Raw genomic sequence first — 70,297 nt, forward strand, 5'->3', positions numbered from 1 at the left:
CTTGAAAGCAAAGGTGACTGCCAGGATGTTAAATGAAAACCGAGAAGTGAATAAATGACCAGGTGGAAAATACCATATTTTTCTAGATGTTGAAAAATATGGTAATAAAGTGTTTGGAAACACCCATTGGTGAATCTAGGGGCGGGGCCAGGGGTGACTTGCCGCATAAATGATTATCTGAGTTTTTTTACAACATGAACTAAAGGGAAAAACCACCAGAGATCGTCACGACGACTCTTTGTTTACACCGCCATGGTGGCAGGAAAACCTTCTGCCAAAGCTCACACGGCACAGATCTGTGCCACAGGTGCACCCATGGTAATTTGCCGTAGGAGTAATACACAACTCCAAATTCCAAAAATTCAATATGATTTTAAACATTCTAGTACTTTTTGCTCAGGTGTGTTTATATAGTTGGTGAAAATTAAATTTTTTTCCATCAGATTACCTATAGGTTGTGCTGAAAATTCTCATTTTTATAGCCTCTGTATACGTTTAAACATAGTAATGGAAAAAAAGCAGCCGAAATGCTCTGAGTTATAACGGTTAAAGAGTTTTATAACAGGGAGAACAGACGCAGCTGTACAGAAAAAGAAAATGAACACACGTTAACTTGCTAGTGCTAAATTTGAACCAGGCGCAATTTTCATTTTACTCATAATGATTTTTTCAGTGGCTCCTCACAAGAGCAGGACAAGCAACTAAGGTGGAGAGAGGAGGAGGAAGAGGAAGACGAGGATTATTCTTCACCATGTGACCAATCTGTTTCAAGCTTATATTCCCAATAAGATCATTTGTTCTGTCGTCATTATCCTCCTCCTCTTCCTTCACACACTGGTATCGTTAAATTAGATTAAGGCAAGTACTCAAAGTGCTTTCCAAGAGCATAGAAATAATTAAGAAAATCATAGAATAAAAGCAAGGCATTAAAATCAACACTAAAATTAAAAAGTAGTCAAAAAAAAAGAGAGAAAGGTGTGATTTGCCGATACCAAGTGCATTTAAAAGACAATAATGAATAAGATGATTATTTAAGCTGCAGTAAATAATGATAATAATAATAATAATAATAATAATAATAATAACAACAATAATAATAATAATAATCATGAAGTTTTCAGGCCTGATTTAAGTGAGCGTTAAATGAGTGTGAGGTGTTCACTTTGTTTGTTCCTGCTGATCTTAGGGCTCTGGATGCTTCATAGGGAACTAATTAAAGTCTAGTTATTTCTTTGTTATTTGTTAAATTTTCTACGCACTCCGGTAAAAAAAAAATCCTCAGCTCCACTCCGACCACATACCCTGGTTTATACAGTAGAACCGTATTTCTGATTTTCCTCCAAGTGCCACCAGAGGAAGCTCACGTACCACTGGTGAGAACCAGTTTCTCACAGTGTCCTTGCAAGGTCAACACTCACTATAACTTATTTTAACTGTCATTTAAACATTACTAGTAGGAATAGACGTTTAAATTACACAACAAAGTGTTCAAAACAAGGCGTGATTGGTGTAATGTGCACGCACTGTAGCAGTGGACACACAATTGTGAGCATTATACAGTATGTGTTGGACATGGAATTGACCTCTGTTTGTGGCCCCAGACTTAGAAAAACAACTGGATTAAAGGATAAGATAAGTCAAACCTTTGAGTTTGGAGGATTTTACTGTAGGGTCGTCTTTTTTGGAAAAGTGCTATACTCTGTTCAAACCACAAGATGTCAGTGTCTCTCTGGATTCATTCAGTTTTAATTGAAGGACTGATGAGGGTATGATGAGTTCATGTCCCACTTCCCTCCCCCCCTCTCCCTCTCTCCCCCTCAACCAAAATAATAAAATGCTGACTTTTCAAAGTGCTGTCACTTTGCCTGTCTCAGCATAGAAGGCCTGAAGCCTGACACGAGAGAGAGAGGAGTGAGGGGGGGTGTTTGAAAGAGAGAGAGAGAGGGGGGGGGGAGAGGGAGGGAGAGAGAGAGTGAGGGGGTAAGAGAGAACAACTTTCTCCGGTTTCTTACTGCTGAGAGGCTTCAGCACTGTGCTTCTGTGAAGGTAGGTGTGAGGCTGTCTCTCCTCTTCTGTGTGTGGTTTTTGGGCATGTTGGGGCGATCTGCCTGTTTGGTGCAGAGAGAGAGAGAGAGAGAGAGTGAGAGGTCATGGGTGAGGTGGACGGCGACTGTGGTGTGAATGTGGGGGAAGTTGAAGTTTAACTCTTAGTTTCAGGTGATCTGGTCTTTTTTTTTTAATCATTATTTTTCGGGGGAGTTTCTCAGGATGAACCTCTCTGCTGAGATACAGCCACTCAGTGTGGAGCTGTCATTGAGGCATGTGAAGGGTTAAGCTGTCCAATAGCTGTGGAGTTAATTCGTCACAGGGGATTTGGAGATGTTTTCTGGGGGTGGGGTGGGGTGGGGGGGGGGGTTGGGCGGAGGTACAGTTTGGAAACCTGGAACGAGGGTTAATATCTGCTGCACATCACCTCAGGGACTCTTGGCATAATTGTGGTGAAAGATGAAGAGGGACTTGGGGGACTTGCTATTGACGTAGATGTGACCTTATTGTAAATTTAGCTCCGTTGCAGTGTCAGGGAAAATGTGTGTGGTTTCTTGTTTCTCTCCTATGAAAATCTGCATAACAACAACAACAACATCAACAAGAAGAAGAAGATAGGTTTTGATTTTGAAGCAAAACCTTTCCGACACGTCTCCCAACGATTCCGTGTCGAGAAGCAACTCGAGGAACTATGTCGCACTGGTACGGCTGACTACGGCGAGGCTAAAATTAAGCTGAGGGCTGATTTGGAATGTTACACTCGGGCGGTAAGACGTGGAGAAGATGACCTGCGCGTGGTGACAAATCTTCTGAGCTGTTGGTGGCAACTGGCTCATTTAAAAAAGCCTCCACGCACACACACAGATACAGACCTCTATGGAATAAAAACAGTAAATCGAAAGTAAAATACAGAGTTTTTACAAGAGCATAACCTTTGTCAAGGTGAAATCCAAACCCTTGTAATGGTCTTTGGCTCATAAAACACCCAGTAACTCCTCTGTGGTAACAATTACTCCTGTTCCTTTTTGTTAAAGGCAAAGTTCAGGTTGTATAACGCACACAGTCAGTGCAGAAACAACACATTATAGTCACGTAACAAAACTCGTCAAATAGAATCCACATCAGCTAAAGCTTGCCTGGCTTTGTGAACTGCTCACTCTCTCGCACCAAAGTCCATAGAGAAAAAGCTGCGTTTTTTTTGTCACACTTCCCCTCCTACAAATCAACTTTTCTCCCATCACACTAAATTTGGTGAACAAATCCCAGCATGTGTTTCCTGTTGTGGTGCGAGCTCTGCACTCACAGGTCAAAGGTCACCTTTGTGACGGTTGAGCATCAGCAGTGATGCGGAGTGCGTTTAGAATTTTCCACAGTCTGGCAGCTTGGTTTGATCCTTATTGAGTGATTTTATGAAATAATAATAATGATAATATTCTCGAATTAAGGGGTTAATGATTGAGACTCCTTTAGGAAGAGAGTGAGAAGTAGTGGAGGTGTACTTTTCAAATCCGTGTGTTCATAGTTGCCGCTGTGACGGCGAATCTATCGACGTCAGCTGCAGCCGTCGCACGTGTTTTCAGTTATTCTGATGAATTACACCAGAGAGGAAGTTGATATCTTCATAGGTTCCACTGTTTTTTTTACAGCAAACTTCATAAAACCACAAAATGAAGCTTAAGTCAAAGACCAGAGAAGAGCTGAACAAGTCGAGCTGAGGTTTTTTGGTGTTTACGGATCGTTATGTTATGTTAGCATGTAGATATTTACTGTAAAGGCCAAAAAAAAGACCCAACATGTGTTTCTGTTTAAACTTCATTTGTCAAAACCCTTTGACAACAATAACCTTGTCAGTGGGTGATTTTGGATACTGGGTCATACTGGAGGTATTTGTTTTTCTTCCTTTAAAAAAAAAAAGTCCTTCTCTTCTATGTCAATTTCTATTCTGTCTAAAACTGATTAACACTAACTGCACTGATGACTGTGATGAGACAATAAGAGCTGTTTGTTATCTCGTCTTTATTAGAGAATATATAGTAACTGAGGTCAATCAATGTACCACACAAACAATATACAGCAGGTAGAGCTACAGAGTTTGGTTTTAAAGTCGCGCCTTGATTTAAGGAACGGCTTCCAAAAGAATAAATAGAATAGCACTCACCCGTTATCTGTCTTGTTTTTCACACTGAGGTGTTTATTAAGACTCATCAGCTCAGAGGAAAAGTATCCATGACCGAACCAAACAGCTAAATGCTAACGAAAGAAACTATTAAGGACAGGAACATTGTCTGTCGCCACTCTACAGTTTGCTTCTAAATGGTGTTTAAAACCAGTTAAGTGTGGTTTTAAATATTGAAATATTGATGTTTCCTTTGCTCTTAAAGAGAATGATATTGCAATAACTATACTGGCTGGATGATAAATTGATTGTATCAATGAATTCGCATTTGTTTTTAACTTTTTTTCCATTACTATGTTTAAATGTACAGTATATACAGAGGGTATAAGAATGTGCAATATAAAAAATGAAAACTTTTCACCAACTCTATCAACACACCTGAGCAAAAAGGACTCAAAATGTTTAAAATCGGATTGAATTTGTGAAATTTGGAAAATACATCACAGATCAAAGTTCTCGTGGTTTGTTTTTATGAACCAAAAGAAAAGAAAAACCCTATTTTATGTGACTTCTGCACAACTATTGCTACTTTATATCACTTTTAAAAATGCAACTTTGACTCAAGAACTGCACATTTTTTTAAAGCCTGAATATGTGACCTATAAACACACACCCCCAGGATGTCCATATAAGGAGTTGTGTATTATTCCACATGGCAAATAACCACCGGTGCTTGCCGTGTGAGCACTAAGGGATAATCAAAAAAACACTGCTTTTCTTTTTAAGAAAAAAAGCGATCTTATCTTAGCTAACTCCTGCAGTGAAGATCATATCCTGGAAGTTGGGATGTTGTTTGTATTTATTGACAGATTTTCTTCTTACACTGCAGCATTTGTCATTCACCCATTCATACTCACATTCATGCAGCCGCCAGGAGCAACGTGGGGGTTAAGCGTTAAGCTGGCCAAGCCAGGAATCAAACCCACAACCTTCAATTTCAAACACGACTCGCTCCACCACTGAGCTACAGCTTGCTGTTGTTTTCCCTGCCATCTTGTTTCAGGGCTTCTGCTTTGTTGCACTTTGATACTGAGCAGGATAATGTCCTTGTCATCAGTACTTGAGTTTTTAAAAAGGTACAAAAATCAGCTGAAATCATAATTCAATTCCATTTTCAAGCCACATCGCCCATAGCACCAAAGGCAGCTGTCATTAATCAAATCCCAGTAAAAATGTACAAGTAAATTTATGAGCTCGCTTCGTGGCTTCCACGCCGACGGCAGCTGCAGGTGGAAGAGATGGTTGGGATTTGAAGTGGAAAATGAGACGTCTGGCAGCAGCAGGTGACAATGACAGCAGCCTCCGCTCTGCTCTGTTCCACTCCCGGCTTGTGAAAATCCTGCTGGGACCACTGGGGACACATGTCCACGTTCATCTGTTTCCAGTGCGGTCGCCGACGTCGCGCAAACAAGGAAGGCGACGAAGTCAACTGTCAAAGCAAATGAGAACACACAAGTGACCGTTTCTCTTTCTCGCTCATTTTTTTTTTAAATAGTTTTTACCGTTGACAGCGAATATCTCGTCACAATTGATGACACAAAGTCACCCTGTGCATAGATGGCACCGGGCGTAAAACTATTATGATGTTTGGTTTCAGGCCGCTGGTATGCAGTTGTCTGAGCCACCGCTCGTAACTCAAGGGTCAGAAAACAGCCACCCATTAAAGTCAACAATAAGCGAGGATCAAAGGCTTCACGGCAGTCAAAGGCAGACGCGAGTTCTGGGTCACACTCACAGCTCAGGTCAACGATGGCTCTCTATGTTTCACACGCGAGAGGCAGTCACTTAGTGTCAGGATAAACCAGGGCTGCACAAAGTAGGGCCCGGGGCCCAAAAATGGCCCAGCAAAGGTTTTTTTTTAGTGCTCACGGGGCACAGATCAATGCCGCAGGTGCACCCCTGGTAAATAATAGACAACTCCTTATATGGACAAAATCCCTTTTTTGTAGCAATCATTGTGCAAAAATCACAAAATAGACAGTTTTCCCTTATATTTTGTTCATAAAAACGAGCCAAGTTAACTTTGAACTGTGACGTATTTCCAAAATGTCACAAATTTAATAGATTTTGAGTGCTTTTTGCTCAGTTGTTTTTATATAGTTGGTAAAAATGATGGTCTATAGGTTGAGCCTAAATGCTCTGTGTTCTCAGGCAGTGGTTCCCAAACTTTTTCTGCCCCGTGTCAATTTTGCTTTAGCGATACAAATAACCTCAATATTGCTTTGTGGGAAAGCAATTTTCAAAATATGAAATGTGCAATAATAACTATAATAGCGTCATTTTTTAAACAATAAATACATTTGGATAACAATGAATACTTTACAAATATCAATCATTTGCTGTGCAATTCTGGTCTTGGGTTTTGGTCGTCGTGAATCATTGTTCTGTTCGCCTGATGTTGGCTTGTTGTTAGTTGCACAGTTTTCTTTTTGCCCCTCAGAAACTTCACTATTATCCAAACCTTGTCACCAGTGTAGGTTTTGTTGTGGTACGTCACTTAAATGAGTCCAGTGTACAGCGAGACCAAAAGTTCCTCCTACTAAACTCGCGCCCCCCTGGAGAGTCTCCACGCCCCCCAGTTTGAAAAAGTTCTAAGGGTTAAAGGTCTCATTATAGTTTCACAGTGTATGCTGTTCTCTTTATGTTAGCTAGAAATGCTTCTTAAATTATTAGTTAAAAAAGTAATAATAAGGCCATCTGCATGTACAGTATCGTACAGTATACTATTGTCAGTGGCCATTTAATAAAATGCAAAACAATGAGTAAAAAAATCATCAGTTTATGATTGTTTAAAACTAAATTACGCACACTTTGAAAGCTGACTTGAGAAGTAATGGAGGCACCTTTGCAAAATAAATAATAAAAAGAGTGTGAAGTTGTTATTTTGTTCTGATTTGTTTAAGATAAGGGAATATTAAGTTGAGGAACTTCCCAGTACATGCTTGCATCTTAATATAATACAGTTTACTTTTGTCCTGATGCCATTTTATATATGTAGTTAATAGTTTAATGAATTAACTAAAGACTAATGAACTAAAAACTGCAGAGAGACCTCTGTCCCCCTCATCATCCTCTCAGTCTCCTCCATCTTCTTTGACACTCAGCTGCATGATCCTGTGTTTGTGTTGCCGGCTTTACACATTAGAGCCGCACAGCACTGAGTGAAGTGAAGAGCAGCCAGAGTCACACACACTGTCTCTGCTCAGTAGATTCACCCCTAAAGTACACGTCCACATTCTTCCTGTCTCAATAAATTAACCCCTTAATGATTAACAGTATGAACACCTGTTCTCTATCTCTCCTTTCCATTCTTCTTTTCACCCACCTCTTCTTCCCTTCCCCCTCCTTTCTCTCCTCCCCGACCAGTTGAGGCGTGATGTTCATATTTTTCTCTCTCCACTGTTGCCAAATGCTATACAAACAAAAAAAAAAAGAACTGAACTGAATTGAATCCCTAGTGTCACAGGTCTTCTTCAGTCGCACATCATGTAAAATTCATGTTCCCATTTAGAGGAAAAATAGATGATAGAGAACAACACACGTGATTGACAGCTGGTACTGTCTTTGGTTTGAGGGCGACGTCAGTGAAAATGGAGTTTTGAAAAACTGGCAAAGCGCAGGTCAAATATCACAAAGGAGGTCATTTTGAAACAGTGAGACTACGTCCATTTCACATACAGTCTATGGCCATGGTTCTCAAACTGTGGTGTGTGTACCACCAGTGGTACGGCAGCTTCCTCTGGTGGTACTCGGACAAAAAATCAGAAATGTGATCGGAATTTTGAGTGTGTAGAAAACGGCACATATAACAAAAAAAATTAAATAATTGAGTCACTTTATCACAGACTTTGCATTACTATAATTACATTGGGACTAAATATGTATTATCCTATTCAAATTCTGGTGTTCATGTACAAATACAGTGTTTATTCTAAATAAAACCTGTTAATACCCCATTTTAACTTGAATTAAATGGTAAATAACTGCCAGATATTGAAATGTATTCTGGAAAAAATTGACAAAAGCACTTTTAAAGTTACAGAGAATATTATGATTAAAATAATTTAAAAAAAAAGTCCATGCAGACATTTTGAGGCTTAGGTGTTAAAGGGTTAATCTAGTTTCACTATACCAGTGTGCTCGACCTTTTTACACCGCTGTATTTTAACGTTAGTGATAATGGAGGTAGTGTTGACTGAGAAACACCAAAATAGGTGCAGAAGTCCAATCCTCTCGAAACGCCATTACTGATCAATAACAAAGTTTTAACATCTACGATCATTCAAGTTGTTTTTGGTGATGCAAGAGAAATACGTCTGTAAAACTGTGTGTTGCTAGGTCAAATCAAGTTGATAAACATGATAATATAACGAGTGCTGCTGTTGAAACTCAGATGCTAATGCTTCTTGAAGACTCAGAGCACATTCTTTGACCTGAACTGTGATGTAGTTTCTCAGTTTGGCCAAGTTGGGATGAAATCTGGACTGGAAAACCCTGGCACCTCTCAAACCTGATACGTGAATTACTCACACTGTGACCCAAATGAACACGTATGCTATTGTTGTGGTATTTCCTAGTTTGAGAGGCCGATGGTTTGAACCGGCTTCTGCTGCATCAGAGGCCGCTCTGCGTTTGTGCCCGTTGTCCGTTTTGTCCTTTTTCATCACAGGGTGCGGATAAGTTTTCGGGCGGGTCCACTACTGTACGAGCAAATGTCTGTCAATGATAAACAAGGGATTCCACCCCTTCTCCTCGCTCCCTCCATCCTGCTATTCTTAGCCCAGTGAGCTCAGGGTTTAGAGTTACAAAGACCTTGCTCTCTCTCGCTTCCCTTTTCACTTTCTCCACTTGACTCTTTTAAACATTACCGGTGCAGGCGGTTCAACAATGTGTTTTAAAGGTGAAAATGAAGCTCAAACATGAAAATGAGCTGCAGAACATTTAAATACTGACGCCGTGCTCCCGCGTACCGCAAACATATTATTGGAAAATGCGTCTATTATTATCGCCGTGCTGTGCAGAGGGCATGCGTGTTATGCGTGGCAGAGAATCTCAGCGGGACTGACTAAGCAGTTTACTATCAATCTATTTGCAATATGATGCAGTTTACGGTCTATAACATACTCTACAATACTTAACACAATGTTGTGTTATTCATCTGATAAATGATAGTGTATTAAAATTAGGGCTGCAGCTAACGACTATTTTCACAATCGATTAATCTGTAGATTACTTTCGTGAAGAATCGAGTACTTGTTTTTTCCGATTAGATTAGATTAGATTAATTAAGAAAATGCAAACAAATTTAAAAGGATTATTGTGTACTGTTTTTACTGGAATTGTTTGTTGCTTGTCAATATTCCAATTTTGGTTTCAGGATATTGTTGATATTTTTGTGTTATTTTTTTTTTCTCCCACTGAATATTTTGAGAAATGAATGTTAAATCAATTTTCTTTCAAGAACAAATGAAACCGAAATAAAACATGAATTAGTTAATTCATTATGCAGGACTGTAGTTCTGTAAGATAAAATACAACACTTAAATATGGCCTTCGTCAGTGCTCACACAATAATCCCATTTATATCGTATAAAACGGCATCATACTATTAGATTTGTCACTGAAAAGACTTGCTCCTGGGACACACGATAAAAAAATGAAATCAAAACTCGATGTTTTGGTGCCACATTTATCAATCATTAACATAAATAAAAACGTATTTGCAGGAGCCAGTATTGAGATTATTTAGTCAACTTTAAATGATTAGTGCAGGATGACAGTTACAGTGGTTAACAGTGGTTAACTGTTGGCCTTAAATATTTTTGCATGGAAAGAATCGTGGCTTTAGCCCCTTTTCCACCTATGGTCCCAACTTGCCTCGACTCGGCACAGCACGGCACAGTTTAGGTTGGTTTTCCACTACAAAATAATACCTACTCAACGAAACTGCGGCGACTTCGTTTTACACAAGACACACACACACACACACACACACAAATGAGTGACTAGTGACTTGTAAAGCAGTTGTTTTCAGTGTAACTGAATCATTAGAATCACTTCATTGAAACTTATTTTGTCAGTACTTCACTGGACTGAAATACAACGGCAGGGTTTGTGATGTCAATCATTATCAGCAGTAATATATATTGATAAATATTAAGATTTTAGACATTTCCCTGGTAATTGTTGGAGATTTAGGATTGTTAAGTCTTTTTAACTGATCTACAGTTTAGCACTGTTCAGACTGATTCTTGTGTCAGTTGTCTCGTCCTGCGACGGCACTCTGACCAATCAGTAGCTGGCAATCTGGCAACATCACGCATAGTATCGCCTCAGCTAACTTGGGAAAGAGCAGGTACTAAAAAAAGTACCTGGTACCAGGTACTGTCACAAGTGGAAACACAAAATAAACGTGCTGACCTTTGATGTCTAGGATAGAGGGATAGGTATACATGTACTGGAGAATATCTAGCAATTTGCCCTGGGGGTAAAAAGTTTACCGTTATGTTAAATCAATAGATCGTCATTCAACATCAAGGGAATATTTCTATGTGTTGCTGATCTGAGAGAAGCTTGGATATATGTGGATGGAAATGTAACCTGGATGTACGGCGAGTGGAAATAAATGTGCAAACCCCTTCACATGACTCTTTCTTGCTTTCTTGAATTGAAACAGTACGATTTTGACACTAAAGTATTATTGTTCCTTTTCTCTCTTCTCTCCCAGTGCCCTGCAGCAGCAGCAGTGTGTATGTGTGAGTTTGTGTGTGTGTGAGCCGCAGCCTCAGGAGCCATGTCGGACCCCAGGGACATCGATGAGGATGCCATCCTCAGGGGCCTCAGTGCTGAGGAGCTGGAGAAGCTGGACTATGAGCTGCAGGAGATGGACCCCGAGGTACAGAGATGGGGGGGGACAGTTAGTCTTATCACCAGGTGATGGTGTCTACTCATCCACCTAAATTCAGGTGTGGCTAGTTATGAGCTTTTAAAGTCTGAAGGACATTCTAGTAACAAGGCAGCAAACATTACAAGGAAATTGTAAAAGGATAACAGAAATGGCTCAATCAGTTTGTTTATGGTGTAGTGTACCTGTAAAGTTTCAGATCTACAAATGACAGATCACAAATTGTCTCCACCAGACAAAAACCAGTAACTAAACCATATCAGGAACCTAAAAGTCTAAATTAAGACCAGATCAATCGAAACTCTACTGAAAATTCTTTGCAAAATCATGTAAAGAACTTCCTTCAGTTAGATACTTTTGTTCAGTCAAATTTAAACCTGTATATCTTCTGTGGCCCAACAAAACCTTCAATCGCAACTCGTGCAATCTTCATTTTCCCACCTGTCCCCTCAACTATCTGATCCCCACGGATTACAAGAGATACTGTGTGTTCCAGTGTGAGTGTGAGGGGGTCAATAGATGCCGTGACACCTGTTATACTAGGTCTCAGAAGGTCCTATAAAAGAATTTATATTTTACCACCTCTGATTACTCAACAGTATATATTTTTATGAACAACCTGCAGTACCTTACTGTCCACCAGGAGGCCAAAGCCCACCATTAGGTAGCCACTGCCTTAGTTACAATCCGTGTTGAGTAATTCTTATTTTTGACTGCAGTCTCTGATCTAATGTGTTGACTCAGTGACATAGATTTCTCCGTTTTAGAGCCAATCGAGGAGGAACTTTTCCAATCGATGCCTCTCTACTCATGAAGTGATGTAGTGAGGAGGCAGGGGAACACTAATGAGAGCAGCTAGGGATAGTTAGTATTGGTCCAATACTAGACAATGTCAGACAAAGAAAAACTTAAAGTAAGATAGAATCCAAACCCCTACATTTCATTTTTATGGAAAAAGAATAGCCATTTTTAAAATGGCTGGTTATGGCTAAACGACAATGGCTAAAAAGGCACAAATAGCAGTTTTAGTACATAACTGTAATTCATCCACATTATTTCTGAAATCATGTCCATGTTTCAAGGAAATCATACCCTGTACCTGGCACATCATACGATATTTATGTTGTTTCCTTCCTTATGTTCTCTGGCCAGGCTCTTAACAATGGTTCACTGCTCCTTCTTGATGCCACGTCAACATAACATTTGACCTCTTGTCTTCCCAGAATGACATGCTGCCAGCGGGCCTACGGCAGCGTGACCAAACAAAAAAGAACCCGACGGGTGCGTACGACCGTGACGCCCTGATGAATCACCTGGAGAAGGAGGCCATGGAGCACCCAGACAGAGAAGACCTGGTGCCCTTCACTGGGGAGAAGAAAGGTGATCATAGATCGCACTTTCAAACATTTCAATATCCCAAATCGCTCCTGGTGTCTGTGTTGTCTCTTTAACATCTGTTATTTGCATCTGTGCCCAGGAAAAACCTTTATACCCAAGAAAGCACCAGAGATTCCCGAGCATGAGCAGGTGCTCCTGGAACCAGAGCTGGAGGAAGCTCTGAAAAACGCCACTGATGCAGAGATGTGTGATATTGCAGGTCAGAAAAACCTGAACCCTAACCCAACAAAATACCGTAAATATACTACATTTTCTGACATTTTCTGGACCAAACAACTAATAGATTAATTGAGGAAATAATTGATGGATTATGAAATCTTAATTTTATTATTTCCATTACACCTGTGCCATTTCCTGCTGGAAAAAGTTTTGCTCTTCCCGTGATGTCATACGGGTTTGTCCTCATGCTCTCTCACAGCAGCAGGTGCTTATTAACCCATTATCAGACACACACAGTAGAGTTTGACCTCAGTGTTTTCATCACAGTGTCTGTGACCCACATACATAGAGCTCTATTATACAGACACCGTTATCTCCCCGCTACTGCTGCTTCATATTGTTGTCCCCATAGATAAAGTGAGAGCAGCTCAGTGGGGCCGGGCTAACGGTCATGACCAGACGTGCGACAGGCTCCAATTCCCCATGCTCAGCAACACAAAAATAAATAAGCCTTCAAGGCCCTCAGGCTGCCAGAGGACGGGCGGGGTAGACGCGGGGATAGTTGGGGGCTAAGATACTGTATCTCTTCAAAACAGACTGTGTGTGTGCTGTTGTCTTTTGGCAGTGTTTTCTTTTTTAATTCAGACATATTGTAAAAAAATATACAGTATTAAAACAACTGTAGTGTAGCTGACAGTTGTTTTAAATCTGTTTCAACATAAACATGTGTTAGCTAAGCTGTCCCTCCTAGCAAAAAAGAACACTCTTGTTAATGAGCTTTCCATCGCATGGCAGGTACATGTTATTCAGATTATTAATGGTAAATAAATGAAAATAAATGTTGCTTATTCACAAATAAGATTCATTGCACTGATCATAGATATCAGTCAAAAAATAGCTGTAGCTAGCAGACGGAGATAGCATGCTAGTATCAACAATTGCTAAATGTACAATAAGAGTAATGTCTTTTTAGTTGTATTCAGAATATTCTTAAACTGATTTATCTCAGAACTGGAACCTTATATAGGGTCTTAAATATGCATGTGATGCTACATAACATCCGGTTAAAAACCTGACACTTAAGGTTTTGCCGGGTATGATAGCTGGACTAAATATTGGGAGCTTTTGTAAGTGTGGAAAACCTAATGCTAAGCCCTTGATAGTTTTTGAAAATCACCCTAAATAGACATGGGTCATTGAAAGTGCTTGAATTTTGTGCAAGAAAGACCTGCATTGCTTGATGTACGTAGACTAGGCCTACGTGTCCACTGTCTCTCTACGCCAGGGGTGTCAAACATACGGCCCGGGGGCCAGAACCGGCCCGCCAGAGGGTCCAATCCGGCCCACAGGATGAATTTGTCAAAATTTCACACTATGATTACAATCTAAACGTAATGTCAAATGCAATATTTTTCACTTCCAGATACCTGTGACTAAATGTTTATGCCTTTATAGATGATGTGTAAATAGTAAATGTAGGCATGATATTGTTGAAATTGCACTTGAGAAGAAATGTCATGTTTTGTAAAAATATCCCTCATTAAATGTAAAACAAAGGAGTAAAAACAAAGGAGTTCTTGTTGGTCATAGGTTATTATGCTATTATTTTACTATTGTTACTGGTCCGGCCCACTTAAGATCAAATTGTGCTGTATGTGGCCCCTGAACAAAAATGAGTTTGACACCCCTGCTCTACGCCATTGACGTGAGATTCCATACAGCGAGTATTGTTAAGCAGAGGAGAGAGCAAATCACTTGTCCAGATGCAGAGTGTGCTGCAAATTAAAAAAAGTCGACGCCATGAGCGAAGTTGCTCTTACAAGTTCACAAGCTGTGTTAGCACATTCTGTCCTTGAATTTGAAGAAATTGGCCCAGGAAATTCCTTGAATTTGAGGTAATTAGTTCTGGAAAGTCCTTGAATTTGAAGTCAAGCAAGGTGTGGGAACCCTGTAGCAAGCTCCACCTCCCATCAGCTTTCTTGTCAAAGTTCCGCCCACACACTTGAAACCAGTGTGTGTAATGGAACTGTGAACTTTTGACTATTGTCTCTGCTTCCGCCGTGGTTGCTTCGGCGTCTCTGGTCTCATTCCGTGAGGCAGGTGACAGATTACTGACAGACACCAATCATGACAAGAAATAATTGGTCATGTCAATCACAGATAACTGCTTTTATTTATCGATGGTTATCTGGATGTGATGAGGATCTCAGAAACTACAGACCCTAGCTTTAAAAAAGCAAAAACACCACCCACCAAACTATTTAAACACGGCTTGTTGCCGTTTGGTGACGGATTCAGCAGATAATCCGTTTCTACCAGATATACAAAAGCTGAATAAATACAAAGTTAACTGGGTGAGTCAGTCTTAAATGACTGGATATTAGGATGCTGGTGGAAATTCGGTGAGAGATTAGGACTTACAAAAAAAGTCACATAGGAAAATACATTTGATTTTATCGAGTGTGACTCACTGAACAAAGTGAAAAAGCCGTCCACACAGGTCAAACAGGCTGGCCCACATCTGCTGAGGCAGAGCAGAGGAGCCTGTTTGTTCGGCTTGATCAAAACCGCGGACACAGTCCAACACGGGGTTTAAACCTCAGTCATCCTTTGTTGGTCTTTTGTTTGGGTTTTTTGGCAAATGGACCAAACGGTGATGAATTGCCTGGCGAGCAACTACATGAGCTCAGAGAGAGTGTGTGGAGCCAACAGAGTAATTTTTACATTATATACTGTATATGTATATATATATATATATATATATATATATATATATACACACAGTAAACAGTATATGCTATCCACCCATTGCTATATCAGGCCATTTTGGTTCTCTCTGCAGTCAAGTGTGTGCTGTAAAGCTACCATGGGTTATTCTCAGGACCAATCTAGACGACACCCCCTCCCACACACACACACCTCGACCCCCCGATCAGGCAGGCAGCTGTCTCCCTGGCCTTCCTCTCCTCAGTCAGCCCTTTCCATGGTTCCCCACACCGGGTCAGGAAACTCATGTTAGGATGGGAAGGTAGGAGGAGGGGAGGTGGGGCTCCAGCAGGTTAGAGAAAGAACGGGAAGCAGCAGGTCTGCCCCCTACTGGACATAACACATTAGAGCAGGAGGACAAGAGGAATCTATCAATCTTTTTATTTGTCTGAAGCTATGTGAAGATAAGTTAATATAAACCAACCTGAGTGTACTATATAGTCAGGTAGGATTTTGTATTTCCCTTATTTTACTACTATGTTTTCAGGGGGAACTATTTTGTATTTGTGTGACAGCTTCTCAAGTTCTACTGTACATATGAATTATTACTGGTTTTAGTAAATTAAATCCCATCACCCCAAAGCTGGCGTTATAAAATGCACAATACGTCTCATCGCTTTATCTCTGTGTCTTGTGTTTTACTGATAATTTATTTCACATTTACTACTCTTTCATTAATTCACAGTTGCTTTTACACCATATGTTCGTCTTGCTCTTATTTATTGCTGTGCTGTCTGTCCGTACAGCCGAGCACAGCCGCTCTCTCACCACAGCAGGTATTTTTATAGCGAACAATGTTTTTCTCTGTATTTATTGTTCTGTACTTTCAGCCATCCTCGGTATGTACACGCTGATGAGCAACAAGCAGTACTACGACGCTCTGGGCACCACAGGAACCATCGCCAACACAGAGGGCATCAACAGTACGTATGACGGAAATCTGTCTCCTTTCTCACAAAACGTTAGGTTTGATACCCTAGTCCAGATTAATAATCTAAATCCTCGTTTTTAACAGATTTTCCCTTATTAACATTATAATTGTATTACTTTAAGATAACATATGTATTACAACTGATGCATTGGCAGAACATCATTATTACTTATGTAACTGAAAAAAAAAACATTTTAATTGAGTTAATATATTAAATAAGAGGCTTTTTTGGGATTATTTTTTAAATTTGTCTCATTTATTTGTGATTATTCAAAAAATAACGTGATTATTCAAAGAGCTTGAAGACATCCCTGCCAAAAAGGACAACACAAATCCAACCAACAAAATTTCACCAGTCAAATTTAAGTCAGAGACAATACTGGACACTGTATATCAGCTGTGATGTTATGTGTCATTCAGGTGTAGTGAAGCAAGATCCCTTCAAGATCTTCCCCGAAGAACCACCCAACCCCACCAACGTGGAGGAAACCCTGGAGAGAATCCTCAACAACGACAGCAGCCTGATAGAAGTCAACCTCAACAACATCAAGGTCCGTTCAACGAGAAAAAAAAAAAAAAAAAAGAATTATATCAAGCGAGTGTTTCATTTTCCATGACTTATTCATCTCCAAACCTCTGCTGTATTGATTGGTTATCATATAAAACCTTTGTCTTTGCTGCAGGACATTCCCATCCCAACACTGAAAGAGATCTTTGAGGCGATGAAGGGCAACTCTCACGTTGAGTATCTGAGCATCGCTGCGACCCGCAGCAACGACCCTGTGGCCTATGTGAGTCTACTGTCCTCATCTTTAAACCCCTTCAGCCAGCGTGCAAATACAATTTACACTTCATGTTATATTCATTGAAATAAGGCATTCACTTGGTTGAAACCACTAAAGGTTCAGGAAATAAATTACAACAGTCACCCAATCATATAATGACTTGGGGTAATTAAAGCTTCCACGTTTGATTTTATCATTGCAAATACATGTATTTCCTGCCTCCCTGTAATCTATGCCACGAGATTAGACAGATTAGAGGATTTAAGCTTTTAGTTATGTCTTCAAATGTTGTTAAACAATTTCCGTCTGTGTGTGTTATTGTAGGCATGTGCTGAGATGCTGCAGGAGAACACCAGCTTGCAGAGTCTTAATGTCGAGTCCAACTTCATAACCGCAGACGGCATGATGGCCATCATCAAAGCAATGGCCAACAACGCCACACTGATGGAGCTCAAGATCGACAACCAGGTCTGCAAGACAGAATTATACTTTCCACACTTGACAACAAATGATTCCTCAGAGTCTGTAAATATTAGAATATCATTTTTAAGGCTTTCTCACATGAAAGTGCCGTGTCACACAATTCAGACGTTCCGTCACTGATTTTTTTGCGGTTATGAGGTCGTTCGAGTGTGAATTTATTGAGGGAGCGACATGTCTGGGAATATCTGCCAAAGATTTGAAGGGTTTTGCAATAATATAACAAGCTCTTTGATTTTTTTTTTTTAGCTTCTTAAATAACTATTTTCTTGTTTCTTGGCTCCATAAAACAAAGAAATCATTAAAACTGAATCATTTTGGTTTGTGGATAAACATTTTTGGGGTTTGGGAAACACCGGTTGACATTTTTCCGTGATTTTTCAATGATTCATTGAACATATTTGTATTTATTATTAGTTGCAAAGGCGCACATGCAGTTGCAACACTGTCCCGTTCACTTGCACATTTGCAGACATGTAAAAAGGTTCAATCGTAAACATGGACAGACCTGGAGTGACGCTCTTTGTCTTCTCCCCGGTGCAGAGGCAGAAGCTCGGAGATTCAGTCGAGATGGAGATCGCCTCCATGTTGGAGAACAACTCCAGCATCCTCAGGTTTGGCTACCACTTCACCCAACAGGGTCCCCGCGCCAGAGCCGCCATTGCCATCACACGCAACAACGACATGAGTGAGGAAAAGAAAGAGTTTTAAACACATAGTATATCTGCCAAAATTCTGCTTCACAATGTTTTTCTTGTGTTTCCTCAGTTCGCCAGCAGAGATTAAGATGAAGCGCGTGAACAGAATGAACCACGTCCGCCTGTGAAGTCCACCACCGGGGCAGCAGTGGCTCATCCACTAACGTCAACATCCATCCATGTCCACTGGAAACCATTTCATTTTCATTTCCCCGCAGCCACCCTTTTGTAGACTGCTCGGTTCATCCTCATAAAGGCATGTATAGGTCACAAGCAAAATGTGAAGTGTCTTTTTTTTGTTGTGCTTTTAGTTCCTCTGCCTTGCCCACATCATCCCAAACAAAGAGGTTTACTCATTTTTCACTGTGGTGCTATTCATGGGAAGAAAACAATCTGTAAATACTTTAAATAAAAAAATATATATATGTTCAAGTATTTGTTGTAAATGTTTGGAAACTTTAATTTTATGGTTTGTACTTATACCGGACATGTACCATACATGAGTTATCCTTAAGAAATGGCACAGACTTTTCAGTTTTCACTGCTTAAATTTGGGAAAGAAAAAGCTCAAACCTGATGCACGAAAAACACTATAACCAAAGTAACTGCCACAAACAACATGCTTGTGATACATTTAAAAATATGCTTTAAACTTTTAAACTAAGAAGAATTAAGGGGAGAAATTCATTTATACCATGCTTGTTTGTAGATTGTGTTCAGATGGTCGCAACATGATTCTACTAAGCTGGTTGTTTTAAAATGTGAAAACACAAAGAAATGACTTTACCTTACAATTTTTGTAAGAAAAAGTTTATTTGCATTATTTAAAACAATAAAAAAAAAGAATCTTCATAAATATGTCCTGAAATGACAGCAGTCAAAAAAGAGAACACTCAACCTCATACGAACATGTATAAAACATTCCCAGTGGATCACAAATTACTTTCCAAAAGTCATGAATCATGTCGAGAAATAATGTTGCTATGGCAACATAATCTGACCTCATTATATCAGGGTTACTTGACTCATCAAAAAAATTTTTTTTAAATGTTTAGTGATTAACATCTGGAAATCTGGATTCTCTGCGTCGTGAAAAACAAATATTTAAGGTGAAGTTTGACGCAAACTGCATCCTTCTGGACATGAAGCCTTCCTGGAAGGAGTGGAACCACTTTAATCCCTTGAAGTCGTCCCTGATCCTCTGACTTCCCACAAGCTCCTGAGCTATTTTTACCCCGCCCCCCCCCCACACAGCCTTCTCAACCTGATGGGAAACGAAACCGAGTCCACCGAGCTTAAGTTACCTCGTTCCAAATATAAGCCCCAACTTTAAGAGGGTCGCACCCATGAGCACCCGCTGAGTTTTATGAGCAGAAACAGCTGTTAACCTCTGAGGATTCTGACAGCATTGCCGAGGTTCCTGCCCTCCATCCGCTATTTTCTTTCATCCCATTTCCCCGTTTCTCTGACCTAATATCGAGTTTGACATTACCGCCACAGAAATGAGCAGAAAACTCATTTTCAGACCTTTAAAAAAAGGTCACTTTTCTTTCCTCTTCAAAGCAGGAGGCAGCAGTGGAGTCTCTCTTTGCTCTGCTGGTTGTTTCGCAGTAAAACACAGGTGTGTTTCTGGATCGTAAAGCTGTGACGGACACATATTGTGTTCCATTTGTTTCCTCTTTGACTTTGTCATATTTCCATCAGAGGACTGTGGAAAACGGCAGATATGACATTAAATGTCATCGATGAAGCGAGTAGATTTTGACTCGGTTGAGTCTCCGTCACAGGCAACAAAGATTGAACAAGGTGTTGAAGCCCAGCGCTCTAAAATAATGAAGTGAGCTCTCGACGGGTCTAGTTACACTAGTTTCAGCTCTTCTTCAATGGAACATATTGTCAATTTTGTAAGCTATGTTCCCATTTATAGGAAATTGGACAATAAAGCACAACACTTGTGAGTGAACACAAGGTAATTAGATGTAGTTGTAGGTGATATTAATTAATTATCGCGGTCTAGCTCAATTTTTTTATACACACCCTATGCATTCAAAGACAATGTCTTTGTTTTCTCTCTTCTGCAGACATTTTTTCTGGCTTTCACTTTTCTCTCTTGCATGCCACAGTTGACGATCGACAAAAGAAACTCATGTGTGATTGAGTGAAAAGTTGACGGTTGGCTGGAGTCCTTGGCACGAGGGGCTGTTATTATATAATACCACACCTTGGGCTTGAGCGGAATGTTCCACTCTGGTGCAAGATAATCTGTGTTTTCACACAGTTCTTAGTGCCTCTTCTCAGTGACTCGTGGGTAGTCAAGGAAGTGAAGGAGGCTCCTCCTCATCAGAATCAAATTCCACATTCTCATCTTTAATCCAGCGGCCACTAGGGTCCTGTATCCACCCGTCACTATGAAAAAGATGAATGAATGAATGCTGATGTCAATAAAATGTAATAAAAATAGGCAGCACAGACACTGGAAAGGGCTGGAAAGGGTGCTTTTGGGTGTTTGCGTCTCTGAATGCTCGCTGACAGCAGCTTTAATTTCATTTTCTATTGTGTTTCTGTCTGGAACTTTGTGTTTCATTGTATGTTGCTGCCTTTTTTGACCCCATTTCCCTTAAAAAGGAGATTCTTAATGTCAATGTGGGTTTTTCTGCTTAAATAAATGAACAATAATAATAATAATGATAACAAATAAGACATTAAAAATACCTTTTCAGTTTGAGATAGCGCTCCAGCTCTCTCCTCTTCTCCGCTGTTATAGGCTCTGCCTCGGGTACCACAAGGAGCTGAGGTGCATTTCTGTCTTGTGACGGATGTAACTCTTTGTTTTCTACATTAGACAAAAAGTCGCTATGGTTAAAGCACAATCAGGCTGTTAAATATGAAAAAAAAAATCCTGTGACACAGCGAAGATGAGACTTTACCTGCTGTGATGTTGAAGCTGGAGCTGTTTGGCACCGTTCTGTTTGAAGCTTCGGTTTTCTGACATGCGTTTTCTTGCTCAGACGACATTTTACTGCAGGCGTTGCTGCTAAATCCTGAAGTGGTGCTTGTTGTTGCTTTTTCAGATTTTGTGCTTTAAAAAATAAAAAAGGGTTTGTGTTTAAAGGGACCATTGATGATTCTTTGAGGTTTGGTTGATCAAAGTTTTGACACATACAGTATTCAGCGTCTTACATTAAGCTGACTGTACTGTACATGCACTACAGATTGCACCGAATTCCATGGAAAGAATGGAATGCACAAATTGTTTTTAGCTTGCAAGGACACAGGAGTTGCTGATAACCCCTCATACACAAATCCAGAAATGACTGCTGGGTCTGTTCACATCAATTGACGTGGTCATTTCAAGTTCTAAAATTGAATTGCCAGATTATGCTTCATCTTACTCTGACTGTGTCAAGTATTTGTCGGGCTTGGACTATAATTGCAGGACATGTCATTCTAGTAGCCATGTTTTAACGGAGAGTGTGAGTTGTAAACAAGAGTGTCGGCTGTAAACAAGATGCTGACTATGTGGCGGTAAGTCATAATCTCTTTACTGTTGCTCTTTCCATTTAGGATCTTTTCTGCAAGTCAGCATCACACTCACCTGGTTTTTCGATGGCAACTGTTATACGGTACAGTCTTCAACAAGGCGTGACGTGTAATCTTCCGTGTTAGAGCCAGTAACGGGGCTGAACTGGAACTGGAGGCTTCCTGAAACAGCAACAACAGCTTTTATGTGTAGAGTGTAGACATTTCTCATACGTTACTGGGCGCTCATTCAGTAGTCGACTCTATCAAATGCTTTGTCTGTTGTCTCCACAACGGACAACAGGGTTAAATTGGATGGCGGGTGTGATTCGTCAGGCTCATATGACAGTCACAAGCCATGCAACACGATGCTCTGACCCAAAGCAACAACATGGACCGACAATCCCAGTCATGACGCTCAATCGCCTCATGTTGCTGATTCAAAAATATGATCGAGCAACTTAGTAAACAACGTGTCAAAGTAAAGACACAGAACACACAGGTTGCATCTGTTTCAGTTACCAACCTGCGTTCTGTCTTCAGCCTGGACGTAGTTTTCATGTTGCCTTTTTGTTATGTCATTCTTCAGCTGGGATTTTCTGCCATAGAATGATTTCAACCCTGAGGAAGCAGAACACAAAACAGACACATCAAACTATCATTGCTTTATGTGATGTGTGCATAACTGGGATTAAGTGATTTATAAGGAATTGGCCAAAAAACAAACATACCATACACAAAAAATAACTAAATGTAAGATATACATAATTAAACAAACAAGAGACTGGGGAATGCAAGATTAGAAATAGTGAATTACAAATTAGTACATATTCTAAATCCAATTACACAAATATAGGCTTGAAACTACAATAATATTATAGCATTATTGCACAATTAGTTTGGTTAATCACTTGATGCAGGTTGGAAACTATTTTAAAAATGAAAATGTTTAGATTCTCTGGATTCAACCTGTCAAATTGTGAACAATGTCTGGTTTCCTTCCTCTTCTGGGATCTAAATCTGTGTTTTTTGTAGCCCTCAATAGCAGGTATTTCATAAAGACTTATACTTTTGCAGTAATTAAGGTACACCTTTTTACACCTTTTGTACCCCAAACATAGTGTGATTAGTAGGCATGCTGTCAACTAAGACTAACACTAAACACATATAATAACAATGGGGAATGGGACAATTACACTTAAAAAAAACCAACATTATAAAAAGGTTGAATCCTCCATCTCTCACCTTCTAGATGCCTTTTGCCTTTTCTGTGAACTGTCAGTATATCAACTGTATCAAACACAGGACGATAGGAGCACACAAGGCAGGTGTATCTACAGAGAGCAAATTAACAGATAGTTCACGTCATTTCATCAGCGATTGTACATTGAAATATTAATCTTATTTCAGGATTGTGGGTCTCACCTTCCATTTTTCAATAGAGCAGCTTCATCATCCGGAATAAAATTCGACAGAAGATCCGCCACACGTCGCTTCTGAAACACGAGTTTACAACAAATACGTTCACCTTAAGAAATGTGGTATACTATTAAAAAAAAGAAGCGGTACAAAACTTCGACGTTAGCTAGCAGCATGCTAACGACAACAATGTGATCGCGACTAAAGTCTCCTCTAGAAAAGCAAAAATACAAAAAACTAACAATAAAATCATACCTGCAGGATGTTCAACTGACTCTTGTCGTCGCCTTCTCGTTTAAAAGACATGCTTGTTATGTTTTATTCATCTGAAATAATGAAAGAGGAGCTAGCTCCTTCTAGACAAGCTAGCCCATGTTGATAGCCCTGCTGCGTTCATGGTAATAACTGTAAATTGTAAATATGAACTTCCTGATACACAAAAAACAAACAAAAAACAGTTGAGCTCAGTTTTGGGTCGTAAACTGTTTTAACCATGAATCCAATGTAACCATTAAAACGTATTGACGTAAAGTTAAATCGGAGTTAGCTTAATTACATTTCTTATGTTTTCTCAGCGTATAATACAACGACTTCCATAGCAATTCAGTTGTTTTTCCCAACAGTTTTGAACGCAACACCGGAACACGGCAGCCATGGCAACACATGTCAGGAGGTTACAGCTGACTGTAACTTGGGCGTTTGTTTGACGGGAGTCGTTAATCAAACCTGGGGCTAGGAAAACCAATGTGATATATTAGTGACAGGGACACGACAGGTAAAGTTAGAAAGAGACAGGCGCAGTTTTGCAGCCAAAACAACGACGTGCGTCAATGTTAATTAAGTCGTAATAAAGCTAGAAGGCTAATAACTAAGCTGCTAGCTTGGAAGTTGGACGCAACCATGATTGTAGATGCAGGTGATGTAAAGCACATGAAAGTTTAGTGGTATCCGTATTCTACTACAATACTTTGGTCGGTTGGCAAGAGCTACGGAGTTCAGGACCATGTCCGGGAGAGGAGCGCCTTTGCCAGTGGACGGGAACGGCCTGCTCCGCGGGAGCCGCACTCGGTCCTACGGCAGCTTGGTTCGGTCTCCGGTCTCCCCGGCTCAGCAGAGACGCATCGAACACAAACTTCAGCCAGGAGAGACACTGCAAGGCCTGGCCCTGAAATACGGAGTCACAGTGAGTGTGAACCAGTTGTATTTTAATAGATAAATCTGCAGCTTTGACTTTACTATTTTTCTTTCGGCTTCTCCATTCTTCACCTGCGTTTTTCCCATAATGTGATATAATTGATACATTGGGACGTGACGATGTTCGATTTTATCGCGATAAGTGTCTTTATACGTGTTATACTTTCACCAAGCTACTTCAAAATGCTGTCTATCGTGCCCTCATACAGTGCGAGTGTTTTATTTTGAAGTGCCACAGGGGGGAGCCTACATCTTTCCAGTCATTTCTGTCTGCTGCTAGTCAAATATCTGCCCCTAACCCCCCTTCTTTGGGTTAATCTAGTATATCTATTTGCACAAATATAAATAACAGTGACTTAAACTGTTATAAGGAAGCAAGGTCAGGAGTAATGCTAATTTGAAGTCCATTCAAAAAGACTTTTAATCTTTGCATGTTTGTTCCTGTGACAGCATTTCCGGACAAGGTTACAAGATGTAGCTTTAGTTTGTTTAATGTGTTTGTCTTGTGTAAAAGCATCATGTGGTTCAGTAGACAGCATGTCCACACAAGGACAAACAATAATTCAGTTTGTGTGTTGTCCCTTGTGATTTTATTAGGATAATACATTAAGTATGACATGCTGCGTGTGTGTGATGAACTTCAAACAAATGCTGACATTGTCATCGCCTTCCAGATGGAGCAAATCAAAAGAGCAAACAGGCTGTACACCAATGACTCAATCTTCCTGAAGAAATCCCTGTCCATCCCCGTGCTGTCGGACTTGGACCACTGCAATAACGGGGCAGATTTGGCTCAAGAGGACAGTGGAGGAGGCGATACTGGCCGAGCTCCTGCACAAAATGGTCACACTGGGAGCTCCTCGGAGAAGAAGCTCTACAGTGGAGAGGAGAGTGCAGGAGACATTACTCCAGAGAGTTTTTTGAAAAGGATGGATGAGTTGATAAACTGGTCGAAGCAGGCTGCTGTCAAAGGATATCAGGATGCAGAGAAAAGGTACGACCGCTGCTCGCTTCTTAATGTTTACACTAGTTGTGTTCACACGCCCAAGTCGGTTGGCTCCGGTTATGGAACATTTTAAAGTATTGATTTACTTTTGGTAAACATAAAAAGCAAACGTAAAGCAACTATAAAAACTTGCCTTTCTAGGTGTCTGTCTGCATGGTAGCTGTAAATGTCCATACTTTTATGACTACAACATTTTACACTTATTTTTATTAAAACCAAGTTTTAAAAGCTGTAAATGTCCACACTTTATACTGTAACTACAACATTTTACGCTTCCTGTCCTGAGCATCTTCAGATCTCTCATGAAAGAGAGGAGTCTCCTCAGCGGACTTCCTCTAACCGCTCCTTCATGTCTGAATGATTTTGTTCATCATTTTCACTAGTATACTGTGTTATTCTGAATTCATATAAGCCTCCACAGGTTTCTACTGCACCCTCACTCATGCTCCTTCTACTCGCTTTTCTTGTTAATCTTTCTTATATTCATGTGTTTGAAAAAAAGGTAATTTTAGTCTTCCCAGGACATTTTTTTTGTAACAACTGCCTCAATATTAACGCTGATTACAATTTCTTTTTTTGTTTTATGCTAAAGCAGTGTATGTGTATGTAGCAGGAAGGTTCATGATTAACCATCAATCAATCAATGGCCATTAAGAATGAAACCAATTTAGAATGAAGTTAGTAATTAACCAACGATATGTCTCCTACAGTGCAGTTACAGCTCACACTAGCAGAGGGCGCACATCAACCAAAGCACTCACGTAATTAGCAGGAGAAGAAGTCACAACGATACTTTTCAACATGCTGTAGAGAGAGATGTTCACCACAACCATCATGTGACGACACGAGCGATGGCTGCAAGTTTCACGGATGCCCCCGGATGTCAATGCCTAATCTGAGCGAGACCCATGTTCTGTAGGAAACATTATGCCACCAGCTCCAGTTTCTTTATACTCTTTAACCACTTCCTGTGTTGACTTTTGAGCTGAATGAGAACGTGATTAACAAACGGACGCTTTGATGTTTTTGGTCTCACTCTCCAAAAAGCACAGAGCAGCCCCGCAAATACAAACGGTGACTGATTGTTAGTGAGTCATATCAGACTCGCCCCACCTTCTTATCTGTTCTCTCTTCACAGGGTTGCCGCCCTGGAAGCCGCGTGCACCAGTGGGACGTCAGACCAACAGCCTTTTACTAGGTCACACAGTGTCACGTCGTTCTCTAAAATGCAGCAGCAGGAAGCGACATATGTCGCAGTGCCGCGCACCATCACCAAACTCACCAGGAAACTGAGAGACAGGGAAGATGAGATCTTTGAGCTGTGACATTTTGCCTCTGGCCTCATTTTTATAATTAAAGACACATTCCCAGAAGGTCCTGTTGCTCCGGGATAAGACATCACAGACAAAGGAATGGATACCGTGTGATTCCCTGCTGCTGTTTGGAATTAAAGAATGAAATACATCAGTAATGAAGGTTAATAGACCTTTTAAAAAAAGTTAACACTGACCTTTAACAAGTCATTGCACTCCTGTAGCCTTATTTATCTATGAGGTAATGAAAAACATACAGTGGCCAACAACTGCAGAGTTAGTTTTTCTTCTTTCACATGCAGGAAATAGGAGCGTGAAATGTTAAAAATGTGAATTTAAAGTCACATGTTGGTTTAGTCATATGACCCTTTGATATGGTCAACTGCCCATGGTTGTGTGTAATTCTACCTCAAACAGAAAAACACTAGAACCTAACCACACACATAGTGTATTTATGTCTTTCACTACTGATGAGTTCATATAACCATAGTTAAAAATAATATATTTTCACAACAATTATTTTATTGTTTGTAAAAGGAGATGCTTTTTATTTATTCATTTATTTTGCATAGTTTCTTTGTTTTTCTTACAAAACCAAAGTTTTGATCCCATGTTAAGGGTAAAGGTTTACATATATATTTATTGATTTTATTGTCTCAAACAGGTGATTCTCCTTGAAGCAGTTGAAACAAACAAAAAAAAGCAATATCCTGTAACTGATTTTTCTCCATGTTGCTGCTCACACAAAAGGAAAAACACCCTGCAGCTAAACACTACATGACAGTATTTGACTGATGAGGAGCCATGTCTACTACACAGGGCTCAACTTTACCCTTGTCTGTTAAAATCCAGTGCCTTTATTTTGGGAAAAACCAAAAGAAAAACACGTCTGAATCTCAGCCAATGAATAATGACATAAACATTCACACTTGCACAATCAACACCCTTCAGGAGTGGTGATGTTTCAAAACATGTTTTGTAATAATGGGAGCTATTGTCCACTGTGCGGTTCTTTCATCTATAATAAGCTCCGCATGTGTCAGTAAACGCAGCTATGTGCATGGATTTGCTCATGCATCATCCTGTCCACCAGGTGGCAGTGCTGTACTACAGTGGCATTGTTCCTTGCATGCTATGCTGCTGTTTTCCCTTTTCTTTATATCAGTAGAACATCAGTAGTAAAGGGGTGAAACTTTTCCAGGTTTTTCATCTTAAACATTAGTTGACTTTTCTTTGTCTAATAAAACAACTGTACATACATCAATTTATATTCAAGTTTGTTGTGTTTTTTTCTTTGGACAAGTATATATCACCTTTAAACTTAAAAAAAAACAAAAAAATAAACCTCGAGGGATGACTCGGCCATCTTAATTTTAATCCCATGTTCTCTGAACAGTTGGGCAGCAGATTTGTTCTCATGTCACCTTTCCACCGCTGCAGGTCCTCAGCAGCAGTACGACCGAACTTAGTCCAACAGTTCAGAGTCTTAGGTGTGTCTGCCTGTAGGTCTCCCAGTGTCTGACTGACGCTCTCTGTCGCTTCCTGTGTCATATTGTCCCGTCCTCCACCAGTTTGTTAAGTCCTTTGCAGATCTTGGTGAGGTTGGGTCTGAAGGAGCCGTCGGGCTCGTACAGTTTGGTCAGCAGCTCCGGGTCCGAGTAATGGTTGAAGACGTGGTTGATGCGACCGTGGGACTTGGGCGTGAGGTGGTGGTTGACCAGCTTCAGCAGCAGATCCCTGCAGCTCTTCAGGATGTCTGCCATCACTGTCTTGTCAAAGGTGAAGTCCACCTGTGTCGGTCAGGAAACAGGTTCGTGAAGGAAGGATTTTTACATCATCTCAATTTATATCAATATACTGTGTTGAGGCGAGGGTTAGGCTTAAAACTAATACAGCTGATCACCAGGAAAACATTGACTGAAAAGCTTTTCTTATTGTGTTCACCCCTTTTTAGGTTGCAGTGTAAGCAGTATTTGCCTATGAATTTCTGGTCAATTACAACAGTGATATTCTGCGTAACCCAGATTTTGAACTGCCAAGATTAAACTTAAAGGTCCAGTATGTAATAATAAAATAAAGTAATTTTCATTTGGCAGAAATCAAATCTTTTATATTTTTATAAGGAGCAAGGTTAGCTCTACTGCGGCCACCATTTTGGACCACCATGTATTTTACAGTAGCTCGCAATGAGCAAATTAAACTTCATTTGCGTTTGAACAGACATTCTGCGACACACTTGGAAGAGAAAGGAAGGGTGAGGTGACGGATATTCAGCTGCAACATGAAACTTCACAAGTAAATGTTGCTAAATGTTACAGTGCCTGACTTTCAGCTTACTTCCTGTCTGTTACTGATATTAGCATCTCCTCTTGAACATGTGTGTTGAGGTAAGATAACTATATTTTAATGTTCCCGTGAGAAATTTACCGTGGACTATACAGTGTCATATAAACAGTAAATATGTCCAGACGTAGTGAAATAAAACAATATAACAGGAACATTAACAAGGCTGTTTCTTTCACATTTTAATGTTAAGGTTCAACTATAAGCAAATAACTAAGCCATATCATGTATATCGTGGCCCCTTGAATGCAGAACTGAAAACCATACTCTAGTTGTGTGGTTCCTGTTTCTGTTCACATCTGTTTTTTGTTAAAATTATTAACAAACTGTTAATATTTATTGATTACTGATACTGATTTATTGTAAATTGGAAATCACCAAATAGCTTGGTATTATTTTAACATCCTGCTTAATCAAAGCTTACACTTGTATCCTTTAAATGATTACGTTGACAATAATGTGGACACTAACCTCATAGAAACTGATGGCCGTCATCGCCCCCTGGTGGAGCTTTTTCTTGAACTCCTGGGCCACTGCCAGCTCCTCGGTGCTGAAGCGATTGTTTCGGAAGAGCACGCCGATCTTCACCGCGATCTTGACCAGGTCTTTGACCACTTTCTGAGCCTCAGATTTATTCCCAGAATACTCCTTGGAAATGCGGTACAGTTCATCCAGGATCTCGCTGCTGGTGTCGTCGATGAACATCTGCACGGAGCTCTTGCTGGCCATGGAGCTGAGGATCTTCTTCTGCGCCCTCATGGCCATGTCCTTGGAGCTGAAGGTGTCCATGTTTGGCTGAATTGTCAGGGGAAAAAAGAACAGTGTTGACAAAGAGCTCGGTTGTAATGATCGCACAATTAAGCAGTTGTATTTCCACAAATAATTAACTTAACTGTCCTTGAAATTCAGTGATTAAAACAAGCAAAATTAAAGCTGCAAACGGATGGTTTTAATTAGAAGTTCATAATAATACATTAGCGCCTATCTATAAATCAAACTTTGACTACTCCAGCTTTCTCTGAATAGACCAGTTGCCATGTTGCTGTGCGTGATTTGGTTTTTATTTCACAAGAGTTGGATTTTTTTCCTCTTCCTGCACCCACAAAGGATCCCCTGTCATCGTCAACAATCGTCCCTGCAAATTAGGTGTTAGAAAGGGTGAATACACTGGACCCAAATGCACGAGATAGGAGGCACGATGAAAGATTCAAGGGTCTTTATTGTCCTCTTGAATAGACACACAAAATCAAAAATCTCTTCTTCCTAGAAGTTGAATTAACAAGACAAAACTTGGCACTTCAGCTAATTTAGCAAACAGCGACACAGACTTGGACTCTGACGTGTTCTCTGGAAGCATAAACAACGCACTGGCACATGACAGAGGGACTGGGGACACTATATAGGGAAGAGGGAATCAAGGGCAGGTGCGAGTGATTACTTAAGGATCACCAGGTGAAGTGCATAAGGGAATTAGGGGAGATGTGTCAAGACAGATGAGGGAACAACGCCAAAATAAAAGGGGATGTGAAAATCAAACCCACACCAAAGGTGACATGAACTTAACGTGACTTTAAACCTAAACTAATACAAGAACTGAACTAAGTGAGACAAAAACACTAACAGATCTGACGCTTCGTGACATTAGGCGTGCAACTTCTTTTCATTATGAATCAAATCTGCTGACTTGTTTCTTGATTAATCGTTTAGTTCTTTGATCCTTGAAATGTCAGAATATTGTGATGCATGAATCAAAGATATCAAAGATATTCAGATGACTGTCACGGAGGAGCAAAGGAACCACAAAACACTTAAAGGTTCAGTGTGAAAGGTTTAGTGATCTAATAATTCAATATTTATAATGATGTTTCACCAATTTAACATCCCTCTGTTGGAGGCAATATGCAAATGTCTTTTATTTTGAAAGAAAACACCCAAATTGTCCATTAATCATTGGATTTTTGTCGCCTTAAAAGAGATCCAAAACATAATTTTGCCATTATAAAAGTACAAAATGTAAAATGAGCGGTTGTTCAACTTAAAAAAAAGGATGTCTTTAAAAGTGTTTTTGCCGCAACCTCACTCCTTTGCCGCCAGACAGTGATTACCTCCAGTGGAGTAGGTGGAGGTTAAGTGTTGCATTCAAGGACAAAGCATTTGCTCCTGTGGAGGCTGGGGGAGAAGCAACACATTTTCACCTCCCTCATCCAAATTTCTGACGTAATCTGGAGGTTTTTGAATTGACGACTCTTGGCGACTCGCGTCGTTACTTCACCGTCACCATTATGACTGATTAATCAGCCAGGTAGTGCTTACGTGTGTAAGTTTACATATTTTTAGTCTCAAGAACTTGATAAAGGATAAACGCTGCTGTCTAGTGGAGGGTGCAATCACTATATATCGGCTGAAGTCATTTGTAAAGACTGGCATTGACGTCTAAACTCTCGCTTTAACATTTATCCTTTGATAAAAAGTATAATGACATCGCTTCAGTGCTACAGTGTGCACAGTACGTTGTGTTGTTGGAAACCTCGGCTCGTGTCACGTTAGTTGCAGTGTTTGTTTTTGTTTCTGACATGTATGTGGCCAAGAGGGAAAAGTACCATGGAGGAGACCCCACGGAGGCTTTTAGCTTCTTCCCACTGAGGTTTTACCCACATGTATCATCCATCACAGTGAACCCCCCCAGGAAGTCATCAACACATACACAGAACACAGAGACACAGAGAACTAAAAACTGTTTATCTTTGATCGTCAACACAGACTGAACTCATTGTTTTTAAGTTCTCCCCTGATCCTAACAACAATGCAGGGCATTTTCAAACGCGTTATTATCAGAGGAAACCTGGGTTTCATGATTTAGCGCATCTTCTCATTATAGATGCCGAACAAGCAAAGTGAGGTGAAATCAGGGGCATTTTTAAGGGTCTTTGGGGGCCACGGGGCAAATGGGACCCAAGCCCTGAGCATATACTATACAGTTTTCTTTCTTCTTTTTCTATCCTCTCATATTTTCTCTCTTTTTTTGGCTTCCTGATGAACATTTACGCTGGAATAGACAATGTTTTTTTGGTTTAAACTTGACAATGTGATGTTGAAATCGACTCCATAGTGTAATGAAGACAGAATGTATTGGCCATCGACTAATTCTTTGCAGAAAGGTAGTGGTATTGTGGAGTATATCATAGGAGGATTTATCATTTATAATTACGTTTTAATTCATTTATTATCACTCGAACATTAAGGCATTATTGTGTTTTCGTTACCTTAGAACAAACACTTCATATCACATAGGTCCTCTTCCATGGCGTACGCCATGTTGCCCCATCATGATTTGACAAAATAAACAAATCAAATCGTGTTTTGACGTCAAGCTCTCACATACACTTGGCAGAGAGTGTGAAGCTAGAGGAATTGAACGTTAGTTTAAATATACAGATTCACCTGTAGAGGCCACTATATCCTACGCACTGCTCCTTTAAGCGGGTTGCCAAGTTACTGTGGACTTCTGCGTCCTCGTACGTCATCAACAATACAAAGAAATGATTGTTGCTATGCAAGACCTTAACTCACACCTGATAGAGTATGTTTATATAGCACGCATCAATGCCACTGAGACGCCGCCCACTTCCTGTGTCCTTGTGCCTTTTTATTATTATATTATTATTGTTATTATTACACGCACAGACCTAGAATTAGCAAACCGGGTCTGGAATGCAAAGAATATTTACGGAGCATCTTTTAAGTGAAACTTTTCCACATCGAGACCCATTTTTACAGCTTGTGTGGACAAGCATGTGAGAGGAGCAGGTCGGCTGCATAGCTGAGGCAGGTTCGTGCCTGCTGCTGCTCGCCAGATTGCATCAGTGATGGGGTAAGAGCACAGAGCGCTCTCAGCCCATGGGCTACTGTAATTACTGCCCTGGGTTCTAGAAACAACAGCTTCACTGTTACTGAAACTTCCCGGCATTAGCAACTGCACCCTGTCAGTGAGCTGTCAGATACAGCGACTGTCTGACTGAGGCTTTAAATGCGTGACCGTAATGTCGCTCTGTGCTTAATAGACAGCGTTATTGAAGTGATGGCCCTCTCACAGTTCAGCTTTAGTGACGCACCGTCAGCACTTGGAGTTAACGACTCTGCGGCTCACTAATAAACGGGGGGGGGAAAGTGGTTCAGTCACATTAATGATCACATCATGCAAATAAGCCGCGCGTGCTGTAACTCTACCCATCCCTGGCATTCACCCCAATCCCAGCTGCAACATCCATAATTACCAACTGGTCACTTTTATAGGTCTATCTCACGATGGTTCTGTTTTACACGCACAGCCCTTCATTTTGAATAAGCGTGACATCTCTAATGGCTCGCTTTGTTCGGCTTCTCTGTGGGGAATCAAAGAACATTCATTAGATTAATTTCCCTTAACGGTGATAATGGAAGTGGAGCAGCGTGATAGCTATTTCAGATTCATGCTTCGATCTCATTTATTCGCTAAAAAGACTACAGGGAATTGAGGAACGCCCAGCACTGCGGGTGCTCATCAGGCAAAAATCCAAATAGTGGAATGTCACTCCCTCAGTTGGAGACAACTCATCGTTCGGCGTTTGGCGGAACCGTATTGTTTGCTCTCTCAGAGCTGAGATACTTGTGTCATCACTTTTTTTTACTGTAATGGATGTTGTTCAGTCGGTCACATCGAGGACTCTTTCCAATGTTAAGCATCACTTCTGCTGGTACAGATGGACTAACAAGGGCCTCTAAACATTGGTTTGTTGTTGTCGTTCGCCGGGGAATGACTACATTAAATGTTCAATTGTCTGTTTCCATTCCAAACGACTGCTGAAGAGGACACCTGTGTCCTGCGTGAGCTCTAACACCGTCATGGGAACAAAATGAGCAGTAATAGGAGCAGAGATGGTTGTGTTGTTGTTTGAGAGTTACTATAACAGCAGGGGATGAGGAGTCTTTGGACGTTAGCGTAATGGACAGTCAAAGAGAGAGTGATGAGTGGTGGTGGATCCATGCAGGCAGGCTGGAGAGGTAAATATTTAGCATTCCTGAAATGACTCCAGAGTTTTTCTGCACGTATGAACATGTGTGCAGCCTACTGAGTAAAAGTGTTTTTTTTTTCCAGAGGTGGGGGGGGCTTGTGTTCATACATAATTTTTTTTCAAATCACAGAATGTCTTGTAAATTAAAGGGGGGGGGGGGGGGGGGGGGTGTATCCTTGGCCTTTCCCGTTTATAAGAGCCTTCAAGTGCAGGATGTTTACAAGACGAATCCAGTTGTGCTGATGTTTTCCCAAAAAATGGTGGAGCCCATGGAAGTTCGGAGTTTCCAGAAAAGTTTCCAAACGGACTAATTCTTTCTTTTGATTTTACCTCTGAGTTCATCGCATTCTGGATGAGAAGCATATATGAACACAGAGGTATCTCTCATAGCAATACCAGTCGATAACAATGCTATACAATGATACAAGTGGAGCAGCACTGTGTTTATGAGTGATTTACAGTGAAAAACACACAAGACAGAAATCTGATGTGACCTGTTGAAGCATCAAGGCATTTAGCATGAAGCAGCATGGAGGAGTTAAAGGGGGGATTCATGAAGCAACCAAAGTCAGTGTGCCTTGTACAGCTGTTAGAGGACAGGAGATACAGGAGAAAACCTTGTTCATTACGTCGTTGTGCCTGGGGCTGGGTTTTCTTGGTTGTATCGGGTGAAAGTGAATGGAGGGGGTCAGCTCTTGTTGAGCGGCCTGCAGCCTTCGGTCGGGAACGATGTCAGAGTTCCACAAGAACACAGAAAATCCACAGCAGCAAGCTCGCTTCTAGACTTCTCACTTGTCAATATTCTTTACGACTGCGAGATGTTAGAAACGTGGTCGTGAGATGTGGTTAAGAGCGAGGAGAAAACTGTCACACAGTTCAACTGTACTGTTCCTGGACGAAAAGTTACTTCCGTTGGTTGTTTTTTTGTACTTAGCACAACCGGACTGTGGGCTGATGTGTACATCTTGTTTTGCACTCTCAACTTCTTGTGTAACCCTGGGTTATCTCACTCCAGCGTGCTATCGTATCATGCATAAAGGTTTATAAGCCTTCCCTATTTAAATATTTAGGCTCATATAAACCTTTTTTTTTTATACCAGACAAACAAGGATTTTGAAATCCTCCAGAAAACCCACATATTACACATTATTATCAACATTGCACAACTCCTCCTGAATTGTCATTGCTCAAGCCCTACCAGCAGCTAAAAGGGAAGCGAAATGCACAAGAGTGAGTGTCGCCACGGCGAAGGCCCCCCGTGGCCCTCCTCCGTCCCCTCGCATCTGCACCGCTCGGTGAGTGACTTCTCAACCTTCCACAGTCTTTGGCTGTGGCTTCAACGTGCCTGGATTCAAAAGGCGGGCCAGTGAGGAAGGGAGAGTCCGCTGCCTCGAGATTTGAGTTGAGCAACTCGCAGCCTGTGCAAACAGAGTGTGAGCTCCACATCTGTGCATGTCGCTGTACTTGTTCCAGCATGACTGTGAGCGTACATGCACACATCAACCAGCTCCAGTATGAGATGGGGAAGTGAGAGAGTCAACACAGTTTGTTCCAATCATCCCTCTGAGGCAGTCTGTGTGTCTGTCTGTGTGTGTGTGTGTGTGTGTGTTTGCGCATGCCAACGATGACTAAATCTTCAATTATTTTATCCAACACTAATCTGAGACCAGAGGACATGAACGAGGCAGATGTGTCTTACCTTTGTGTGTGTGTGTGTGTCTATGTGTCTGCTGAGTCCCCCTCCCTCCTCTTCTGGGTCAAATATGTGTCTCACCCTCTTGCTCTGTTCTCACGTTGACAGCACAGGCCGCTGGTTTATCGAGATCCCTCCATCTTCACCACAAGTGGAACCAGTAAATGCCAGAAAAACACTCCTCGTGCTGCGCCTCTGTCAGTGCCTGCCACACTGTCTTAAGATAATGTTGAGTCTTACTTCCTTGAGGAACTAAATTGCTATGACACACCCCTCAGCCTGTGTGTGTGTGAGTGTGTGTGTGTGTGTGTGTCTTTCTCTCTCTCTCTCTCTCTCTCTCTCTCTAGTCCACCTTGTGTTTCCCTCTGAAATTCAAACTCTTGTAAACCTGTGTGTTCCTCTCCTGCCCTCGCTCATCACTCTTTGCCACTGGTGTCTCTCTCTCTGTCTTTTTCTCTGTCCCTCTCGCTCTCTGTCCCTGCTTATTCTCTGTATTGCTGACGTTCTGCCTCTGCTTGTTTTAACAAGAAAACCCTCGAAAGAATTCAGCAATAATCCACCGATAGCAGCCAGTTGAAAGAGGAGCGGCTTAACCCCCCCGCCCCTTTATGTTGTTCACCTGACGCTGGAATGCGGCTGCTGTCAGTGTCACTGAGCGCTGTGTCACCTCCCTGTGTCTCTCACTCCAGGGCTGAACCAAAACAATCCCTGACCTGGAGTGTGTCTCCGTCAGTGTCTGACGCACATGCTCACACTCTGAAACTAAAAACACTCTCATGCCCCTTTGAAACAGGTGTTGTGGAAGAAAAGCACTATTTCCCTTAAGTACATTACATTCACGGTGGCACTCTTCACAAACAAGAACCAACGTGGTCACGACGCCCATCCGTCGCAATGCGTCTGTCTTTGGGCACGTCAGCGTCGCACAGAAATTAAAAATATCTCATGTTTTTTTGGAATGCAGCGAGCGCTTCAAACCCCCGTCTTTTTGAAACTTAGGCCAAACGAGTTGGTCAAACTCACTCTGACATAAACTTGGAACCTCCAACATCCAGGAGAAGATGCACACAAACGTGGCGAGGGCTATTCTTTTATATGTCCAGAGCCGTAAAGCAGCCATGAGGGAAATGCAGTTGGATTTTGTTTTGGAGTAAGTTTCTTTTTTAATGTGAAGTTCTTATTTTAACCCTTTTATTATGTCGTTGAAATGTCAGACAACAGGTTAAATTTGTCTGAAGGTTCATAAAAGAAATATATAGCTCATAAAACTGAAGACTATTATCAAACTTATGAATCAAGCTTTGTTTGAGCTGGTGCCCATAAAACGTGCCAACCTTCTGAATGTCTGAAAAGTGGCAATATAAGGTATATATATATATATATAACCCAGGGTAACCAATATTAATGCCGGTGTTGTAAACAGCAGAGTAATTAGTCTGTGCAGCCACAAGTCATGAATCCAATGATTCACTTAGAACCAGGAAGTGTCCACTGATTCCAGCACTGTGTGTTTATCTGCGGGTTTATCTGAATGGCAACCAGCTGTTGGCCCAAGCACAGGCCATTCACAAAAGCCCCCGTCCAACGAGCGCTCATAAACCGTTAAGCGTTGTCAGATGTCGGGTCAAAGGTTGGGACGAGGCCCAGCTGGACTGAGGGGTTTGTCGGGGACGGGCAGTGCGAGGCGGAGGAGGTGGAGGAGGCGGAGGAGGCGGCGGCTGCGACGGAAACACACCTGCCTCTTTGTTTTGTTTTTTTACCTTCGTTTTTTTTTTACCCCCCTGCGAGAAATTAACTCAGGGTAAACTTTGCAACTGCACAGAATGAGGTCTGTCACCGTGGCAACAGACAGGAAGTAGTGCTTAAGCGGTTTCCTGATGGCTTCCTCTTTATCGTGTAATGACATCTCGCAAGGAAACATCAGCGAGGGAGCACTCAGCTGAATATCTCTGCGTGTGTGCGTGTGTGCGTGTACACTGGGTGTGTGGAGGAACGCTTTTTTTGTCCAGAAATGAGCTCCTACCTGTCTTCACCTTTTCTAATGTCCGCAGCTTACGCATCTGCCTCCTTTTGGTTATGAGATAATAAAAAAAAGAACTTCAATTATGTCGTTATCGTTCATTAAGAGATCACACAGACCTTCCCAGCCTCCAACCACACACACACACACACACACACACACACACATACAGTCAGTCACATAATGGCAGAGTGTTATCACCTGATGACTAAGACAGGAATAAGCGACCTCATAACCGCTCAGGTCAGGGAATTGCACTTGAGGATCGGAGGCCTGAATTGAGTTGGAGGATTTGGTGAGCTTAGGTGTTTTCAGTGCTGAGGCGGTGTCTCTCTCTCCCCCTCCCTTATTTTTGTTGAAGCGTTATAAGAAAGATGGCAAATGCCGACAGAGATGAGCAGATGCTTGGTTCAAGGGAGGCCAAGAGATTTAATTTGATCAGTGTGCGGCTAACAGGGATTCATTTTCTCCCCACGGCATCGCCAGATATAAGAGTCTCTCGTCTAATTGTGTTTTCAGATGAAGAACCTTCGGGGTCCTGAAACTCACCCACTGAAGCTCACACTTTCTGATTTATTATCCAATTAATTAAAGGTCCAGTGTGTAAGATTAAAGAGGGGCTCTATCAACAGCAATGTAATACCATATTTATGTATAATTATGTGTTGATTAATTTGTTATCACTCGCGAATGAACAATTATAGTGTTTCTGTTACCTTAGAATGAGCCCTTTGTGTGACACAGGAGGATGTCCCCGTCGTACTGCTGACTCATTGTTTATGTTCATTTTGTCATTGTGCAATTTTGATTTCCATGGTGACGGTGCGCATGTTTACAGCCACACCCTACTTAAGGCTTTTGATGAAGGTCAAGGACCTAAAGTCAGCTGTTTATCACAGAGGATGGAACTTCTCACGTGATTTTCGTACTCTCGCAGCAGCCTCCGCATTAAAAGCTCCTGGGGTCAACTGTTCTCTATGGGACGGCACAGAATAGGTGTGTTTCGCTGCGCTGAGCTTGATGCTGATTGCGGTGGTAAAGAAGGCCCAGCAGCGTCTCCACTTCCTGAGAGTGCTCAGGAGAAACAACCTGGAGGAGAGGCTGCTTGTAACCTTCTACAACGCCACCATTGAGAGCATCCTGACGTACTGCATTACAGCGTGGTTCGCAGGGTGCTCTGCAGCAGACAGGAGAGCGCTACAGAGGATCATAAACACAGCCCAGAGGATCACGGGGTGCTCTCTGCCTAACCTGGAGACTATTGCCAGCTCTCGCTACCGAAGCAGAGCTGGAAACATCATCAAGGACTCCTTCCACCCAGCTAACCACCTGTTCCACCTGTTACCCTCGGGCAGGCGGTACAGATCCCACAGAACCAGGACTAACAGGCTCAGGGATAGCTTCTTTCCCAGAGCCATCACAGAACTAAATAAATAAACAAAAGCAATTTTTTTATAGTGCAATAATCTGATGCTAGTGCAATAATCTGATGCTTCAGTCACTTTGTTTACTTTGTTTACACAAATACAGGACAATCACTTCTCTCTGCTGCTATAGTTTGTTATCTTGCTGCTATATTTTGTTATCTGCTGCTATATTTTGTTATCTCACGTTAATGTATACATAGTCATAGTTTCTGGAAAAAATGTAAACAACATTTCTTATTCTTATTTTATTGTTAATATTTTTATCTCTCTTTTAAAATTGTTATTTATATATTTGTATTTTGCACCAAGGGAGTGGCACCCAAATTTCGTTGTCCACAAAATAACGACAATAAAGGCTATTCTATTCTATTCTATTGGACAAATGCGGCAAAAACATCACTTCCAAGGAAGCTCGGCTTCTCTGGGAGTAAATAGAACAGTGATTGACAGCGTTGCAGAAGCAAACACAACAGCGTAGCCTTTTCTGCCCCAGTCCTGTGTGGATTTTGTGATGAAGTCTGAGACAAACAGCTGGTCGTTGTGTGTTATATATAGACCATTTGTTCTATGGACGAAAGAATAACCGATTGAATTTTGGTGTAAATCTGAATGTCTAAAGCTGTTGTCAGTGATGTCATCGTTATCGGCTAACTTCCTGGCTTTTGTCTACCTCTTTGTGGAATTCTAGATCTTGATTGGATAAGAGTTTTCTTGGACACTGGAAAGGTTTCTCCAAGAGCCTCAAGACGTATACCCCGTGCCCACTGCTCCAAAAAAACCCATGTAAACCCACATTTAAACCAGTGTTTAACAAATGACAGTGGGTTTTTGTTAGTTTTGACTCCATTGGTATAAGTGGGAACACAAGAACTGGATGACCAGAATCTACACACTCATATCCCCAGTACAAAAACACAGAAACGTGGTATTTTTAGTGCCTGTACATGCAGTTTTTATATAAATACATACTATCATACAGTGAAACAAATGCAGTCAGTTACATACAGAGAGTAGAATGAAAACTCATTTCGACAACGGTGTGAAACTCTATCCAAATACTTTCTGAATTATGTCTAATTGAAAGAAAATGACAAAACAAGCCTACATGATGTCTGCTCTCAGTGAATTAGATGAAGCATCCAATCAAATTTGTTTGTTCTTCTGTCACAAGATGGCTCACTTTAATTTCCCTAGTGTTCACATCCTGTAATTTGTTGCCATTGTACACCTGAAAGGGATAGTTCAAGGTTTTTGAGGTGTGGTTGTATGAGTAAATATAGAGACATTAAATATAGCTGCAAAAAGGGGACACCGGGAAAAACTCATCCGTTAAAATCCAGACCAGCTGAGGTTTACTCTACCTTGATAATACATTTTGTGCTTTATCTTACTATTACTTACTATGAGAAACGGAAACTGAAGTTTATGTCACTTTTGAATCCATTCACTCTGCCACACCAAAGTCCACAAAGAAAATCTGTGTTTTTAGCTCATGATGGACACAGGAGCTGCTGGTCTGCTGCTGCCTCATTTGGTACGCCTGTGTCACTTAGGTAATTCAAAACAAAGCATTCCAAACGTACAAGTCACCTAATAACACATTTTAACCCAGTAATTGAGGCAGCAGTGGATCAACAGCTCCTGTCTGCAGTGATGTAAAATTGCAGATTTTGTTAATGGACTGTGGTGCGAGGTGTGCAAAGCAAAAACACATTTCACTTCTCTGTTAGAAACAGCAAGATAAAGCAGCCAGAAGAGAGCATACGCTTAAGCTGATGTAGATTTTATGGGGTGAGCTTTTAGTTAAGTGGCTAAAATCCCCTTTTCCTTGAGCCCCTGCCGGCAGCCATGCTCTCTAATGACTGTGGCTGCCTGTCTCGTGCCAGTTCTGAGCAAAGCACGGCACAGTCGGCGCGGACTTTGTGTCGTACGACCACACTTCAAAGAAACGTGAACAGTCACTCTTTAACATGATTCCCGTCACAAAAGTTTAAGTTATTCCAGTGATTGATTCAGCAGGAAACGGCATAAAGAGAAACTGAAATAACCGCACGGTCGCGGCTGCTGTTACACGTAGTACACAGTTCTGTTTCTCCCTGCATGTGTTTCTGTGTAGAGAGGATGTTGGACTTCCTTTTTTTTCTCCACATAAGGAAGGCGTGTTGTGAAACCTGTGAATTCTCGGTACATGTGGTTGGAGACGTTGTGTTGTTTTCTTTTAAAAAAAGGCATTTTCTCACTTTCTATATCACTCACATACCCACTGAATTCAAATGTGCAAGTTTGTTCCATGACATATTTTTCACTGGAGGCTTTTGTTTGTTTGTTTTTTCTTAACTGTACACGGTAAATGGCAAATGCTTAAAAATAAGTTGTTTAAATTTGTACTCTTATTTAACTCAAGATGTTTTGACAGGTCGACATGAACGTGTGGATCATCTGTGAGCAAGAATCATTAGGATTTTGAAACTGCTGCTTTGTCTGGGCCCTGATCAGACTTCACACCTTGGTCACATTTTGAATTTTCTTTTCATTCTTCTCACAGAATGGTGCAGGCGGTGCTGCGCAGGGGCAGGGGCAGGGTCGTGGGCAGCTTGGCGTACTGCTGCCTGAAGCTGTTCCTCTTGTTGTTCAGTAAAGGACCCGGGTTCTCCAGCACGTCAGCTGGCGGCGAGGACTCTGGCGCCGCGTTTCCCTGGGGCACTTCCAGCCTGGATCCCTTGTAGTTCTTAGTCTTTTTGGCTTTCTCCTTCTCCGGAGGCTCGACGGAATGGGAGGGCGGCTCGTTGGCGGCCTCTGGTGGGGGCAGGGTGTCGAGGGGCAGGTCACTGGGGCTCGGCTTGCTGTCTGCTTGCTCCTCGTTGTTGGTGATGTTCAGGTTGGAGGCCATGCGTTTGGCGTTGCTGCTCGTGGAACTGGTGCAATCACACATTAGTTGAGTTCACAGCGATTGTCGTTACGGTCATATGGTTATGAAAGACAGAAAATGTGCTGCCCATGGATGCATTGTGCAAGTGAATGGGTGAATGGCATAACTTCATAGAGACTAGAAAAGCGCTCTATAAATATGGACCATTTACCATCATTCAGTCAGGATTGTTTTCCTTGAATTCCTTCACACAAGGCAAGTCTATCAGTAGTTCCACTGTTGTTTATTAAAAAAAAACAACAATGGTTGGACCTCATTAAAAGAGCTTCATCTGCTTCTCTTTTGCCTTTCCTTTTCTATGTTCTACTCTCTAAGTCTGTGACACTAACATGCAAAAGCACCTAAAGCAGTTTGCTTTGCTGCCTGGTGCTGCAGGGAGCAACAAGCACAGCTCTAACTGCATCAACAGGGGGCATTGTGAGTCCACAGAGCCATTCTTAGAACGCTCACTCTTCTTATTCTTTTGTCTACTCACCCATTCGAGCTTTTGTCCTCAGAGTCTTTCTGTTCACTGCTGTAGCGCAGCTCTGCCGGGGTCTTGAACGATAGATCTTTCTTTCCTTTTAGCCAGTAGGTCTTCATGTAGCCTTTACCCTGTTTGATATTTGGAGAGTAAAATTGGATTATTAGGATTAAAACCTCGGACAATCGGATCGGCAGGTTTCCCGCCACAGGCAGCGACGACGCACCTCTTCTTGGAATAAAGTGCTTCCAGTGTTACATAACCTAACATGAAAGGTTTTATTTACATGTCACTCAGTGGATAAAGAACCAGTCAATTTCAAAATTGAAAAAAAAGACGGGGATTCAATCTTTCGAGATATTTACAGCAGCCAGAGTTTAGATTATTTCAATTTGTGGATCCCATCCTCCCCTCACAGCACCAGACTGCAGCAAATGGACCCAGACCTGCTGCAGTCGAGAGATTCACCCCCATATAAGCACCATTTAAACCCAAAATCCACATTTCAATACCAAATGTTTAAGAAGAGAAAGCACTGAGCTCTGCACCCAACCACAAACGGGTTCACATCAGGTCTGAACTACTTAGGAATAAGAGACGGAATTAGGAATAAGAAGGGAAGCGAGCAGTAATGCTACGTTGCGTGCCCCAAAAGCTATAACGCACCAAAGAAGATGAAAATAATCCTCCAGATTGACCCTGCTTCTCTCGTCTCCAGAGCTACAACAGTGTTTCTACAAAACATCTGGCAAATATTTCCTTCTCTAACTCGAACACTGAATTAGGGCTTTCATTTAGTTGGTTATTGTGAAAATATGGTTTTGAAAGCTTTGGAAGGAAAGGAAGAAAAAGTAGATGGAAGAAATATTTAGTTTTCTTTATTGTTTTTAACCCCAAAGGTCGGCCATAGGGCAGACGGTGATCGTCCATGACAACACAAGAAAAGACCCAGAAATGAAGAAGCAAGCAAAACAAATCTATGTCAAGACAGAAGAAGCTCATATACATGAAGATGCTAACATGAGTCTGTCTGTGTGATGACCAACCAGGGTAATCAAATACGGAATAGTTATTCCTGTTTTCCTCTTTTTCAACAATGAATTATATAGCGGATGAAAATTAAAAAAATTGTAGCCCAGGAAGTAGTAGCAACAAACCACCAGGGGGCGACTCTGCTGGTATGAAAAGCAATTTCCTTTCACGCAGGTGCAGAACTGATGAGGTCGCTGCTTTGTGTACTGGATGTTAGATTAGAAGGCTTCAGAGGGAATGTCTTACCCATCGTTTAAACCCATGGCTCTCAAACTGTGGTACGTGTACCACCAGTGGTACGCACAATTCCTCTGGTGGTACTTGGAGGAAAATCAGAAATACTGCTCTACTGTATTTACCACTGTATTCTGAGAGCTCATTATTTTCTCAGGTGGTACTTGGTATAAGAAGTTTGAGATTTATACGACTGGTTTAAAACAAATGTGTGCCTGCATGTGGTGATTTGTTGTGTGCATGTGGCTGAAGTTAACCTCTCACCTTGACAAAGATTTTCCCCCTCTCCTCGATGATGTACGGCTCGTGCTCCAGGTGGTCTTTGGTGGTTTGACTGATGTGTATCTGCATGCCCTGCTCACACAGACGCACACAGACACACAAAACTCGATGTTGAAACACCGGATTTGTTTGCACCGGAACGTTCTCATGGTTAAAAGTGAAAGCGTTTTGCTCAGTGGACTCTAAAATTAGCAGTTTCCCTTTAGGCAGGGAATGTACTGTATGGTGATGGAATAAAAAGCCTGCTTTTTAATTTGCGTTCATGGAACAGATTACTCACACACATCTTATTACTGTAACTAATGGGAAACAAACTAAGTGATTAGCCCGACGCATTAACTTAAAAGCAAAGTGGCGTCATTAAACGGGGAAATGGTTTTCCGTGGTAATCACTTTGACTGAGGGGAATCACGAATGCAGTCATTTTCTGCAGTTGCCGGGGATTATTAGGCACATTTGTCTGGGCATCGCCTCGTTTTGTATATATATATATATATATATATGTATGTATATGTTAGTGTAGTCACCACTCCGTTGCTCTCCATCCGCGAGGCGGTGTTCACGGTGTCGCCAAACAGACAGTAGCGAGGCATCTTCAGTCCCACGACGCCGGCCACCACCATACCTGAGTGAATACCTGTGAGAGGGAACACGACTCAAGCTCTTATACTCGTCCAATGTCTGAACACGTTTGCACTACTTTTCCCTTTTTTAAATTCCCTCGTTTTAATTAGCACCAACTTATGAATGGGTCCTAATGTCAGTCTGCACAAAATCTAACTCTTCTAATGGAAAATGCTGACGAAAACAACCGTAGCCCACACTGCTATTCCCAGAGACCGACTCAGGGCTCCCAAGTGGGTCGTGTAATTATTATTTCTCAAGATTTATGTGCATATGTTTTAAATAACGTGCATAAAATGAAGCTGTGATTATTTTTAATCAAATATATATCTCTTGGAAATGTCTGGTGCAGGTATTCAACATAATCATTGGTGGCAGTAAAAATAGTCAGAAACGTCATTTTATGCCCACATTTGCTCTTGGCCTTATTTATATTGTGAGCTGGGTATTTTGGGTCTTTAAACAATATATATATATATATATATATATATATATATATATATATATATATATATATATATATATATATATAGTTTTTCATTGGTTTCATGTCTTTGCAAGTTTTTTCCCCCCCTGCTATTGCACATCCAGTCCACAGGAGGGCATTGTTTTGCTCAGTTGTTCAGCACTGACATTGGTCATGTTCTTGATTATGCTGGTCCAGCTGCCTAATGGTCTGAAGATGGTCTAAATTTAAATTGTTTGCGATATACCAAGTATAACATCATGATCGCTGGTACAGTTCAGTTTGCTTCAATAGACTGTGTCAAATTCTGAGCAGTGCCCCCTTGTGGCAGTATGGAACCAGTGTCTTCATGTGTTTACTGAAACCGTACTTGGATCATCGGGTTTGTTTTCAGGGAAAAATGTCTCTTCTCTACCAAAAATGTTAGAAGAACTCACCGACTCTGATCTGGATATTGTCCCCGGTGGACGGGTCTTTGAGGTGGTCGATGGAGCTCAGCATGTCCAGAGCCATGTCACAGATGTGGTGAGCGTGAAACGTGGTCTTGTTGGGAACGCCCGCCACCACCATGTAGGCGTCGCGGATCGTCTCCACCTGGACAGGTTTGGAGGGAGATGATTCGTAGATCAGTAATTGACATTTCCAGTTCAAGTTTAGTTTTTCTACCAATTGAAAACATTTCCTTCCTGAGAAAAACAGAGAAAACGTTGACTTCTTTGCAAGAAAAGAGCAAAACAGAAATATGTATATATATCTGTATATGTCAAAATGCCCACAAGTTACATACAAACATAGTTTTATTTGTAATGTTTTAGCATAGACTGGTGCTGCTGAGTGTTCTGCTCTCTCGGCCCAACCTTGTAGACGTTGTGCTTCTCGCTGAGCGTGTCAAAGACGATGTAGATCTCGTTGAGCATGTCCACCACCTGCATGGGTGTGATGTGGATGCAGATCTCGTTAAACTTGACCACATCGCTGAACAGGATGGTCACGTCTGGGAAAACCTGCAACACACAGTTTGTGCCATTTAGTTTATCAGTCACATGTTCCTTGTCGTAAATTAGACGTTTATTTTTGTTTACTTTGGTTTCTCTGAGGATGCTATTGTGATGTACTGATCATATTTTGGCTTTAAAGCAACAGTCTGTAGGATTTTGTACCATCTCAGGGTGAATTGTTTTTTTTTGTGTGTAAGATTTAAGTGAAATTATTTACATTTTGGCAGAAATGGCAGCATCAGCTCTAAAGTGGCCGCCATTTTGGACCACCATCTTTTTACAGTGGCCACCAATTTTGGACCAAAGTGTTTTTACAGTTGCCGCCATTTTGGACCATCATCTTTTTACAGTGGCCACCATTTTGGACCAATATGTTTTTACAGTGGTCGCCATTTTGGAACACCATCTTTTAACAGTGGCCACCATTTTGGACCAATATGTCTTTACAGTTGCCGCCATTTTGAACCACCATCTTTTAACAGTGGCCACCATTTTGGACAAAAGTGTTTTTACAGTGGCCGCCATTTTGGACCACCATCTTTTTACAGTGGTCAACAATGGACAAACTAAACCTTTTGAGAGTTTCGATGCTAACTAAAGGCTAAAGGCTACATACAGTGATCGGTGACCTGTTGAGTCAGTCAGGGCAAAATGAAAAGTACTAGAGATGAAGGACACATGCTCTCCATGAGTGAATTGGATGCTGTGGTCACAGCATAATTTAAGTAGAACTTCAAAAGCATTTTTAAAAAAAAAGCAGAAGCAGTGAGAGCAATTTTCTGAGAAACTGATGCCGTCACATTTTGTGGTTTTTCCTGCGTAAACCTCTCCATCCCCGTCTTGAAAACCCACTGCCTTGTACCTGGCACGTCTCCAGTGCAGTGATCCCCTTCCTGAGGCGGTCGGCCACAGCTTTAGGGATCATGGCGTACAGCAGAGAGTCTCCTCGCTTCTTTTCTTCGTCCAGCTTCTTGATGATTTCCTGCAGCTGAGCATATTTTTGTTGCTCCTAGAGGATTGGAAACGGGACACAGGAGTCGATGGTTACAGTCTCACCTCTCTAAAAGCCAAAAAAAATCCCTCTTTGCCTTCTTTAATCTCTTTAATCCACATCTCTCCAGCGTGACTGAAGTGGATTTAGTGGTTGAACTCAATAGGGGAGCAGAGCTTTCACCTGGACTCACCTGGCTGACGGCTTCATAGAGAGAAATGACAGTTCTTACATTTTGTGCACTCAATGTAAAATGTTATTATAATAATATCCTATGGCTGTTGAGAACAAGCTGAATTAATTAATTTAGAATCGTATAACAGGAAACACAAGGTCAGTTCTTTTTTTTGTTTTGTTTTTACCTTATAGGCAAATAACAAACTTGTTAATTCAATTAAAAAAGAACTCAGCATTTTAAAAAGCAAATTAGTAACTAGTTACTATGTATAATATGATTGACACTTGTGTACATGGTGAATACCTTATGTATGGTTTATTTTGCTGCATTTTTTTTGTCTGTTTTTGCTTTGGTTTTGTTTTTGTGGACTAAATAATTGAATGTATATTCTGATTAATGTCTCTTGTGACACTGCCTCTCGCCCTATGTCAGCTGGGATTGGCACCAGCGTCCCCCGCGACCCTCAAGTGATAGAAGATGAGTGACTGAGTGAATGACTCTTGTTTCTCTTATTGCATGTGCATTAATTGTGTGTTTTAAACTGTGGACACCAGAAAGTGTAGCAGTAAGACTGGGTCGAGACCCCCAAAACTAAAATCTTTGTGTGTAGCTTTAAATAACATGCATACAATGAAGTTGTAATTAATTCACTGAACATATGACCAATTCAAAACAACATTAGGAGTTACTGATATGGCTGTGAATCTGTTGCTACCTTATGCACAATCTACAGTTTGCCATCTTTATAAATAGAAACTTTGGGGAAACACTGCTAATAAACAAGTTTGTGCTGTTGGCATTGACTTTCTGTATCTTGAGAGTTTTATTGTTTTTCTTCTTTCACCTGATCGAGGGCCAGCTGCAGCTCAGCCGACTGCTGCGTCCCAGCCAGAATCAGCTCTCTGCTGGAGTCGTGCAGGTTCAGATCGTTCACGTAGACACCCATCTTTATCATGTCCTCCACCGTCTCTATGCTGCAACGGCACAGGGAGACGGAACACGAGAGAAGGGCTTTTGACAACAGCACACAACGGGAACATTGTGAAGCTCTTAAGAGTTCAGCAGAAATACTGTGTGTCTGTTTTTGTCCTCGGTTAAGTGAAATCTAACACTCCGTTTGTGTTTCACAGAAGAAAAGACGTGAGAAACCGAGGCTCTGCATCCTGAACTTACCCAAAATGTCTGGGTGTGAAACATATGGAGGAAGTGTTGAGTTTTTATTTTTAATACGAGCAGCAGACAAAAGCAACTGTAACATATGTGAGCGGATCAGAGAAACAGGAAGACTTCTCACATAACTATTAAATTAGAAACACTGTGCTCGCTGTGTGTACAGTACAGTATATCTCTAATTAAGGGCCTGTTTCAGTCTCACAGTATGGTAAATAATATGTGACGCTCACAGTATGAGTTCATGTGCTGGTCCAAAATATAGCACCCAGAGTGTATTTATTACTGCAGGTTGACTAAATTTAGAAACGTTACCAAAAAAAAAGTCACTAAAACTTTTTTTTTCCATCCAACAGTTACTTGATTACCTGTTTTACGTATTTTATATTGAAAATACTGTGTATAACTGCATAAGAGACATCAGATGCAGGTTTGAGAGACATTTGTGTTTTTTGTATTACTTGTTACAGTTAAACATATATGGTTACATATCAGACTAACATAACCGATCCAAGATTTGTTTCTACAATTGCAAGAAAGAGCATCTAAGGTGATATTTACATTAGTTTCTCAGGTATTTACACCTTTGTTGCACTGTTTGTTATTGTAAATTTGCAAATCCTTCAAGTTTGGGTTGCAAAATAAATAAATAAATAAATAATAAAGAAATTTCACTCCATAAAAAAAGAGAGTGTATGGAAGTCCAAATGCGTCAAAATTCTGTAATGAAACTTTGTTTTGTTTATTTAACCATTATCTTTATTTATTACTTTTATTACCATTTACTAATTATTCATTACTATGTATTAGTATAGTATTTTTTTCTTTTTTGTACATTTTGCTTGTAAACGTCACTGTTCACTACGATTTTATATAGTGTTTTATGACTCGTTCATTAATGTGTAATGTGTTAAATTTTTCATGGAAAAATAGCTTTGTTTTTCTTAAAACATGGTTTGTGCTGTGTGTGTCGGGTGGCAGTGGATGGAGGAGACAGGAGGGCACCAAAGTGCCTTGGACCCAGTCTTTAGGACATTTTCCAGAGTTTCCATAGTTGTGAACTTACATGGGCGTCCCCAGGAAGATGAGGGAGTCCCACTGAGGGACATACTTCATCTGGCCCTTCAGATGGAGAGGCTTCTTCGGAGGCTCCCGCATGTCCTCGAATATGGTCTCGCTACATTTTCCTGAGAATAATCAGGAAGAAATTTTAGCAGCGCAAGAAGTGAAATGAAATGATTAAACATTTTTAAATCGTTAAAAAATGTTTTTTAAAAAGGCAGCCGGTGTTCTGACCAGTAACAGTCTGGAACGCCAGGAGTTCAATATCCTCTCCTCCAGAGTTGGCAGAGCTGTTGTACTGGGTGGGAGCGCTGCTGTACTCCTGGTCTGTGTCCTTCATCTCCTCCACTGCCTTTGCCTCTGCTGGAGGACGAGCAGCAGCAGCAGCAGCAGCAGCATCAGCAGCATCAGCAGCAGCAGCGAGAGAGAGAACACATGAGTCCAGATGAGGCAGAATGAGAGTTAACGACTGCATGAATAAGTGAGGATGGCGCGGTGAATTCCAAGTTCCCCCATTAGGAGAACAGCCTTGTTCATCTGCAAAATTCATCAGCGCATTATAAATTCAGTTCTCCTGCTTTATGCATGAAAATCAAAAATATGAATGGAAAATTGTTTTTTAGGAAAAAAGTTCGGATTCAGTTCCGGTATTTGTCTGTTGAATTCATGGATGAGGCGACACATTATTCAGCATCAGTGTTCTGAAAACCTTAAATATCACATAAATGCTTCACTAAGCACAACGTTTAGAGTTATGCTGGTCATGTGACCAGGATGTGAGGGTGGAAGGCACACGTCTGCAGTCACAATTTGAACTCTATAATCGCATAATAACCGGTAAACAACCAGAACCAGAAAATGTTTCCCTTTGTTTTACATTTAACGAAGTATCTTTTTAACAAAACGTATGATGAACAACCTAGAATTCTTGAAAATATATAATATTTGATTTTACATTTTCACAAAATCATCCCGCGGGCCGGATTGGACCCTCTGGTGGGCTGATCCTGGCCCGCAGGCCGTATGTTTGACACCCCTGATCTACGCTAGGTCCACTTCATTTAAGATATAAAAAAAAAAGGTGAAAAGATGAGCGTGATTCTGTAAAATGATGGTATTGGGCTGATATTGGTATCAGATAATAGAGGTCGCTCGAGGTCAAAACAATAGCAAGAAACCAACTTTGATGAGGTCAGGAAACAGCGTGGGATCATGGGAGTTGTTGTTTTGCTGGCATTGGCACTTTATAGGGAGGAGCTTTGGCAGCAGTAACAAATATTTCCTTCCTCACTCCAGCAGTGGATTATGTCATAAAAGACGACATCCCATTTTTAGGTATTTGAATGCAAAGATGTTGCATATTATATCTTTAAATCATATTTAAGGTGTTTTTGATTTCACCTCTCACTCAGTTTGACATTCATTTTTGCCTGAATGTTTCATATATTTCTATTTATTTAACCACAGAGATATACAGTATGTGATCGAGGGACAAGTTTCTGTCCCATTCATGTGAAATGAATGCCGTTTCAACGTGTACCTCGCTCTTCTTCCCTCTTTGCCTTCTCGCTCTCCTCTCTCTCCTCGGGCTCCTCCTTGCTCAGTTTCGGGATGTTGACCTTCTGCTTGCTCTCCACCACTGCTCTCGACATCAGCTCAAAGACGTTGTTCAAATGGGTGTAGATCTGGAAAAAAAAAGAAAAAAGGATGAGGACAGGACAGAGGTGAGCGGGTGTGTAGCCGTCCCTTGGCTCAGCACTCACGTTATCCCAGCTGAACTCCAGCATGGGTCTGACCAGCGTGAACTCCTCGTTGACCTTCTTGCCCTGGAGGTCGGAGAAGACCTCCTTGAGGCCGTCGCCGATGCGGTACATGGTCATGTCGCGGCGGAAGATGACGCTGAACGGGAACATGTCGAAAAAGATGCCCCGCTTCATCGGCAGCTTCTCGTAGCTCGGCGCCGTCTTCTGCTGCGGCATGCGGTGCTTGAAGGCCGCGTTGTCAAAGTTCATCTTGTAAACCTGGAACAGAACGTGAAGACGACATTTTGACATGTTGATCATGAAACACGATTTAGAGTCAGTGGTTACATGTAAGTCAGGTGTATAACTTTATTTTGATAGTGTTCAGTATCTATCCATTGGACAGCATATCGATTTTATGATGAAAACCCATGATCATTTTTTTCCACGGTTAGTTTTTGTGCCTGTCGCTACTCAGCAGTTACTGGGATTTTATATAAAATAACGGTGTATTTCTTATTAATATTTAGTAGTGTAGTAATACACGTTAAGTGTCAGTGTAAGCATTTCTTCTTTTGTAACCACAACCGACATAAAGCTATATATCTACAACAGGAAGTCACAGGCTGCTCATGTGTAGCACAAATCAGGTTTCCAGAACAGATGAGGGTAGTGACGGTGCCAAATAGCTTCACCACATCCGTAACCGGGTAACGGTTGTCATAACGCTGCTGAAACACTATCACAGGGACATGTAGATAACTTTGTCATTTTGGTTCAAAGATGTGAGGCTATGATGTCACAGGTGTGTTTAAAAAGACATTTATGGCATGGTGACGAACTTGAGGTGGTGGATTTTCCCACTCAGGAAAATCATTTTTAAATTCTAAAACCACTGATAACCACCACGAGAGAAAAATGAACTAAATTGAATGCAGTTGGAAATGTTTCTACCTGTGACATGTATCGCTAAAGCAGAGACGATACTCAGAGTTTAAGGGGCATGTTTTTTAGGGGCGGAGCTTGACAAACCAGCTGATGGGACGTCTCCCCTGTAGCTTCTCCACACTTACGGACCCGAGCTTTAACTGCCGCAGCATCAGCGCGACAGTTTTGTCCATTTTTCACTTTTGGAAAAAGTCAGACGCTCGGCCGCGTGACCTTTGCCCTTTGAGTACGTACCACGTATGTCATTTTCTCCGTCTCCTCCTTGGACAAGATTTCCACCTCGATGTCCGTGTTGTAGAACTGTCGTCCCACCTGAGAGAGCTGCCCTGCAAGAGTCACACACATGATATACAATATACTGTATATATATGGATGTGTTGAGGTTAAGTCAGTTTATATAAAAAATTCAGTGAAAACAGGTCTCTGTGAGTTTGCTCCCGATCGATTACACTTGCCTGATTTCTTTTACTTCTAAACCCTGGATAATGTACTCTATTTCCTCCACAGTGAACACAATTACACATAACTTAATGTATACAGTTTTCTTTCCAACCTCAATCTTCACTGAGCGAAACTAAAACTTGTAGTTAATCGTAAACAAAATACAAAAAAAAGTTTGATACTTGATATACATGTAGGTCCCAAATTAGGATGAATGGAACTTTCATATATTTTGATTATAGCGGCTCATGGGGAAAAAAAAGAAATAAAAAAAAAATACTGGGTCAGGGGCTGTTTAAGCACAAGCAGTGTTAATAAAAGAAGTAGTTTTCTCTGTATCCCGTTATTGTTATATACAGTATTAACTGAATGCAGGCAAGTTTGGAAAGACAGTTACTACTAGTTAGCAAAATAAATATAAAATCTACTTGAGTATTAGATTTAGTAGATATATAGAAATGTTTTATGATGATATTTTTTCAGCTTCTGCCTTTAGGGGGCGCCAAAGCGGCTCCGTCTTGTCCTAATTCTTGTGTTCTACATATTGACATTTTTATTCCTTCTAAATTAGAACTAGTAAGCTATTCTCTATTTGATCTGTTTCCGATTTGGGGCAGCCCATGTCCAAGTGGAGAGGAAACTTGGCTTGTGAGCAGAAGGTTGCCGGTTTGTGTCCCTGCCAGATCAAGGCCTCAGGTACTCCTCAGCAAGGAACCCAACCCCCATTGCTCATTGTTAAGTGGACACTTTAAATTGACCTCAGTAGATTGTGTCAGGAAGGGTATCAGTGTAAAAAATCTTGTGTGTTGACCCCTAAACAGGGAGAAACCATTTTGGTTTGATCTGTATCCACATTCAAATTCAAATAAGGCCATCCCAGCATGCATTGGGCAGAAACACACACACATCTGAGGTAGTTGCTTCTTTCGTACCTTTGACAAACTGCGTGAAACCTTTGCGAGTGCTGCGGTAGTGAAGCGTGAGACTCGTCTCGCACTCCTCCTCCACGCAGAAACTCGGCGGCTGCACCTTTGGGAAGGAGAAGCGGAAGTACTCGTGCAGGTTGTCCAGCTCGTTGATGAAGTCGCGCACATTTCGCCCCAACACCTGGAAACAAACGTGTATCATTGAGGACGTGACAATATTCAATGTAAAATATGAAATCTATGTTAACATCTCTGGAGGTAAAAGTGTTCCTTCTTTAATTTGCTGTTCGTGTCACGTCTGAAACCCTTTAACACCGAGCATATCGCAGGCATATTCTGGAATAAAATGGGCAAAAGCACTGATTTTCTGGCCCTTTTATGCTTAAAATAAGCAAAAAAAAAGTCCAGATGGACATTTTGAGGGAAAAAATGAATGTATGTTTACTCAGAAATATTAATCACACAGTGAGTCACAACATTTGCCAACAGCCAGCCAATCACATGGTGGGAGGAGACGGTGACTTCACCTTCAGGATCCTCTCGTATCCATAGTTTCCGATCCTCTTCACCATGTAGACCCCGAAGGCGTACATGAGCTCATCGTGGGTTTTCCCCAGGACCTCGCCCGCTGCCTTAGCCAGCCGAAGGATCAAGTTATCACTGCAACAAACAAACACATAGATAAATAAATAAATAAATAAATAAATAAATAAATAAAACAACTAACAGTTAGAGTCAGTCACACTCAAAATAAAGACACAGACATCGAACATTACAGATAATTATGACACTGCTCTTTTAATTTAAACCACAACTTACTTGTACATCTGATGTCTGACAAACTTGAGGTGGGGGATCTCTGCTCGGTTCTCGATCAGCCTCCACACATCCTCGCCGTACGACTCGTTGATGTAATCGTTCACTGCTTCCAAGTACAGGCCGTACATCTTCAGTGGAGAAACCTCCAGAGTGATGCCTTGGTTAACTGCTCAACTGAGGCCAGAGAGAGAGAGAGAGACACATAATATAATCAGTGTGGAGACAAAAAAAACTTCTGCTTAACAAGAGTTTGTTGTTTTATGTCCATGAAGAAGCTTCAGACCACAACAAACAGATTTATTTTACTTTCCCTCAGGAGCAAAAGACAAACTATGTTGTATTAAGTGATATTTGTTTGTGACAATCATTAATAATTATTCATTTAAAAAGTTCTTTTGGCCACATCACCAGGTCCTAATAGTGACTTTTGCTTGGCTCAAGAGTTTAAAGAGTAAAAACGGATGAGAAAATACCTGAAGTTTCAAAAACCAACTTCACCTGTGAAATCTGTGTTTGAGCCATTTTATTGAGGTCTAATATTCACATTTACTGTGTGTGTGTAAATACTTTAAATAAAGTTTAAATATAGTACAACTGGTCGTCTTCTAATGACATAAAATAAAGAAATGTAGAACTAGAATTAACTGGTTTATGTGAAAAAGAACATCTTAATCTCTTGCTGTGTTATAACGAGCCCTAATCGTCCAAATTATAACTAATATAATAAGACCAGACTTTTGGTATTGTCTTTTAATCAAGTTAAAATACATTTAAAAGCAGAATTAAAAGTATTTTCCCGACTTTCACTTATCTTATCTTGTGCACTTAGTCGTATATCAACTAAGACCAGACCTTTGTAACCGTCTCCTAATTTAGTGAGATTAAAATAATCATTTTCAAACACAAAGTTTACATTTTCTTACACTTTTTACTGTGGAAGAAAAAGAAAAACACGGTCACTTTTAATGATCTGTGACCGTGTTTTTCAGCCACGTCACTGAGCCCTAACAACCACCTTTACTGGGGGGGTCCAGAGTTTTAAAAGTATAACTGATTTGAAATGATGAAATCATTAAACAAAACCCAGGAGCAGACCTTTGGTACTGTCTTCTAATGAGTGTAGATACAGGCTCAGTTCACAGGAGTGGAGAAGCCTCTTAGATTAGAGGTCAAGCGTTTTAAAGAAAACTCACGTCTGCCTGCAGCTACACTTTCACTCTTCTAATGAGGTTAAAAAAGACACTTGGCTTGTTTTCTTTAAAGCTTTCAGTGGCGACAGTGACTTCACTGTTCACTCCAGAGGAGGCAAATAGCTGTTTAGATGTAACACCAGCTACATCTAAGAAGAGAGCACAGTGGAGAAAAAGAAGAAAACACATCGACTGTAAAATGGCCTCCACGTGGCTCTTCATCTCCTCATCCTCACGAGTAAATAGTGGTACAAAAAAGATATGAAATAAAGACCAAAAAGGACAGGAGAATGGTGCAAAGGTTGGAAAAGAGAAGCCCCCTTACCTGCAGTCCCTCAATGCTCTGTTATCGTGGGCTCCAACTGTGTGAGTCAGCATCGCCACAGCATCGCTCCCTGCTGAGAGTCTCCACCTGCAGCTGACATGTGCGCTCTCCCCTGACACTTGTCTGTCAGGTCAACAGGTGACCGGGGCCAAAATAGCAGCACCGGGGCATGTTTGTGGCAGGTAGCACAGAAAATGAAAAGCCTGAAGGTAATGTCTCTATTTTCTCTCTCCTTCTTCAGACGCTCGGCTGCAGACTGGCAAACGCGCTGGGTATAATTCATAAGGTTTGTGTGGAAGAAGGAGATTTGTGAAAGGCTGGGACTGTATATTTTGGGGGGACTTTCTTATGGAAATGAAGTTAAACACAGTGTGAGACTCATTATCCAACGCTGACCTGCTGCTGCTCACCGGGGCCACCAGGTTTCTTGGCTAATTACTTCACATTTGCATAATTACACACGTTAAACTGAGACCAGCGTTCTGAAGGGTTCCCTTTGTTGCTTTGATCAAAACATCCAAGGCCTCCTGCCGTGGCAGCCATCATCGACAGCCAATCACAGCAGTTTAGAAAAGTGACAATGTTTGTTTTCACAGGAAATACCTGTGCATTTATTATTTGTATTATTATTATTATTATTATTACTACATAATCTGCCACTTTTGTCATAAGAGAAGCTTTTTAACGTGTGTGGCCTGAGAGAGACAACACACACACACACACAGAGCAGAGAACTCTTGATCTCCACTAGGAGGCACTGTTACAACATCACTGATTTATTGCCAATTCATCCAACACGTCCACTAAAGGGAAATTTGATTAAAAATTAATAGAAAATGTGTGACTCTGCTCTGACCACAGGCAAAAAAAAACACAAACAAACAAAATAAACAAAAACATTCTGTCATTTTATGACATCTGTGGCATTTTATTTCTGTCCATCCACAAAATAAACACATCTCGTTCATTTCCTCATTCATTCATTCATTCAAACACGTGATTAGGTTTTCAGCTCTGGAAAAAAAAGAAGGTTTTTTTTCATATTTAAATTCTGACCTGGGAGGTTGGGAGTCCTGTTCATATCATGTACAGGTTTAATTAAGAAAATGAAACCCAAAGAAAAGCCAGAATTACTTTGTCCACACACACACACACACACACACACACACACACACACACACACACACACCTACAATCAGCCCCGGAAAACAAAAGAGTGTCGGCAGCTTTAGCCTTTAATTCCCATTCTCTGTGTGATAATGAGCTTCCTGCCTCTCTGCGTCCTCTATGGATTTTTCTGCTTCCTTTTTTCGTCCCGACTCCGTTGCCGGGATCGTACGCATGTATGTTGCCATGGTACGTTTGTGGAAACCATAGACACAGTGTGTGTGTGTGTGTGTGTGTGTGTGAGCTCGTGTTTCTGATCCCACATTATGATGCTAATTTGCTGCGTTGTTCGACTGCTTGTGGCACTTTTGAGGAAAGGAGGACAATGATAACAATTTCCAGGCACAGTCACTACGTTTACATGCACGGTTACATTACATTAAGTCAAGTAAACATATACATGCTGTTCTATGTGCTTATATGTGAATAAGTTTTAATATTTGCAGATGTTGCACAGGTTCGACTGCGTCCAATTTCCTTGTTGAAAGACCTGTTTTCGAAGAAATTCTTAAGTTTCCATGTACTTTAATAGTCCGGTTTTAGTCGGACTAACGCAATAACTTGATTTTCTTTACCCCTAGTGGTCCGCGAGGTGACAAGCAAGTAACATATGTTTTAAAATTTAAAATGTCAGTGTTTTAATTTCAGTGTTTCTCAAACTGCCTGCGACATATGTGTTGTTTTCAATATCAAATCAACTAGTAGCCTCCGTATAATCAACAAATCATTGTTTTGTGGCATTGTCTGACTTGACCGCTGACCGTGCATGAGTGTTTTTTATGGGTTAAGTGGTCCTACACCACAGTGTAACCAAGACCAAGACTTTTAGGGACTGACAGTAAGACCAGGACTAAGATGGGTCCATCTATTATTATTATTATTATTATTATTACTATAGGCCCTGCCATGCCTTGGATTTGGTCCTAGTCCACGTCAGTGATTATCCCCCTTGGTTTTTTTCTACATGAAAATGCAAAATTCAACTGTCAAATGTCGCCAAGAGCACAAATCAGGAGGTGCTGGTGATATAATTTGACTTTCCAGGACTTTCCAGAACCAAATTCCCTCAAATTCAAGGACCAAATGTGCTGACACAGACAGGAGGGCGACTGGACAAGTGATTGTCCTTTTTGGGATCTTGGTCAAAGTCAGTCTTTTGATATTTGCTCTCTCTTCCTTAACGTTACTCACAACACTGTGAATAATTATAACTCCATGTTTGTTCAGCGTCGGCCTCGTCTACGTACATGAAGCAATGCAGGGCATGAAACAGTAGGTGGCGTCGTAACAAACAAAGGGACACGTTTACCTAAACCATTGCACAGAGTTCAAGAACTTTCAATGTCTATTTAGGGCAATTTTCAAAATCCTTAAATGGAAACCTTTCAAAGACTAGTCCTCAGTCTTGACTACTAGTCCGGTCTTGGTCTTGTGGTCTTGACAACACTAAGTGAAAACTATGACACTTTACAAACACTCACATTTCAATTCAAACATTAGTTCCTGTAAAGAATGCACAAATGCAACATTTCCCCCCTCTGTTTTTGCAGAAAAGTAAATGATTGTGTTATTTTCAGGGAGACCAGGCTGTTTCTTCCCCTCCATTTCCTTTGTCTCCATTATTTGCCAGGTGCTTCTGTCTGTCTGTCTTTTAATGGGCTCTACAGTGCGACTTTGCCACATGTGGTTTGGGAGGTCTGCTGCTGCCTCTTAGCTGAGGAACAGAGGGAGATAACAATGTGCTGATGGTGCCAACCCCGCAACTCTGCACAGATGCCGAAGGCGCTTTCATTAAAGACGCCATGACTCATCTTTCCTCGTCCCTGCCAATATGACACCCTGCCTGCCTGCCTTGTTCCTCACAAAGACAGAGGTGCTGCTGTGTCCATTCATGTCATTTTTCAAATGCTAACGGGGCGCCGAGGAACACCTTCCCCTCCTGTTGTGTGGCGCGGAACGACACAAACACGCGTGGACGAAACAAACACACACAGCTCCGCTTTCCTGTCCCTCCACCTCGCATAACAGGTGGTATCTTTTTCACTCCACCTATGTTTCCTTTTCCGTCAGCGCTTGTTATCTGGTGAAGGAGTTATCAGGCTCAGGCAGCCTAACAGGCCGATGATCCAATTTCTGGAGAGGGGGTTCAGGGCCACTGGGCACAGTTGGCTCTGATCAGCTGCTGCAAGGAAAGGCGAGCAGGTATTATTTTTATGTTGTGAGAGCGTGACAAGGCCTCGCCGCTCAAAATTGGGACACTGGGTAACGCGCCATAGATGTTCTGATACGGTTTTTAACATTATCCATTTCTGAACTTCCCAACTCTGCTACAAGTGTATTTTTAGAGTAATATGATGCATTTTAACTAACTCCTGTAAGAAAGTATCGCCATTTTATGGTGAAACCTTTGAAGAACAAATACATGCTGTTAACCCTTTAACACCTAAGCCTCAAAATATCCGTCTGGATTTTTTTGTGTGGCTTATTTTAACCCTAAAAAGGGCCATTTAAAATGAAGGAAAACAACACTGCAGTTCAGTACCCGAACACCAGATTATGCGTGTTCAATTTGAAATATGAACAGTATAACACATATTTAAAATAACATTTGAGTTTTCGTCTCAATGTCCAAAAACGTGTAGCCGTTTTTTTCAACTCTCTCTTCTCTGGTGACAAAGACGCTGATTTGCTGGCTTCCTACAACAGTGCGAGGAAAATTACCGTAATAACCACACGTTGGCTTTGACGTGCAACTTCTCAGCTACTCATGCCAAGTGCGCTTGCGTCTGCGATACGCTCGGCGTTAAAGGGTTAAGGGAGCTATAGAAAGTCCTTTATTATTGACTTTGACAAGGAAACTGCAATTTCAAGACAAAATAAACTTATGAACGTATGAAACGTTCTTTTAAAACTGTACTTCTAAGAGCAGCCACAGTAAAACATTATGATTGACAAGACGCTCTGCTGTAAAAATAATACTTGTTACTCTCATGCAATTGCTGTTTTGGAGCTACTAATCCTGTTAGCATAGGGTTAGCATTTGTTTGGGTAAAACTAATAAAAACTTTAAAGGAAATCAGTGCATATATGTGTGTACTCGCAGACACCCACTCCAACATTTTCTGCATTGCCAATACTGGGATCAAGACATCATGGAGCATTTCAACTTGAGTCAAGCTGCAAAGTTGTCTGGTGACAAATAAACTGCTTCTCATTATTTACCAGCAGCAGCAGCAGCAGCCTGCTGCAGATACAATTGTAAAAATCCCATCGGAGTAGCAGAGCTGCGACGGCACAAAAGCTACAGGGATGAATCTGTGGCAAAATGGAAATCTGCGGAGGAGCGGTAACTGCCGCGACCCCGCGGTTGAATACTTAATGGAAGTCTATCGGTGTCCCAGACTTCCTATCTCTCAATCCCCGCTCTCAGCTTCCACATCACTGCACAAGAATGTGCCATATTTCCCCAGCACCATCCCATGATACCTCCCTCTTATTGGTTTTACAGTAGTCACAGTGGGAGGCAGACGATAATGCCACAGGAGCTGAATGCAAACGATGTCGGGGCATCTTACTGCGGCTTTATGCAGCAACTGAGGGCCTTTCTCCTGCTGTATTTATAGCTCCTCTGTGAGTTTTTTCTCCTCCTCCCAACCCGGCCCGCTTCCTCCTGCCTATTTCCTATCAGTTTCACCTGTCAGCATCTCTATCTTTTTCTCACTATCCTTTATTCCACCTGCTCCTTTTCCTTTTTTCTCTTTCACTGCTCAGACCTGCTCTCAATTTCCTGTAACGCCGGCTTCCTCCAGCCTTCCATCATTATTTATTACAGCATTTAGGCAGCATCAGTCCACACTGTTGTTATAGTTTGTCTCATGCCAGTGCAGCCATGTCCTACCTCTCCCTGTCTCTCTCTCTCTGCATTAGCTTAATTAAATTCTCCGCCGCTGCTTGAAGACGAGGCAAAATAAAACTTACCCGTCCCCAGTGGTTCCCGTTTGGTCATTGTTGTGAAGACAAAGCAGTAGCAAGATGCCAGTAAGGACGCAGGTTCCCCCAGAGCCAATGTTATGCTGTATACTAAGCACGTGAATTATTGTTTTGATTAGGCCTTGGTAATACTTTCCAAGTTCTGCATCTGCAGAGAGCCACTGCACATGTAGATGGAGTATAAAAAGTGTGCGTATAGTCTTTTGTTTGCAGGCTGATTTTAATCAGGAATCAAGAATATGCTGTGTAGCCACCAGGGGGCGACTCCACTGGTTGCAAAAAGAAAAAAATGGGCTTTTTTTCCCATTAACGTCTATTCAAACTATTTCTCACTTGATTTATAATGATTTTGGCTCATTTCCAATGGCTCGCCTCGCCACGGCACGGTTATTTAACGTTCCCGCTAGCATAGTACCTGGTCCTTTTTTTAGAACCTGCTCTGGTGAGGTTCCAAACGAGCCGAGGCGATTACTATGCGTGACGTCGCCAGACTGCCGGCCACTGATTGGTCAGAGTGCCGTCACAGGAAGCGACGTCCGACACAAGAATCAAGCCGAACAATGCCGAACTTTAGATCAGTTAAAAAGAACTTAACAATCCTAAAAACAATTACCATGGAAATTACCATGGAAATGTCTTAAATCTCAATATTTAACAGAGGACTCTGGTGTATTTAGCGACAGCACTGCTGATTGCGAGCGGCATTATCACAATCCCGCCGGTCATGGAGGAAGTACTGAACACATATTTGTTATTAAATGATTCTAATGATTCATTTACAGTGAAAACAAGTCACCAGTCCCTCGTTTGTGTGTGTGCTTTTGTGAATCATGTTTCCATTTGGAGGAAAATGGACAATTAAATCACTGCACCTGAGTTCACACCAGTGTGATCGACTGCCTGTGAAATTCCCGATGCAACACCTCGACATAAAAAAAAATCCTTTACAACAATTCTGTAATGCTGTAAACGGCGTCGGTCACATTCATACTAGAATGAGGAGTCTGCGTCAGTTTGTCGTTCCACGCATGCATACTCAATCTCACATTCCTGTGTCCAGTAACTGAGATTTCTCACCCATTATGTACATGCATTGTCCGAGAGACGGTGTGGGCAAAGCGAACAATGCCCCTGTCCCCGCGGTCAAGACAATATCACGGTCACAATAAGACTCGCCGGTGGTCAGTATGAATGCAGATGTTGTCGCTCTGTCACCGTCACGGCTGCGAAATCGGTTTTAACGTCGCGATAGCAGAGACTGAAGCATGTGTGGTCATGTTGCTGCTCCTTTTGCATGGACGTCTGTGGCAATAGTGCAACGGAGCTAATAGCACATTCACTCCCTGTCTCCCTCTCTCTGTGCAGGCCCTTTCAACTGTGGCTGATGGAAATACAGTGCACTCAGAGGTGTAAAAATAGTGTCAAATCCTAACAAAGGCAATTCTAGAACCAGAGATAGGCGAAGGGTAGATGAGGAGAAGAGGGGGAGGGGGAGGGGGCGGGGGTGGTACGCGCTGCTTGGAAAAAGAAAAGGAAATTCAGGGTTCCACAGTCTGCATATAAATATTCCATTAACTTCAGCTGGCTCCATAACAGCATGGCGGGGTGGTTATTCATTCAGTGCCTGGAATCTGAAATGAAATTATTGTGGAGCTGGAGAAGGAGGTAGTGGTGGTGAAAGAGCCATTTCCTTTCTTCCAATTTTCTCTCCCCCCGTCCCCTCCGTCCCCTCCTTCGCTCCTCCGCCTTATCACAGGTGACACTAATCTAATTTCGGCTCAGCTTGTGACAGTGCAAAGGTGGTTTTGTGTACTGATTCCGTCCCTCCGTGCACACTCTCACACATTAATGCACAAGAGACTCTTGTCCACCCCAGAAAGGTTACATACAGTATCCAAACATTGACACTGGCGTAGCGCACACATCCTTGCATGTCCACACAATCCCACACATTCAACCCTGACTGCGCACGATTGGAGGTGACCTCAATCTCATTTCATCCCAGCGTTAAAAACAAAAATCTCAAACTTTGAGTGCTATTTGTCAACCCTGAACAGCCACAGCCTTATACATATATATATATATATATATATATATAAACAAACAGAAAGCTTTTAAATAGTCTCCGTATTGGTGGGTGTGAATGGAGAAACGTGTGCTTTTTATTTGTGATTTGCTTGAAATAACCTTATTGTTGTGTTATGATAATCCTAAATACAAGTTAATGTGTTCTCAAGGTCAGAGAATGAACCACCGTCTTTCCATTATGTACGAATATAAAGTCATAATTCTTAAGCTAAAGCTCGTGTCAGCGTTTACATATTCTGGCAAACTTCCTGTCCATTACTGCATTAACATTCTGCCCCCTCCTCCTCCTCCTCCTCCTCCTCCTAACCTCACGAGAGCAGAGAGAACCAAGACTCACTCGTGGTTGAATAAAGTGTTGTGGGTTAGGGTGACCAGAATTTGTTTCCCTTGTCCCACATTTTAATTCCGCTCTAGACTCGTGCTTTTCTGGAAGTAAATGTCAACATCTGATCTAATGGCGGTAAAAATAAAAAAGGAGGGCGGCTGTCACCGCGGAGCTGCTCAGACTGATGTCAATCAACCTGTCAAACACAGAGCGGCGCCGCCCTCTTGTTACAGGAAAAGTACGAGTTACACCGATTTTGAGGGAAAAAAATACAGTGAAGAAAAAGCGAAGATGCAGCGACAACAAAGAGCAGGAAAACTACTCACAAGTGGGTGAAGCAGCTGGAGGACATTTTCAGAGTTTCATTCCTGTTTATTTTTAACATTTTAGTAACATAACAGACACCCAATAAATAAAGTGAAGAAGAAACAAACACACAGATTAAATAAAGAAAAGAATAAATAAAGTGTACATAAATTAATATTTTATGCACACTTTTAATTACAGTAAGTATGTTTTTTTTGGAAGTACTGTACATCGCTATGTTCTAAATCCCATCCGTTACTGAGTAAAAAAAATTTGGCCTGAATTTTATATAAAAATAATAACAATAATAGATTCACTAACCGGAAACTTTGACCTTTGACCCATTTTGACTTGATTCATTGTGTGTTTACATATTTTATTTTGTCAGCACTTTGATTTGTAAAGGTTTGCCTTTAACAATTAACAAAACATTGAATGTGAGATTTGTGTCCATTTGTCCTTTTTGCACGACACAAGAAAGAGCCTTAAAAAAAGTAACTCAGTAACTTTTACAGTACATTTTAAACAAGCTACTTTTTTTTCACTTTAACTTGAGTAAATTTTTGCTCACACACAAAGTGACTCCAAAAAACAGCAACATTGCACAAGTAAGCAGAGACGCCTGCAAGGTGTCCACAAGAAAGTTTGAGAAGTGAGTTCTGTTTGCTCCAAAAATCCCGTCTTTCAGCAGTTTGATAGGTTAATGGCTTCTTGCTCCGCCCACCCCCTTATTTTCAGATGAAGGAAGCGGCATAAACTTTCTCACAAAGGCCAAACAGATGCAGAATAATAATAAAAACAACATAAATCAGCAAAAAATGATGCCATGAGCAAACAAGGAATAAAGAGCTTTTTTTTTAACATGGGCTCCAATGGCAGCAGCTTGATGTTTCGGGGTTTGTGAACCTACGGTCAGTTCAAGGTGGTGACCTGGATGTTGTGCCTGGAAGGTCATGGGTTTGAAGGCCTGGACTGACAGGAATAAATAAGGGTGTGGAAAGTGAAAGAGCAGCACTTCTCCAGTCCTCATCAGCGCCACAGTGGTGCCCTTAAGAAACTGCTCCAGTGGAGCCGCTCATTGGCCAGCAGCTCCAGCTTCAGTCGTACTCAGCAGTTTTGAGGTCAGTAAAAAAGAAAAAGAAAAATAAAGAGGTAACCGCTCAATGCTCTTTTCCACCAAATCTGAAGTGTTTCCTGAACTGGTTTTTGTTGAGAATACTTACCCATCCAGCCTTAATGTTCACCATTTTCTAACAGAAACAAAGTGGCCTTTGTACAATACAAAACGGTGCCCTTTATACCTGTAAAATACGACACACTCGCTGATGGCACCAATGTTTCCATTTCAAATCCAGCCAATATGTGGTTCCACCTGTTAGCCAACTCCCCGGTATCCAATCCAACTCATTTTACGGTACAATTCAAAGTTTGTGCTGAAGGAACCGCTTCATACGTTAGTGGAAACCAGTCTGAAGTAGAGGAAGGTTCAATAAATCAATTACTGTACATGCACAATCTTAAAAATCCAATTGTCTAATTCATTCTGGAGTCATTTGTTCAGTTCAGCCGTTTATGTTGTGTGTATCAGTAGATACGGAGGTTTTATTGCTTCTAATACTCGGTGTGAGTCTTTCCATTTACTCCCAACACAAATCATGGCTGCACTGCATCACTCTCTTGGGAACGCTGTTGGAGAAATTAGTCTCTGTGGGCCGTCTATGATGGATTTCTCCCTGTTTGATTATTGAATGCTGCTGCAGAGATTAGAAATAAGCCCAGGGCTGTTTGATTATGAGCGACTGATGCCAAAGCCCGATTCCTGCCATTGATGTTTGCGAAACTGTTCAGCTCTGGCTGGGAATGAGAAAAAATGGAAAGTATGGAAGGTATTACCCAATAACAGGTTTCTTTTGAAGGCCCTAATTTCTTTTGAAGGTCCTAATTTTTTGTCTGTTAAGACAAATGCGCTGCTGCAGTGTTCTTTTATATTCTATTAAATAGCATTGAGAATTATAAGACTACTACTATACAAAACCACATTTGTTCACAAACAAGCCTTTATAGGCATTTACTGACTGATCTGAATTATGACTCCGTGAACTACAAGGAGTGGAAGGCTCTGTCAGCAAAGGTAGCTGCAATTTATTGAGCCATTTTCTACCATCAGTGATTGATATTGTGCTTAAAACTCTATAATTCTGTTCGCAGCACTTTTAAAAGCAATACGGTTGCATAGGGATACCCACACCTTGGTTGACAAGGATTTCCCAGGACCAATTTCCCTCAAATTCAAGGACCGAATGTGCTGACATAGCTTAAGATAGGAGGGCAACTTCTCCCATGGTGTCCACTTTTATTGATTTGCAGCAGGCTCTGCATCTGGACAAGCGATTGTCCTTGGGATCTTGGTCAACGTCAGCGTTGGGAATTTTCATTTAGCAGAGATCGCGTCTTCATTTGCTCTCTCTCGTGCTTCACTTTACTTGCTCGTTGTGCATGGAACAAACATTTTTTACTTTTTTGGAGGCAGTTTAGCAGACATGTTGTACACAGACCTGGTTAAGCTACAGTCCTGCTCTCTGTCTCCCTCTTCCTCCAGCAGTGGTACTGCTGCTCTTCTCACCTTCATTTCCTCATCTTGAGGAAGTTTAAATAAAGTGGCGGAGCTTCTCTGTCTAAGACAGTGGTGTAGGAGCAGTTACTCATGAGTGAATAGGTGAAGTTAAACTATTGCAGCGTTTGAGGAGGAGTTATGTTAAGTGTGGCTCCTGTGCATCATCGAGACATAGTTTTAGACACGCCTCCTGAACAGAAGACTGGTTTTCAGTCTTTATTCCACTTATAATAATTCAACTTAATTAAATACATTTAAATGTTCCCCTTCCCACTAAAAAGTATTCTTTGGATGACATTGAGGACGGAGGGATATGCTAACAGGAAGTTAGCCAAAAGACGACATCACTGACAGCAGCTTTGAGTCCTCATACCCAAGACTTGATATAAAGACTCCTGTCATCCAGTGTAAGTGACAGTGTCAGGAAAATATAGTGTCCTGGACAAGTGGTTCTGGACAGCAGACTGTGCCACTGCAGTAACAACCTGACGGCCCGACTCACCTGATAAATCTTATCTTTTTCTTTTTTTTTTGCAACTCACTGTATCAACAAAATGAAAGTTGCAGTGAAAGCATTTTCTTCGCCGGAGTCAGTCAAGACTGCAAACAGATGCTGCTGCGTCACACCTTGAACGTGTCAATAGCAAGCAGAAGGTGTTGCATCGCTACAGTGGGTGAGGTGAGGACACTGAGGGAGGACGCACACCTGATAGAAGGATTGTAATGATGCTTTTATTCTCCTGCTCCTTTCATGTGTTTTCTGTGGGGTTTTAAACATGTTTTTTTTTGGCTTCACCTTATCTGTCAAAGTCTGTGTTGACGTGACCAGACTTACGGCAGCCCATGGCAGAAGAGGGAAGGAATTGGGCTCCTAACCAGAAGGTTGCCGAAGGCCGCGGTGCCCCTGAGCAAGGCAATCAATCTCCCATTGCTCCCTGGGTGCCGTTAAGTGCTGCCCACTGCCCCTGTGTCCGACTTGTGTGTTCACAACTGGTGTGTAGTCAAATGCAGAGGTCAAATCCGGCTGCAGTGTGGAGCTTTTGGTGATTTTTCTCGTTGTCGATGTTATTAATCTGCCTCTGTTTGGTCTTTGTTAGCAGACGCGATGTCACATTATCTGTGTGCTGCGTCTTTCATCTGAATACACGCATTGTCAAGCAAATCTGAGTGAAATCAGAGGGAGCGTTTGTGTGTACACAGCAGCAGCAGCAGCAGCACAGGGGCGGACGGGGACGAGAAGCCTTTATCTCGTCTAACTGCTGATAACTCTCCGTGTACAACACAAGTGGACGAAGACTAGACTTTACTTTTGGGGACTCGACATTTATTTCATGTTATAAACTGGCTGTGGCATGCAAACGTCATATCAGTCCACCATATCTTCGTGGATACGTCATCGTGTAAGTGACAGTTCAGATTATATATAATGTATATCCAATATTTTTCACAAATTCATCCTGCGGGCCGGATTTGACCCTTTGGTGGGCCGTATGCTGTGTGTTTGAAACCCCGGTTTTATATATATATATATACACAGAGGTAAATGTAGTTCCCCTACTAACAGTCCGTTGACAGATGAGCAACTCGTTGTCAACTCATCTATGATTCGATACTTGCAGATAAAACAAATTGTCACATAATCAACTAAGATCTTATCATACTTGTTATCATATGTTGACACACTGTTCACTGTCAGAAATGGACAGTCAACTAGTAAGATGCTACAGAGAAGTAGTTAAGTGAAGTGAAGGGATGGTTAATAACACTGCAAATATAGGATTTATAGTCAACAGCCGCTTTTGTATTATTTAGGGTTGGAGTCTAGTGGTCGTTCGTTAATTGTATGTCACTAATCAGTTGAATGAGAGTCAACTGATTATCTGTTGACATGATACTGAATAGATAGAACAGAGAGTCAACAGTGGACGATCAAAATAAAGTGTGGGACCAAGACACTTCATCAAATATTTGTAGTCACAATTGAATTGGAATCAAACCATGTGGCAATAATTCCACAAGTGACAAGCCTGTCATATTGGATTATTCACATCCAAAAAATGAAAATTCCCCAAAGTAGACGTCGCATCACTTGTGGATGAACACCAGTGTCTGTGAGACAGGAGTCTCTGAAGTGAAGCAGGTCTAAAGATGTATTTTAGTAACTTGAATGAGTGCCGATGGAAGCAGTTGTTCAGCGGCTTCCTCTCCCAACAACTGTTTTTTTTTTTTTTCTTTACAGTAACAACAACAAGTATAAGTGCAACAAAGAAAAAACACAAAAGACTGCAACAAATCATTTTAAACAGTCGCTGCCTCTTCCCGGCCTTCTTTTGTAGTTGGTTTCCTCCTGACAAAGGCGTACGTATACGTGCGCTCAACCCACGTTCCTGCACATCACTGAACATCCCATTTCCTGTCCCTTTCGCCCATGTTTCTGCAGGGAATTGTTCAATTGTGATTTTTTATTTTCTCCCCCTCCCCCCCCCCCACCATGACTGAAAGTAGCGCCTTCTGTGTTTGTGCGGTTGGTTGGCCATGTCTAAATGGGAGGCAAGGTCATGGAGTCTTTGTCAGGATGCTCCGCAGAGATAGCTCGGAGAAAACAATTGGCGGTGGAACAAAAAGCCGGCTTCGCCCTTCGCAGTAAGAGTGGTAATTGCATCAGAGGGTGGTAATTTAAAACAGGGTCGCAGCCAGGCTGTGCTAGTCCTGCTCATGTGTGAGTGTGGGTTGTGTAGCGCGTTCTGACAACAACACAAACCTCCAGCGGTGAACAGTGAATCATTTAGAGAACAATGTGGCGATTCTCCGTAATCATAGCTGAAATATTATTTACTCTGGGATAATGGATGAACTTCACTCTCAGTTTTAACCACATTCGTCAAAAAACTGTCATCCAACACAGTCTGAAACCGAAGAATTCTTACGAGTGGGTCGATGAGTGCGGTAATGAAATACTTTATGGTAATAATGGGCTCCACTCAGTCCTCAGCTGCTCTTTAATTTCAGAGAAACGATCAGTAACATGTTGGTTTGTCTAAATTTAGCACATTTACTCAATAACGTGGTTCAATAACTTTGTTGTGCTGCGAGAAAACAGCACAGCTGAATCCATCAAAACCTCCTATAAAACTTTGGGTTCTTTTTTTCCCCAATAACTGTGCCTGGGCGCGACGTTGTTGGTTTGAAGACTAAACGCGGAGAGTGTGACATCCATGATATTTCTTGTGCAGTTCGGATGCGGGACGACAACAACAATAAATGTCAGAGTTTGATCTTAGTGCCTCACAATAAGAGCGTAATAGCTTTTTGAAAAAAAACGTTCCTTCAGTGCTTGACAGTGTCACAGTTGGAAAACAATAATAATAATAATAACATCAAACGGTACTGAGCACATACAAAACAGATATTAGGTTGATGTAAACAATCGTTGTTTGAGTAATTTTTCTGCAAAACACACATGCGTGTGAACCAAGATTATATTATATTAGTCATTTACATGTCGACACTTTGTTTGCTGTCGTCGTCTTCAAAGTGTGCACATGCATAACAGATTAGATTAAATTAGATTAGACTTAATTGATCTCAGACTATAGAAAGTCACTGAAGGTCAAGTAGATCAAAAACATCATAGTGTGGGTAATGTAAACATAATGTGA

General features: G+C 41.3%; 5 protein-coding genes across 7 annotated transcripts; 2 read left to right on the top strand and 3 right to left on the bottom strand.

The window, feature by feature from the left end:
• The first annotated feature begins 1,956 nt into the window (after positions 1-1,956).
• tmod4 (tropomodulin 4 (muscle)) lies at positions 1,957-18,775 on the top strand. Its single transcript, XM_058647103.1, has 10 exons — positions 1,957-2,046; positions 10,950-11,117; positions 12,350-12,506; positions 12,604-12,723; positions 16,280-16,372; positions 16,801-16,931; positions 17,064-17,171; positions 17,490-17,633; positions 18,189-18,333; positions 18,414-18,775. The coding sequence occupies exons 2-10, from the start codon at positions 11,016-11,018 to the stop codon at positions 18,434-18,436; spliced, it is 1,023 nt and encodes a 340-aa protein (XP_058503086.1). The 5' UTR covers positions 1,957-2,046; positions 10,950-11,015; the 3' UTR covers positions 18,437-18,775.
• Positions 18,701-23,719, bottom strand: scnm1 (sodium channel modifier 1). Its single transcript, XM_058647104.1, has 8 exons — positions 23,537-23,719; positions 23,288-23,358; positions 23,108-23,196; positions 22,389-22,483; positions 21,939-22,045; positions 21,271-21,422; positions 21,056-21,176; positions 18,701-20,749 (listed from the first exon to the last, which is right to left on the bottom strand). The coding sequence occupies exons 1-8, from the start codon at positions 23,585-23,587 to the stop codon at positions 20,656-20,658; spliced, it is 780 nt and encodes a 259-aa protein (XP_058503087.1). The 5' UTR covers positions 23,588-23,719; the 3' UTR covers positions 18,701-20,655.
• An 85-nt stretch (positions 23,720-23,804) lies between these two features.
• lysmd1 (LysM, putative peptidoglycan-binding, domain containing 1) lies at positions 23,805-28,062 on the top strand. The gene is made up of 3 exons (XM_058647105.1): positions 23,805-24,464; positions 25,150-25,469; positions 26,620-28,062. Exons 1-3 carry the CDS (start codon positions 24,285-24,287, stop codon positions 26,804-26,806), a joined length of 687 nt encoding a protein of 228 aa, XP_058503088.1. The 5' UTR covers positions 23,805-24,284; the 3' UTR covers positions 26,807-28,062.
• On the bottom strand, positions 27,408-36,353 carry tnfaip8l2b (tumor necrosis factor, alpha-induced protein 8-like 2b). Of its 2 annotated transcripts, none has more exons than XM_058647107.1 (3): positions 35,963-36,353; positions 29,609-29,932; positions 27,408-28,584 (listed from the first exon to the last, which is right to left on the bottom strand). In XM_058647107.1, the coding sequence occupies exons 2-3, from the start codon at positions 29,924-29,926 to the stop codon at positions 28,342-28,344; spliced, it is 561 nt and encodes a 186-aa protein (XP_058503090.1). In that variant the 5' UTR covers positions 29,927-29,932; positions 35,963-36,353; the 3' UTR covers positions 27,408-28,341. The 2 variants fall into 2 exon arrangements, with proteins under 2 accessions (XP_058503090.1, XP_058503089.1); XM_058647106.1 differs by having other exon boundaries at positions 35,888-36,353.
• A 3,901-nt stretch (positions 36,354-40,254) lies between these two features.
• On the bottom strand, positions 40,255-56,399 carry LOC131471968 (soluble guanylate cyclase 88E-like). Of its 2 annotated transcripts, none has more exons than XM_058648805.1 (17): positions 56,149-56,399; positions 54,634-54,807; positions 54,342-54,474; positions 53,821-53,995; positions 52,682-52,773; positions 51,521-51,778; positions 51,298-51,442; positions 49,992-50,117; positions 49,762-49,882; positions 48,370-48,499; positions 47,219-47,365; positions 46,216-46,362; positions 45,796-45,952; positions 44,796-44,905; positions 44,251-44,340; positions 42,733-42,851; positions 40,255-42,243 (listed from the first exon to the last, which is right to left on the bottom strand). In XM_058648805.1, exons 2-17 carry the CDS (start codon positions 54,759-54,761, stop codon positions 41,868-41,870), a joined length of 2,454 nt encoding a protein of 817 aa, XP_058504788.1. In that variant the 5' UTR covers positions 54,762-54,807; positions 56,149-56,399; the 3' UTR covers positions 40,255-41,867. The 2 variants fall into 2 exon arrangements, with proteins under 2 accessions (XP_058504788.1, XP_058504786.1); XM_058648803.1 differs by having other exon boundaries at positions 49,992-50,120; positions 56,149-56,398.
• Between the last annotated feature and the right edge of the window lie 13,898 nt (positions 56,400-70,297).

Source organism: Solea solea, chromosome 13, assembly GCF_958295425.1.
Source record: "Solea solea chromosome 13, fSolSol10.1, whole genome shotgun sequence".
NCBI classification, from domain to species: Eukaryota; Metazoa; Chordata; class Actinopteri; order Pleuronectiformes; family Soleidae; genus Solea; species Solea solea.

What these genes read in the sequence shown, in the direction of transcription:
- tnfaip8l2b (XM_058647107.1), bottom strand. Translation starts at nt 29,926, where the DNA reads ATGGACACCTTCAGCTCCAAGGACATGGCCATGAGGGCGCAGAAGAAG. An exon ending in CGGCCATCAGTTTCTATGAG is followed by an intron (nt 28,585 to 29,608) that starts GTTAGTGTCCAC and finishes TGACCGACACAG; the next exon opens with GTGGACTTCACCTTTGACAA.
- tmod4 (XM_058647103.1), top strand. Translation starts at nt 11,016, where the DNA reads ATGTCGGACCCCAGGGACATCGATGAGGATGCCATCCTCAGGGGCCTC. An exon ending in TCAACCTCAACAACATCAAG is followed by an intron (nt 16,932 to 17,063) that starts GTCCGTTCAACG and finishes TCTTTGCTGCAG; the next exon opens with GACATTCCCATCCCAACACT. An exon ending in GCAACGACCCTGTGGCCTAT is followed by an intron (nt 17,172 to 17,489) that starts GTGAGTCTACTG and finishes GTGTTATTGTAG; the next exon opens with GCATGTGCTGAGATGCTGCA.
- scnm1 (XM_058647104.1), bottom strand. Translation starts at nt 23,587, where the DNA reads ATGTCTTTTAAACGAGAAGGCGACGACAAGAGTCAGTTGAACATCCTG. An exon ending in GCTCTATTGAAAAATGGAAG is followed by an intron (nt 23,197 to 23,287) that starts GTGAGACCCACA and finishes TGCTCTCTGTAG; the next exon opens with ATACACCTGCCTTGTGTGCT. An exon ending in CGCTATCTCAAACTGAAAAG is followed by an intron (nt 20,750 to 21,055) that starts GTATTTTTAATG and finishes TCTTTTTCATAG; the next exon opens with TGACGGGTGGATACAGGACC.
- LOC131471968 (XM_058648803.1), bottom strand. Translation starts at nt 54,761, where the DNA reads ATGTACGGCCTGTACTTGGAAGCAGTGAACGATTACATCAACGAGTCG. An exon ending in CGGAGAAAATGACATACGTG is followed by an intron (nt 51,779 to 52,681) that starts GTACGTACTCAA and finishes GTTCTGTTCCAG; the next exon opens with GTTTACAAGATGAACTTTGA. An exon ending in GGGGGAAAATCTTTGTCAAG is followed by an intron (nt 42,852 to 44,250) that starts GTGAGAGGTTAA and finishes AATATCAAACAG; the next exon opens with GGTAAAGGCTACATGAAGAC.
- lysmd1 (XM_058647105.1), top strand. Translation starts at nt 24,285, where the DNA reads ATGTCCGGGAGAGGAGCGCCTTTGCCAGTGGACGGGAACGGCCTGCTC. An exon ending in CCCTGAAATACGGAGTCACA is followed by an intron (nt 24,465 to 25,149) that starts GTGAGTGTGAAC and finishes ATCGCCTTCCAG; the next exon opens with ATGGAGCAAATCAAAAGAGC. An exon ending in TATCAGGATGCAGAGAAAAG is followed by an intron (nt 25,470 to 26,619) that starts GTACGACCGCTG and finishes CTCTCTTCACAG; the next exon opens with GGTTGCCGCCCTGGAAGCCG.